The sequence below is a fragment of the Diabrotica virgifera genome, chromosome 5 (assembly GCF_917563875.1).
Source record: "Diabrotica virgifera virgifera chromosome 5, PGI_DIABVI_V3a".
Classification (NCBI taxonomy): Eukaryota; Metazoa; Arthropoda; class Insecta; order Coleoptera; family Chrysomelidae; genus Diabrotica; species Diabrotica virgifera.
In genome coordinates, this window is record NC_065447.1 from 119312595 (window position 1) to 119384683 (window position 72089).

The 72089-nt window shown below is 33.2% G+C and overlaps 3 protein-coding genes and 1 long non-coding RNA gene across 4 annotated transcripts; 2 read left to right on the forward strand and 2 right to left on the reverse strand.

Annotated features, from left to right (window-relative positions):
• Positions 1 to 10555: 10555 nt before the first annotated feature.
• LOC126885450 (zinc finger MYM-type protein 5-like) lies at positions 10556 to 12537 on the reverse strand. The gene is made up of 3 exons (XM_050652021.1): positions 12384 to 12537; positions 11837 to 12297; positions 10556 to 10576 (listed from the first exon to the last, which is right to left on the reverse strand). The coding sequence occupies exons 1-3, from the start codon at positions 12535 to 12537 to the stop codon at positions 10556 to 10558; spliced, it is 636 nt and encodes a 211-aa protein (XP_050507978.1).
• A 7021-nt stretch (positions 12538 to 19558) lies between these two features.
• LOC126884322 (piggyBac transposable element-derived protein 4-like) lies at positions 19559 to 21960 on the forward strand. Its single transcript, XM_050650261.1, has 2 exons — positions 19559 to 21472; positions 21528 to 21960. The coding sequence occupies exons 1-2, from the start codon at positions 19806 to 19808 to the stop codon at positions 21766 to 21768; spliced, it is 1908 nt and encodes a 635-aa protein (XP_050506218.1). The 5' UTR covers positions 19559 to 19805; the 3' UTR covers positions 21769 to 21960.
• Positions 21961 to 49931: 27971 nt separating this feature from the next.
• On the reverse strand, positions 49932 to 50405 carry LOC126885451 (uncharacterized). Its single transcript, XM_050652022.1, has one exon. The coding sequence runs from the start codon at positions 50403 to 50405 to the stop codon at positions 49932 to 49934; it is 474 nt and encodes a 157-aa protein (XP_050507979.1).
• A 12186-nt stretch (positions 50406 to 62591) lies between these two features.
• On the forward strand, positions 62592 to 63069 carry LOC126884344 (uncharacterized). The gene is made up of 2 exons (XR_007697973.1): positions 62592 to 62735; positions 62940 to 63069. It is a non-coding gene; the product is annotated as an uncharacterized LOC126884344 (long non-coding RNA).
• The last annotated feature ends 9020 nt before the right edge of the window (positions 63070 to 72089 follow it).

Below are 72089 nucleotides of genomic sequence, written 5' to 3' on the forward strand. Positions count from 1 at the left end.
GTTCGTTACAGTAATAAGACAAAACACATAAAATGACTCAAACGCAAAAAATAACAACAAAAGAACAATTAGAGGAATACTATTACTTTAATTATTAAGGTTAGTTGTTTATTAAGGCGAGTGTTAACTTAATGATTACTGTAAATTTTATTCAATATATTACAATATATGTTACTTAACTGTCCAGTGTCTGTTTTGTAATTTAAAGTTTTTTTATTTTTGTTAATGTGATACATCTCCAGAAATAATCTACTTTTATAGTTATCAGACTGTGCCAAAATACGAGTATTATTATAGTCCAGCATATGACCGGTGTTTTCATAATGCTCAACTACTGCACACGTATTTTTTCTTAAGCGGCAATCACTTTTATGTTGTGTGATTCTTTGCTTTAACCATTGTGATGTTTGGCCAATGTAACTATTCTGACATCCTAGACATGGTATTTCATAAACAACATTACTTCTATACAAGGTTGGTACTGGGTCTTTAATTTTTGAGAATAATTGTTTGCTGTTCATAGTATTGTATTTGGCTATATTGATATTGGGAACATCTTTAAATATGGATATGACTGAATGTGTTAGACCATTAATAAAGGGGAGTTTTTTATATATAATTGACTTATTGTTGGAATCATGGACGGGACCATCGTAGAAATTACTGCTGTAAATAAGTTTTTTTAAAATATGTTTAGGATATCCATTGTTGCGAAAGATTTTGTATAATATGTCTAGATTTTTTTGTAAAAAAGTGTCATCAACAATGGACGTTATTCTGTTTTTCATGCCTAATACGGTATTGTATTTTTGGCGAGTGGTATGATTTGAAAAATAATTAATATACCTGCCTGATGCTGTCGGCTTTTGGTACCAATCCAGTATTAAAATATTATTCTCAGTTCTTATTACCCTTGTATCTAAAAATGGTACACCAAGATCTGTCTCAGTTTCTATTGTAAACTGAAGATGTTTATTAAATGAATTAAAAATATTTAATGTAGTGTTGATGTGATACGATGGAACTGCACATATGATGTCATCGACATATTTATATAAAAACGGTAACTCAAACGGTAACTGTGTAATCACATTGTCTAAGAGATGATCAGTTACAATAGTCGCAAGGATTGGACTAATGGGGGAACCCATCGGTGTTCCAAAAATTTGGGAGTAAAATTTTCCATTAAAACTGAAGTAAGTGTTATTAAAAATAAATCTAAGAATTTTTAAAAAATTATCTTTCGATAATGTCGTGTGGTCTTTTATAAGGTTCCAATTTGATTCTATGATGTCCGTGACCATATGTCGTATTTTGGCACAGTCTGATAACTATAAAAGTAGATTATTTCTGGAGATGTATCACATTAACAAAAATAAAAAAACTTTAAATTACAAAACAGACACTGGACAGTTAAGTAACATATATTGTAATATATTGAATAAAATTTACAGTAATCATTAAGTTAACACTCGCCTTAATAAACAACTAACCTTAATAATTAAAGTAATAGTATTCCTCTAATTGTTCTTTTGTTGTTATTTTTTGCGTTTGAGTCATTTTATGTGTTTTGTCTTATTACTGTAACGAACGTGCTTCAGACCTTTCCTTATATTAATTTTAAGATGCATTTTAATATATGACAGTAACAATTTTTATTTTAATGTCAATGTTATTTATTTGTGAAATCTTTTAACTTTCTGTAAGTATTTTAAAATCTAGTTTGTACGTCTTTGTAAGTTGTTAAAATTGTTGTTACAGTATACTCCTGAAGAAGCCATCAAAAAAATGTGCGAAATATTGAGTTTTTAGAAAAAATAAAGATTTTTTATTATAGACCACATACCTGATATTTACTACAGATTTATTTATTGTTTTTGGTCGAAATAATCACTTTGAATATATATATATATATATATATATATATATATATATATATATATATATATATATATATATATATATATATATATATATATATATATATATATATATATATATATATATGCATGCAGGGCTTCGGCAAAAGCTTTGCCAATGCTAGATTTTACATACCAAATAAATGGTGTAAGATCACATCGTTAAATCCTCCGTATATAGAATATACGGTATATATTCGGTAATATATATATATATATATATATATATATATATATATATATATATATATATATATATAAAAGGGTACCAATAGAATAGACTAGTTTCGCGATGCCTTGCTCGTCAGTATTCGGCTAGGTACGAATTGATACACCGACGGTTCAATGATGTGTCTTAATATTTCGCACCTCAGGTGCCGAGCTACAAAAGTGCCATCTACTCTGATGACCAAGAAGTAGAAACACGACTCGAAAAGAGAAGTTTTCCACAATCTTTTGAGCTGTATTAAAAGTTGCATGCATGCAGGCAACTGATGATATACCAATCTAAAAACTGTTACATCAGTTGTATATTGTTTTGATTTATGTTTCATGTAAGTTATTTATTGAATAAAAATAATCTTGTTATATTATTATATACAATACAAAGTTTTTTTTTTGTAGGAATTTTACGATTCTTGTATATTAGGGAAATATGATAATTTCTTAATATCACATTTATTGGTATATTCACTGCATATTGCTATGGTTTATATTTTGTGTTAGTTATTTATCTACTAAAAATAATTTTGTTTAAATATCACTCAATACTAACTTATTTCTACTAGAAAAATTGAATGTATTCGCGAAATTTGAAGAAAACTAAAAATATCTCGGAAAGTAATCAGTTTAGATATAGGGAATGCTATATAAAAATGAAAGAGTACATATAATAAATACAATATTTAAAAAAATAAAATATAGGGTGATCCATTTAAAAAAATAGAGAAAATCGTAATTTGGTTTTGTAGTTCACCCTGTATACAAACATTCGTCAATGATTTCAATTGGACTTAATTTAAAAACTACAGTATATTGTTTATCTTACTACATAAAACAAATTATTGTCTATGAATTACTTCTTTATATACAGGGTGTTAATCTCATAGTGATTTCGAAATAAAAATGGCCATAACTTGTTAAATACTCTGTATAGTAATGCAAAACCATATATTATATGAACAAGAATTATGAGGGGAATATAAATATAAAAAAATATATAGGGTGTCCCATTTAAAAAATTATATGTTTGATATACCACGCAGTTACTGATCACCCTGTAGAAATGGACATATTTTCCAAGCGTGGAGAATGTCATTGCCTACATTTTTTTAAAATAACTTTTCTCGATATTTTATACCATAATGGAGTTATCGACCGATCCCGCACTAAAAACTCACCCTGTATATACAATAATGCAAAAAAATACAATAAAGAAAAAGACAGATATACAAAATCTTAGCATAATTTACTGCAACATTTTTTAATTTATGTACCATTTCGGTCTACTGAGGTTTCGGTAAAGTGCTTTTCGGTCTAATGAGTTCGGTCTACTGCTTTCCGTCTAATGATTTCGGTCTAATTGTCGTGTACCCAAAATAACTACCACAAAGGATTAACTTACACAAAAACCTTTATTTTAAGCAAAAGTTCATTGCCCATACTGCCATAATTTTTAAATTAACTGTACCTAAAGCTAAAAATTATAGTAAAAAATCAGCAAACTAGGGATTTTGTTGATACATATTACTGTAAGAAAGAAGTTGACATTTTGCTCATAGATAAGGTATATATAAGTAGGATTTTGCTATATATATATATATATATATATATATATATATATATATATATATATATATATATATATATATATATATATATATATATAAGTAGGATATATAAGTAGTGATTTTGCCAGTGATAAATTAGTTCGACTATCACTTAAATAGATGAGAAAATGAGTTCACCTGTCATTTAGTAGATGGCGGCAGTGATGTATTAAATGTCGACAGATGCGCGTTTGCCGGATTTTAAAAAAATCTGCAAAACATTGAAAACGAGTTTTATAACCATGGAAATACGAATCACGTGGTTTGTTTAGAAAAGTGGCCCCTTCTCCTCCCAGTAAATATTTTGAGCCTTGTTTGACTTTCAATTATGATTGTGTAACGTCACAGTGGCTCGACAATACAAAATACAAATATACCATTTTCTATCCTTGGTACCCTGAAGTTGTACAAATCGTGGTTGGAAGTCAAAAAAAGTCTCGAAATGTTTACTGGGAGATTATACTGGGTTATTCACTTTTTGGCAAACTCATTTTTTATCCAAATCTTTATCAAATAACAAAGTAAGAAGTACTTTACCGAAAAAAATCTTAGCAAAAATATAGCTTATAAAAAAATGAAACTAAACGGTGTATAGGTATATGAAGTCTGTAGACCCAGTTGACTATAATAAAGCTTTCGATAAAGTACGACATAAACAATTAATGAATGTCCTGAAATTAAAGAAGATAGACTACAATGACCTCAGGATCATATCTAAGAATTTATATAATAAGCAGCAAGCAAAAGTACGTGTTAACGAACAGTTGTCAAAGGAAAATGAAATTAGACGTGGGGTAAGGCAGGGATGCGTATTGTCGCCAGTTTTCCCTAATGCCTACTCGGAAGAGATCCTAAAACAAGCTCTTGAGAGTAAAACAGCTGGAATAAAGGTGAACGGAGTTCCCATTAACAACATTAGATATGCGGATGACACTGTCGTCTTAGCCGAAAATATTGAAGATCTTCAGAGACTGGTTAACAGAATAGCGACATAGCCAAGAATACGGTCTAACAATGAACATCAAGAAGACAAAATTTATGAGAATATCTAAAACTCAAAGAAATAACGAGAATCTCCTCATAAACGGAACCAACGTCGAACGAGTAGACCAATATGCATATCTTGGAACAATGATCAACTCCACAAATGATTACTTCCAGGAGCTTAAAATTAGAATAGAAAAGGCTAGAGCGAATTTTAGCAAAATGAAAAAAGTGCTCTGCACAAGAGATCTAAGGTTAGAGCTAAGAGTAAGGTTGGCTAGGTGCTACGTTTTCTCGACTCTGTTTTACGGAATGGAAGCTTGGACCTTGAATGAGGCATCAATGAAAAAACTGGAATCATTCGAGATGTGGGTATATAGAAGAATTCTAAAAATATCTTGGACAGAACACGTCACAAACAAAGAGGTTCTGAGAAAGATGAATAAACAAATGGAAGACTTAAATACAATCAAAACCAGAAAATTGGAATATATCGGACATATTACACGTATAGAGAGATATAAATTACTCCAACTCATTATGCAGGGAAAGATTCAAGGAAAAAGAAGCATAGGGAGACACATAATATCGTGGCTGCGCAACCTGAGAGAATGGTACGGATGTACATCAAACGAACTTTTCAGAGCAGCCGTCTCCAAAGTCCGAATAGCTGTGATGATTGCCGACCTCCGTCGCGGAGATGGCACTTGAAGAAGAAGATATTTAAGAAAGCTTTGGAAGGAAACTCGGATGGTATAATTTTATTATAAACGGGCAATGTATAAAAAACCTGCGATACGCTGATTACACGGTCATTCTGGCAGATAATGCCGAAGCACTAAAACGCCTAATGGAGCGAGTAAATACAGTCTATGTAGAGAATTTGGGATGAAATTAGAAGACAAAAACGGTGGTCATCAGAAAGCACCAAAACAGAAGGATGAAGGTCAATGTCGACGGAAAAGATCTGGAAAGAGTAACAAGAATACCGTACCTTGGAAGTAATCTTGATGAAAGTTGGGACCACTCACTAAGAGCCAAACCACACGGACCACGCTGCAGCGCTACTCTGTGGATCCACAGAGTGGCTGACGAAGATTTACCGTGGGTTCTTATGTAGAGTGGCCGGCGTACCCCACACGAGCGAGTGTAGCCGGCCACAGTCGCCGGCCACGGACGCTAGTGGCGTCCACTAGTGGCAAACCCAATTCAGACGGACCACTTTTGTAGCCGCCACAGATGTTTACGAGAGGTTATAGGGTGAGCACCTAAAATTAATCTCGATTCAGAACGGTTTTTGATTGAAGTGCAAAACAGGATATAATATGTGATACAAGAACCCGAGGGCATATTTATAGGTCATTAAAAGGAAAACCGTGGGACGTCATCTTTGAATTATTTGTTTCTGATTTTAAAGAAGGTCCTATCGAAAAGAATAAATCCCATAAGCAATGTTTTCTTTATTACATATTTATATTTACCTACATTTTATTATACAATTGTATGCATTTGAACTGAACAAAACAAATAAGGGCCAGCACATACGGTGAAACGCAAATGTAACTAAACTGCAACCCTCAGTTACTTTTGAGTTTATGCCATAGACGTCTATGAGAAACCACATATGATGAAACCATTTTGACCGTTTCAAACCGACGATTTGAAACGCATACAGATCAGTTTCATTGATTGGCAGCCACAGACATATAATTGATATTCTTCTCAATGTACTATGTAGGGATGTATCTGTTACCGGCCAAAGCCGATTTCAGGACAAACTAGTTTGGCCTAGACCAAACTAGTTTGTCCTAACCGCCTTAGGATAAACTAGTTTGGCCTCGGCCATACTAGTTTATCCTATCGCGCGTAGGCCAAACTAGTTTATCCTGATATAAATAAACACACTTCAGGCCAAACTAGTTTATCCTGATATAATAAAGATTCACACTTCAGGATAAACTAGTACGGCCTTCTTCTTTTTCTTCTTCTTCTTCTTCTTCTTGTAGTGCCTATCCGTTTCGGATGTTGGCGACCATCATGGCAATATCTACTTTTCACACTGCTGCTCTGAAAAGACTTGTAGTGGTTGTGTTGAACCACGTACGTAGATTTTTCTAGTTATTTTTTAGATGCGTCTGTAAATACGATATGATGATTTTTAAAATAATTTTCTATGTCTGAATTAAACATCATATTTCTCGCGCGCGAAACGCGCGCATAATGCACCAACAACGCGCGTGTCAGACGCGCCTTATGCGCTATTTATGCGCGAGTTTTGCACGCCTTATGCGCGCGTTTTGCGCGCCTTACGTGCTCGTTTTGCGCTTTTTATGCGCGCCTTACGTGCGCGTTTTGGCGAACTTTATGCGCGCGTTTTGCGCACTTTATGCGCGCCGTTTGCGCACTTTATGCGCGCCTTACGTGCGCGTTTTGCAAACTTTACTCGCGCGTTGTGCGCACTTTATGCGCGCCTTACGTGCGCGTTTTGCGAACTTTATGCGCGAGTTTTGCGCACTTCATGGGCGCGTTATGCGCGCCTTACGTGCGTTTTGCGAACTTTATGCGCGCGTTTTGCGCACATTATGCGCTCGTTTTGGGCACTTTATCCGCGTTTTGCGCGCCTTACGTGCACGTTCTGCGCACCATATGCGCGCGTTCTGCGCGGTTTGCGCGATTTATACGCTAGTTTTGCGCGCGTTTTGCGCGTGAGAAATATTATGTTTAATTCAGACAGAAAATTATTTTAAAAATCGTCATATCGTATTTACAGACGCATCTAAAAAAAGGCTCTTTTCAGAGCAGCGGTGTGAAAAGTAGAGATTGGCCATGATGGTCGCCAACATCCGAAACGGATAGGCACTACAAGAAGAAAAAGAAGAAGGCCGTACTAGTTTATCCTGAAGTGTGAATCTTTATTATATCAGGATAAACTAGTTTGGCCTGAAGTGTGTTTATTTATATCAGGATAAACTAGTTTGGCCTAGGCCATACTAGTTTATCCTAAGGCGGTTAGGACAAACTAGTTTGGCCGAAATCGGGTTTGGCCGTTTTTTTAAAGTACCCACAACGACACAAAAACACGAAACCCGATAAAAACACAAGTTTCCTGCACACCGGGTTCAATGAAACTGAAATATATGCGTTTCAAACGGCCGGTCTGAAATGGTCCATATGGTTTCATCATGTGTGGTCTCTCATAGGCGTCTACTGCATAAACTCAAATGAAATTCAAAAGTAAGCGACAGTTTCAGTTTCGTTACATTTGCGTTTCACCGTATGTGGTGGGCCTTAAAGTTATTTAAGTATGAAATTTTATAAAATGTTTAAAACTATGGACATTACACTGATTTTGACGAACACACTTTTTAAAAAAATATATTAGGCGGCAAGTTTTTAATCATTTGAACAAACTTTTTTTTCTCACCCATTACATTACCCGCCGCACCCTTCCAAAGGATCCACTTCGCAGCGTAGTCGCCGGCGCTAGAAAATCGCCTGTTTCAGCCACTCTGTGGATCCACAGAGTAGCGCTGCAGCGTGGTCCGTGTGGTTTGGCTCTAATAGAAATAAGAACACGTCTGGAAAATGCATTTACTATTTTGATTTAAGTTTATTATGAGTATTTTTGTGTAGAATTTTATTTTTACATGGAATTGGCATTCAGGTAAGCTAGGTGGCTGAGCCAAAACCCACACACAAAGGGGAAACGACCGCTGCATGCCTGCAAAAGAGGTAGGGGGTTGGGAACAAAGGCAAAATACAAAATATGAAAATAGTTACAGTTAGGCATTTGTCATTTGTGTCTACACTCAACACTAAAGGCCGCGTCTCACCATCAAATAATTTGATCAAACAGTTTGAGCAAACTCCGGAAGTACGTCAAAGTGACGTCACAATTGAAGTTTTTTTGAAATTTTAAAAATCTGTGCTCTCACTATCAGTCTAGTTTGATCAAATTTTTTGTATTGAGTTGTCTAATTTGTTTGTACTTTATTTAAAATTAAAATTTTTCATTATTATCCACAATGAACACTCAAAATGTGACGTCACTAACTGTCACTTTCAGTTTGCTCAAACCAGTTTGATCAAATTATTTGATGGTGGGACGCGGCCTTAACACTGTCTATGCTGTGTTATGACGAAGACCAAGTATTTCTACAAGGACTAGGAACATGTACAATTAACCTTTTTATTTTGTTTGTGGTCAACTTACAAATAAAAAATTCATTTTGGTACTTCAATATTACTTAAATAGTACCTATGTATGTATATAGGTACATATTTACATAGAAGGTTTATAGCGCCTCCATAGAATATTCTAAAAAGGATATTCTTGGTATATACTAAAAAGAAGTGCGGTAGTACATTCTATAAGTATATAAATAGAACGTTTAAGTATACATATACTTTTTCTGAAAAGTATGTTTTATGAATATACTAAGAACATGAAATTGTTATGTGGGTAACTAACAGACCTGTATTTCAAAAAATTGAAAAATTCTTTATCGATTTGAAATAAATATTTTTGTGCAGATAAAGAATTAACTGAATACAAATATAATATATGTCTGAATAGGAAGAGAATCTAAATACAGATTTATAATATAATAGTAATAAAATATTTCCAAATGAATCAAGTTTTGTATCTTTTAGTGAGCATTAGTGAGCAAAGCAGTGCCGGCGCTAGGGTATCAGTCGCCCGCCTGCAAAACTAGCACAGGCGCCCCCCCCCCACACACATACTTGTACAATCCCAGCCTCGCGGAACATGTGTGTTCTAATGGAACATTGGGACCCACATGTCCGAAGATCAAACCGGTCGCACTCCGTAATGGAGTGGTACCTATCTGACCCCCAAGCTATACCACCACCCCTCCCCATCGCAGTACATAACGAGTGAGGAGGCTTTGTACTGAACATTACCTTGGATGCCCTTGATAATGGGACATCCTCTGCGTTACTTTATGTGGTTAAGCCACCTGATTTTAGGGATAGCTAGAACTTCTTTTCTCCCTATTAATGACTTTACTTTGGACTTGTGTCCTAAAAATGTGTGTTCCAGAGAGCAAGGCACCGATCTAAGTCGGTGTCTTAATGTTCGGACTGTGTGTGCTCGGTTACTCAACCGTCGAATTGGCAAAATAAGTTTTGTTCTCCTCGACGGCTGAGCGCCCGAAAGGTGTGGCCATCGAGCTCACGCCTATCGGTATGTGACCTCAATGCTCAACTTCCGCGAGTATGATCCATTTGACCTACCTGAAGGGTATTTAGTGTCTAAAGGGCGACTTGTCTGTGTTTGCTGTTGTGAAGTAAATAGTTTAAAAAAATGTATTCTCCTTGTTTTAATTTTTACAAAATTATCAATAAGATTATTAATATCTAATTTATTACATATATCATTTTCTATTGAAATTAATGCTAGACTATCAAGTCTCGTCTGTGTCATAGTTGTTCTTAAATACGTTTTAATTAAATTTAATTTTGAAAATGAGCGTTCGCCACTAGCTACGCTCACTGGAGCCGTTAATAAAATTCTTAAGGCTATTGCAAAATTTGGAAGAGATACATGATTTGAGATTATGAATTTTAAAATGTTTAATGGATTTTCTGGTATTGTCGTATGTGTACCCGTACTAAAAATATCTTTGTATATTAAAATTTCCTCGAAAAGTTCTATGGCGTTAATATCTTTGTTGTAACCGTGTGTAAAAATTATTTGTAAATTGTCGAAGTGTTTTCTTAAGTCTTCATTATTTATTTAAAACACATTGTATAGAAACCGAAAGGTATTAAAGTGATTTTTTAATAAGTCAAAACGTTCGTTTAGTGAACACAAAGCAGTATCTGTAAGGGTATAAAAAACGTTAACTTTAAATAGATCTTCGGGCGTTCTAGGTTGTTCGTCTGGGTGTTAGTAATCAAATTGACGTTTCTTTTTTCGCTGTCGAACTTTTAATACAGATTTGAATTTTGTTTCTCCATCTACATCTTTACTTAATTTTTTTGCATCCTCCAAAATTTTGTTATAATTTGTATCGTGACGATATTCAGAAACGTAAGTTTTTAAATTTTCAATAGATGTCATAACTAACGAAATATTTATATTTTTCTCTTGAATAGCTTTACTAACTGGATTAATTCTATTGAGTAAATCGTACCAAATTATTAAACCGCAAATAAATTTAAAATCTTTCATTTTGAGGCATAAAGTTTTTGCTTCATGTTTGATTTCATTATTAAAGTTATCACTATTTAAAATTTCTAAGAGAGCATCATAAATTTCTCCTAATTGATAACGTAAAGGCCGAATAGCATTGACTCTACTTTCCCAGCGCGTGTGGCTGATGGTTGCTTTAGAGTTAAATTTCTTATAAATTGTAGTAAAATATGCCAACGTTTTGGGGACGATGAAAAAAAGTTATATATTTCTTGAACCGTTGCAAAAAAACCTATTGTATCAGAATTTACTTTTGCAGCATCATTTACAGTTAAATTTAATGTGTGCGCAGCGCATGGAACAAAAAAGCCCGAGGATTTTTTGTTAAAATTAAATTTTGCAGCCCATTTTTTCTACCCCTCATATTTGCTCCGTTGTCGTATCCTTGACCACGCATATCGTCAATGGAAATATTCCATTTCTCTAATGTTGTTATTTTTTTTATATAAACCGCGGCCCGTTGAATCATCAATATCGATAAATTCTAAAAAATGTTCGTTGATCTTCACAATGTCATCTGCGTAAGAAACAAACCGTATGATTATTGTCATTTGTTCTGTTTTACTGGCATCTGGTGTACAGTCTAATATGATTGAATAATATTTACTTTCTTGAATGGAAGATAATATTTTATTTCTTATTTCATTTCCTAACATGTCGATTAATTCATTTTGTGTGTCTTTACTTAAGTAGTGGGTTCTGTGTTTTTTCGTAAGTACTCTGTCAATGTGTGTCTCCATAATCGGGTCAAATTTTCCAAACAATTCGACTAGTTTTAAAAAATTGCCATTATTTCCATCGTGTAATTTATCCGATGATCCACGAAAAGCCAAATTTTGTCCTCCCAAAAATTTTATTATTTCTATTAATCTGGTTAAGACATTTACTCCATGTTTCCTTTCCATGTCCGCTATAATTTGTTCTTGACAGTCAATGGTAGTTTTATTTTTTAATTCTCTTTCTAAGTCTTTCCATTTAAGAAAGTTTTTCATGTGATTTCTGCTTGTTTCGTGTCGATGTAAGGCCTTTGATAAGTTTCCCCAATCTTGAAATCCTTCGGTAAAATTGCTAGATTCTGGAGTCGCAAAAATCTTACAACAAAAGCAGAAAACAGAATCTAAAGATTGGGAATATAATAACCATGTTCTTAAAACAGTTTCCCCATTTTCCATTTTCCGGTTGAAATATGCATTGTTTAATTTTCGTCCTTTTGCATCCTTTTGATATTTAATCAGTTTAGTTTGAAGAGGTCCTTTTTCGATTAAAAGTACTCTGATTTTTTCAGTAACTTTTGGCCATTTCCCTATATCCTCTAAATCTTCCATTGATTCTGAAGATACTTTATGGTCTGTAACAATACATCAAAGTAAGTAAATGTGGATGGCTTCGATTCCCTCAATATATAAGTTTTTGTTAAAATTTTATTGGACTTACCGGAATAATCATCAACAAATTGTGTGGATGTGGATGTACCCGGTAAATTAGGCTCGGTTACAGTTTTGTTGGACTCACAATTATCATTGGGCAAAACATCACTTTTAAATTTTTTCAGAAATTGGCTAAGAGAACCAGATTGTTTTTTGGCCATTTCTTCTTTTTCGGCTTTTCTTTTTCTATTTTGCGTCCCAGATAACTTTTTTGGATTCCATTTTTATTTAACTACTAAATAAAAATAATAATTTCTCAAAATTACGCCCCTTCAGTAATAATAGTACTGAGTACTTACCAAATATAATTTTATAGGTACTAATTGAATGCACATGCACTGAAATGTTCTTTTTATCGCACAGTAAACTGAAAAACTATTTTCACATAGAACACCTACCTATACTAAATTAAAAGTGCTTTGAACTAAATTTTATATACTTACACTGTTTATTTTAAAAATATTGTGCTTATATGGGATCAATACTTAACTCGATAAGTTATTAATAGTGATTAAAAGTAATACATAATACTTAAATTAGACAAGAAAACAGTTTCAGAACCTTGTTTAGTTGACTACAAATCAAACCTTTTCTCTCGTAACTGCTGATACAAGAAATAAATGCTGAATAAAGTAAACAAAACGTGAGTATAGGGCTGCTTTATCCATTAGGCAATATAGGCAGCTGCCTAGGGCGGCAAATTGTGAGAGGGCGGCACAGGGGCTTGAAATTTTGATTGGGGGGGGGGGGCAAGCATTATATAATATACAATACATTATATTATATGATGTAATAATGAAAACTGAAAGTATTTTTTGTAAATTTCAGTCATTTTCAGTTTCAGGGGAGGGGGCAACTGCCTCCCCTAACCCTATCAAATGACGCCCCTGGGGCGGCAAAAATACTGTACAAAAAATATTTGTATTTTAAAATTAAAATCGAATAACAAATATGTATATTCATCATTCATCCAGCAATGAAATAGAAGTGGGCGTTCGTTTCTAAATAAAAGAAATTGCATTCATATCAAAAATAAAACAAACATAGCATTATGTTATCTTAAACCTAACACTATTCATCCAAAAAGAACGGAAGTCATAAATTTAGTGATTATTGGGCCGCCAGAAGCTCCGCAAACACGGTGAATTGACTGAAAACATCAATATTGCACATATTGCAGAAACTAAAGATTACCAGTAGGAAATCGAGTTAGAGTTGGGATTTTCAAACTGTATTATTACAAGGAGATAACATTCGTGTCGTCGCACTGATATAATACTCCAGCCAGGGAAATAAGCAAGAAATAGACCATGTTCGGGACAATGAAATTAATATCAAGGTAGCTGACTACTTTTTTAGTTATTGTGGACTTGACCTATAGGATGAAAACCTTCATGTTTCCTGCCTAGAGATCGTGTTTTTTAATTATTAACAATTTGGTGCAATCAATGCGATTTTTTCCATATTTTGCACTCAATTAAAAAGCTAAATAGTTGACATAAAATTACAAAATTTATTTTTTTAGAACATTGAAAAACCTTCACAATGGCGATTTTTGAAAGTCAAAAAGTTAATTTGTTGCTTAGTAAACTGCAAAATAACTGAAAATCGTTATTTATTTTCCTAAAACTAACTTAGAACTGTAGTGTTTCGCTTTACTCAAAGTTGTGTATTGGGGTACATAACAAACTCCCAAAATTTGAGACCGATCCATTAATCAGTTTAAAAGTTAGGTATTCTATTTTTTTATCCCATATACCTTTGTTTTGCAATAACAAATGACAGAAAATAATGAAGATAGGACAATTCTGCGTATGCCAAATGAAAGTAGAAAAGTGATCCTATCAAAATGTATTAAGAAAAGATAAAAAATTATATAATATAGTAAAAAATACTAGTTTATAAACATTTACAAAACATCTTCTTACATAGGTATTCGGAAAGATGATATTTTACTCGAATTTTTAAAAATGTAGTTCAAATGATGATTAGTCATAGTAAGTGAAGGGGGAGCTTCTGCGTTGATTGCACTAAATTGTTAATAATTAAAAAACGAACGCGAACTCTAGGCAGGAAACGTGTAGGTTTTCATCCTATAGGTCAACAATTAAAACAGTTGTCAGCTACCTGGCGGGAGCCGAAAAATGCACGAGTTCAAAAACTAAAAAAGCAACTTAAAACTACTACCATTTTCTATATCTTGGGATCTACTCAATCAATTTTGATATTTCTTCTTTTAATTTGTATGTACTTTTGTGTAAATTACAAATATGCAATTTGTCTAGACATTTATTAATTAATAAACAGTCTAATTTTTTAAACAATTTTTGAAAAAATAATATTTTCTCAAAAATCCATTTTTTGTAATGATACTATCATTATTAATCATAGAAAAAGTTAAGGTATATTTTAATGAATAAATTATGTTCAATAAATTATTATTTAATAAAAATAATTTATTTATTAAAATATAGGTACTTTAACTTTTTCTATGATCATTAATAGTATGATAGAATTGATTAAAAAAATGACATAACCCAGACATCCAAAGTGAAAGTTATCCTCCAACACCAAATTGTTCTATATCGTCCATATAATGTTCAGAAAAAAGTCACACCTTTTTGAGCGTCGGGTTTGGGGGGAGAGGGGGGATAAGTCGGTAAATTCGTAGTTTTTTACGTTTTTCGTCAATATTTCTAAAACTATGAGGTTTAGCATGAACAACCTTTTATACAAAAATGTTCTACAATAAATTTGAAATAAAAAATGCCCCTATACATAATCCTTCTAAAATGAACGATTCCAAAGTTACGGAGGTAGTATAGTATAATCGGTCCAAAAAAAGGCCTAACCTAGACATCCAAAGTAAAAGTTTTCCTCCAACACCAAATTGCTCTATATGATCCACATATTGTTCAGTAAAAAGTTACACCATTTTGAGCGTCCGGTTTGGGGGGGGGGGGGGAGATGAGGGAGAAGTCGGTAAATTAGTTATTTCTTTACGTTCGTCAATATTTCTAAAACTTTGTTTAAGCGTAAACAATGTTATATAAAAAAACGTTCTACATAAAATTTAAAACAAAAATTGTCCTATCCTTAATTGTTATAAAATCAACGGTTCCAGAGTTACGGAGGGTGAAATGTGGAGGTTTTCGATACTTTTTATATACCTTGGGCAATTGAAGATGATTTTGGGTGGTGAGGTTGACGTTTCTTCAAGGGCTTATCACTAACATACCATCGGCCACTGAAATAGCAAATCATGTTAAAGAAAATTTCTTTCAATCAGTAAAAATATTATAAATTGCTCAAAAAATATAAAAAGTATCGAAAACCTCCACTTTTCACCCTCCGTAACTGTGGAATCGTTGATTTTATAACAATTATGCATAGGACCTTTTTTGTTTTAAATTTAATGTAGAACATTTTTGTATAGAACATTAGAGCATATTTTTAGAAATATTGACGAATAACATAAAAAACTAATAATTTACCGATTTCTCCCCTATTTACCCCCCAAACCGGACGCTCAAAATGGTGTAACTCTTTACTGAATAATATCTGGACCATATAGAACAATTTGGTGTTGGAGGAAAACTTTTACTTTTAATGTCTGGGTTAATTAGGCCTTTTTTGGACCAATTATACTATACTACCTCCATAACTTTGGAACCGTTCATTTTAGACGGATTTTGCAGAGGACCTTTTTTGTTTCAAATTTAATGTAGAACATTTTTGTATAGATGGTTGTTCATGTTAAACCTCATAGTTTTAGAAATATTGACGAAAAACTAAAAAAACTACGAATTTACCGATTTCTCCCCCCTCTCCCCCCTAAACCCGACGCTCAAAATGTTGTGACTTTTTTCTGAACATTATGTAGACCATATAGAACAATTTGTTGTTGGAGGATAACTTTCACTTTGGATGTCTGGGTTTGGATCTAGTTATACCATACTATATGATATGATTAAGAAAATAGGTATTTGGAAAAAAATAATTTTTTCAAGAAATGTTTAAACAAATTAGACCCTTTATTAATTAATACATTTATAATAAAATTGCATATATGTATGTAATGTTTGTAGAAATTACATACAAATTAAATAGTTAATAATTAAAAAAAACGGACGTGAACTCTAGACAGGACACGGGTAGGTTTTCTTGCTATAGGTCTACAATAATTAAAAAAGAAGTCAGCTACCTGAATATTTCAGTTATTATGAAAATGATGTAACAGTGTGAAATAGCTTCAGTGAAATAACAGTTAAAAAATAACGGCTACTGCTATCGCAACACATTCCTATCTTATACTAGTGCAAATTGCAAATTATACATAATCATAATTTTTCATTTTTATGTAAAACATTCTGTGTTTATTTTCACCGGTCAAAAGTGAATTCATACCATACTGTGATCAGTGTGATTGTTGTTCTTCTCACTTGTGTAAAATATTATTTTTTATAAATTTTATGTTCCTCATTTTAATATATTTCCAAACAATACATTTCTTATTTAAGGGACCCTTCAAGTATTACGTAACGCAGGTTAGGGGGGGTCAAAAATCTTCAAAAATCGCGTTACATAATACTTGAACGCTCCCTAAATAAAAAATTCTGCTTGCATTTTTTTTTTCGCAAAAATGGTACATGTTTGAAGGGCGGCTACTAGAGAATTGCCTAGGGCGGCAATTGACCTAAACGCGGCCCTGCGTGAGTATAGTGTGGAGTTATTTGGGTTCTGAAATATAATATCTTTGACGGCTCTGTTTTGACCAATAAATTAGGTATATTACTGTTTACATGGTAGGAATTCTATGGTTGCATATTTGATTATTTACGTGTGTGATATACGAAAATAACAGACACAGATTAAGATTACTGATTATGAGGAATTTAAATCACACTTAAAAAATTAATTTCTCTATTTTAGTATTTTTGACACCAGGAAAAAGCTCATTTTGGCGCCCCCCAAGCGGGGGCGCCCGCCTGCAATGCATCCGTTGCAGGCCCGTTATCGCCGGCCCTGAGCAAAGGTATAAGAGGATCATCGATTATGTTATGTTATGTTATGTAGTGAGCATTTACCATTAGGTACATTATGTATTAGGTACATTATAAAACTAAAAAAACACCTAAAATTAACACAACTCAAAGTTAAAACAGCAACAAAGGCAAACAAACAACAGCAGGTAAAACGATACAAAAATTATATCGAATGATCTAATCTGAATATTCGAAATTTTCGAAAATTAGAATTTGTAAAACTTCATCTAATACCCCCTACCTTAATAATACAGAAGACTGCCGATCCAGAGCGAACTTAACCGATTGTAAGTTCGAAAACTTGGCATCAATGTCGGTTTTAGAGAATAAAATTTCGTGAATAATAAAATATGACGTAGGTGCTGCCATTTACTCAAAGAATTGTTAAACGTTAGTTCGCTTAACTCTTACACATTTTAGCTGCAGCGTGCTAATACCCCCTTAAGAAATTTTATAATTTATTTTTTATAACCAAGCTAACAAATCTAAAACATATCATAGAATTGGGTAAAAATGAGTTCCTATGTACTTATTTAAAAACTCATTTATTTAGAAAAAGATCCATAACTTACAATAAAGAAGTGATCTTCGCAAGAGCTTGCTTTTTATTGATAGGTACATACTTCTTTTTTATGTTTCTTTTTACGATTTAAATTAGCTGGAACTGTAATCAAAATCTTGTCAGAATTGTTTTTAGAGGTATTTACACACCAAGGAATAAAACGCTACGTATTTGGTTTCATTTTACTAATTAAATACGTAAAGAACTGCACACATTCAAATACACTTCGTAAATAAGTATACAAAACTAGTCGTCGATCAAAGACGATACGACTGATGACGTCACAGACCGTAGCCTCGCTGCAGGGTACCGTTTTTCTTTCTTCCAAGAAAATCAACATTATGAATTCATTTATTTTAAAAAATATACATTTTTAAACAGTTTTATGATTGCTACGTTTTTATATACGCTCTGAGCTTCGCTGGTGTCGCTCCTAGCGGTTACTAATTCAACTTTTACCGGTAATTTTTAAATTTATTATTTAATTGTTATCGCTTAATATTTACAACGCAAAAATGTAATTAAATTGTAATCGATTTTTTTAAGATTTTTCTGATCATTTTGACGTTCTATAGGGCTTTTTATCGATTGTCATTTGTTTCGAGCTTCTGTCATGTGTCACATAATATTAATATATCTACGTCATACGTCTTTGGTTTGTATCATTGGTATATGCCAATAACGTATGACGTAGACATATTAATATTATGTGACACATGGCAGAAGCTCGAAACAAATGACTGTGAATGAAAAACCCTATTGATAAAATATCAATTTCTTACTTCGGATAGGTACTTTGACAATAATCGTGTAGATGGCGCTAAGATTATAATAGATTATTTAAAATTAGATATTACGGAACATTAAAAAAACTTAAATTCAGTATTTAAAACGTAAGTATATTTAAGGTAAAAATATATACGACAGCTTTGACCAACTAATATTGTTTATAATTAATGTTTTTAATTTTAATTTTAAATTAATCACTTTGACATTTTATGTCAAATTTCCGGTAAACGTTTACAAACTTGTCACTACTGGCGTTCGCGAATTTGTAAATATCCCCTCTACGTACGAGCTCACAGCGTATACCTTATAATCTATTGAATTTAACTATATTTAAAAATTAGTAAACATCCCTATTGTAATAAATTATAAAATAACATTTTAAACTTTAATATTGTCAACATTTGGTTCTTATTAGTTACATAATGATTGTTTTATGCTTTAAGATATAATATCATAATATTTTAACCCTTACAACCACCCTTGTTGGAGCTATATATAAAAAATTGACTTATCCCAAAAGAATAATTTCGGCTTGTATCGATTTACATAAAAATTTGAGATTAGGATCATCTCACTCTCTACTTCATATTCTATATCATCGGTGATATCAGGCTCAAGGGCGTTGATTATTTTTAGGGTTGTAAACTACCCCTTATTGTTAAAAATTATATACAAACATTGTAAACTTTAATATGAGTAAAATTTACTTTTAATTGGTTAAATAATGATTGTTTTATGCGAACGGATATAACATCACATTTCAACCCTTAAATACCACCCTTAACCCTTTCTTTACCAGCGCCGTATATATACGGCAACAACTAGATGGGCTCTCAGTCCCACCGCCGTATTTATACGTTCGCCGGTGAAATTGTTTTAAATTCTAGGACAATATACAGGCGACACTTTTTATTTTTTGGTCACATTTTAAACCCACCGTCACATTTATACGGCAGTCTAAACAAGTCTGTACGCTCAGTGCCGTAATAATTCGTTCATATAAACGTGCTATCAGAACCACCGCCGCAAATATATGGCATCAGCAAAGAATATCGATGGAGCCCGATTCAACACGAGTTATTGGATACCGGCACCGCCGGTCGGTTATATTGAACAGTGCAACGTGCCAAGCCAAGCGGTAAGGAAAGTAAATAAAATGGCGTGTAGTTCGAATACGTCGCGGAAGAGAAAACGTGAGAAAACTAAAGTTAGTATGTGTGGCCTTGCGGAGGCCGATATCGATAGAATACTAGATTGTCTAGATTCGGATGAAGATCCCTACATTGACAGTGGAAGTGAATTTCAACCTACTGACAGTGAAGCTAGTAGCGAAGAAGAGATTGATCACATGTTGTGCACCGAAAACCACAGCGACAGTGAGGATGAGATAAATGAAATGGCGGCCAATGATGAACAGAAAGAAGCACAAGCGGTAAGGAATGCTTTACCTGAAAACTTTAGCGTGAACTGGACAAAAGGCAAGTTTATTCCTCAAATACATAATTTTGACGATAAAACTGCTGGTGCTTGTTTAGAAAACACGGAAGTTCCATTCAGTGAATTGGATTATTTTCTATTATTTATGAATGATGAGGTAGTGAACATGATTATAACGCAGACTAATAAATATGCTTTAGAACAGACACATTTGAATACAAAAATAACTTGGACAGCAATGACTAAAGAAGATTTCTTTACTTTTATTGCTGTTCTTTTCCTTGCTGCTCGTCATCGAAAAAACAAACTTGTCGAAAATTGGTCGACAGATGAATTGTTGTACACTCCAATATTTGGAAAAGTTATGTCCAGAAACCGCTTTCAAATTATATTACGCATGTTACATTTTGCAGATAATGCCCAACAAATTAAAGGCGACTCTTTCCATAAGTTACGAGGAATTTTCGAAAAGATGAAAAATACATTTGCTCAGAGATTTTCTCCATTCCAGAACTTAGTAATTGATGAGAGTTTAATGCTTTTTAAAGGACGCCTGCTTTTCAAGCAGTTTATAAGGACAAAACGTCATCGTTTTGGCATTAAACTATTTCTTTTGTGCGACTGTGAGACAGGATACGTTTTAAATTTTATCGTATATACAGGCTCCAAAACGGAAATAGAGCTATACAAGGATCTGGGGATATCAGGGTCAGTTGTAACAACACTTATGAAGTCTTATTTAGATAAAGGCCACTCTCTATTCACGGATAACTGGTATACCTCTCCAACGCTTTCTACCTATTTATTTGAACACAAAACAAATACATGTGGTACCGTTAGAACTAACAGAAAACAAATGCCTGATTTATCGGGTAAATTAGAAAAAGGCGAAACAAAATCGATGGTTAGCGATAATATGTTAGCCGTTAGATGGAAAGATCGCAGAGACGTTAATATGTTGACAACTTTTCATAAAGATCAAATGATAAATGTAAATAAAACAAACATGAAGACAGGGGAATCTGTGAAGAAACCGGAATGTGTCGTCCACTACAACCAAAATATGGGAGCAGTAGACAGAACGGATATGATGCTAAGTTCCACAGAATGCGTTAGAAAAACATTAAAGTGGTACAAGAAACTATTCTTTCACATTCTTGATCTATGTGTCCTGAACAGTCATGCATTATTCCTTATGCAAAATCCAGGGCAGTTGCCCTTGGCAGATTTCCAATTGAGGCTAACTCGACAGCTGCTTGAAAGGTAATTTTGTGAGAGACTATAAATTTATTTTATTTACGAAAATCTTTTGTTACAGTTATAATGTACCAAAAACCATACCCAGGACGTTGAATACATCAAAACATCAGCGTCTGACGGGGCGACATTTTCCGGCTATGGTACCAAATAAAAAAGTTCGAAGATGTATTGTTTGTTCACAGTCTAAAATTCGTGACCAAAAAAAGAGGCGAGATTCAAGATATATGTGCAATGAATGCGACGTGGGTCTATGTGTTTTTCCTTGCTTCGAAGAATATCACACAAAAGAAATGTATTAAAATGTATATTCTTATAATAAAATATACAAGCTGAATCAATTATTTCATATCAATAGTATTTATTATCTCCTCATAAAACAACTCTTGATCTATTTTCTATAATGCCGTATATATATGGCACTGGGGCTCATGACATTTTAAAAACTCTGGTTCTGGCAGTACTACATAGGTATTGACGACCGGTAAAGAAAGGGTTAATAATATTGCAATTTTTATAAGTAGATAATTTAATGGATCTATACAGAAAAAAAAAGTAGAATTAAAGAATTACAAAAACATTTATTTACATGAAAATACGAATTTACAAATATGTACAATTGTACAAATACAAATAGTTTTTTAGTGATCTTCCAGTATACAAACCAGTTCTGTATTAGCAGACTATTCGAATTTTTCGAAAAAAAAAAATTTCGGTTTATAAAAATAGAGCTCCTTTATTTTTAGCGATAAAAAGTTTTCCAAAAATGATTTTGTAGGATTTTTGAAGAGCTATAAGACTATTTAAATTAAATTCCGTTAGATCCCTTAGTTTTTAATTGGGGTAGGTTTAAAGAGCTCGATAAGGGGGTGTTTGCTCGTAAATAGAGGTTTTAAACAGCTATATCTCGCTAACTATTTACTTTAATGAAAATATATGCACAAGAAAATTTTAGTTATTAAAAAGCTACAATTTAGTAGTTTTCGTATCATTTTTTCGTATCTCCAGTATTTTCGGAGATATTTTGAAGAAAAAGGTGAAAAATACGAAATTTCAAAAAATTAATTTTTTTTAAACTCAATTTTTCTAAAATTAGGCCTGTTAAATGGATCAAACTTCTAAGTGTATTGATAATACAAATATAAAAGGAATTACAGAAAGGTATAGACCAAATTTTAATTAGAAAGGTAGTTAGGGGGTTGTTTTCACTGATTTTTTCATAAAGAAAAGCAGGTACCGTCTTTTTTTTATCATAAGTCACTCAATTTTTATGTTAGAAAATTTTTATTTTTTTTAAAGGTCTAATGGTATCCTTGAAAAAAGATTATCTACGTTTTCCTCGCAAAATGCAAAGTTTTACCGTTATTTGGCTTTGAATATTTCAAATTATGCATTTGATGAAAAAAGCTAACCTTTAACATGCCGTATCTCGATTTGTATTGGTCTTAAAAATATTATAGAAAAAGAATTTGGTTTGTGTTACTAAAAGACACAATTTCTATAGATACAGTTTTTTTTCTATTAAATGCATATTTTTCGAGTTATTCTCAAAAAACTCTAAAAAAGTAGATTTTTTCGTCGAAAAACTGTTACTTTCAATCGCGCACAACTCGAAAATATTAGTTTTACGAAGAAAATGTAAAAACATTATTGTCTTAGAATTACGTTTTACATTGATTTACATGGTTAAAATTTAATAAAAAATTCCCAGCCCCGAGATGGGGTGGCAACCACATGATACATGAGAGATACATGTAAACAACAATTTTACTTGTTAATGGTGTTCAAAACGTATCTACTATAGTTCCATAGTAACAGTATATTATTAAATTCACCTGATCACCTTTTCTCTTTTCTCGATTATTCTTATTATATAGTATATAAATTATTATAATCACTGAATACATAGTGAAAAAATAATCCTATTAATTAAATTAATGAATAATTTACGCCATTATACAAGTAACTGTTATCCAAAAATATTCAACAATTAACCAAATAGCCATCTCGTTCGTTGCTCTAGTGAGGACATCGCTGTCAACTACTGTTTACATTTAGTGCATAAGCCATGCGAATAAACTGTAGCAACAATATTATTACATCGAGGTTGTTAAAGAATGAGGCTATAACATATTAAAAAATCACTTAAATCGGACAACATCCACTGCTGGACATAGGCCTTCCCTGTTTGTCTATAAAGTGTTCTAACTTGTGCTTTCTGTATCCAGTTTTTGTTGTCTTTCGTAAGTCGTCTTGCCATCGTGTTGGTGGTCTTCTTCTGCTAAGTTTATCGGCTCTTGGTCTCCATTCAACTAGTTTGCGAGTCTATCTTCCGTCGTTCATTCTGGCAACGTGTCCAACCCATTTCCACTTTAAGTTACAACTTCTTTCAATGACGTCTATGATTTTGGTCTTAGCTCGTAGATCTTCGTTTCTAATCCTGTCTCGTAGGGTGGTCCCTATCATTGACCGCTTCATTCTTCTTTGCGCAACTCTTAGTTTTTGTGCGTTTTTCTTTGTGAGCGATAATGTTTCTGCACCATAGGGTCATCACCGGTAGCACGCATTGGTCGAAAACTTTTATTAGCTGGAATGTCACTCTTAAAAACGTTCCTAAGAGCTCCGTAAGCTGCCCATCCTTGTATTATTCTTCTGGATACTTCGTCTGTTTGATTGTCCCTACCTATCCTAATTTCGTGACCCAGATATATATATTTGTCTACCAGTTCTATTTGTTCATTTTGTATTTCAAAGTGTTTACTTGGTACTAAGTTCGTCATATATTTTGTTTTTATTATATTCATTTTTAAGTCTATTTTGTGACAGGCTGTACTAAGTTCTTCCAACATTTTCTTTATTTATCCCAAATCGTCTGCAATCAAGACTATATTGTCTGCGTAGCCTAGGTGGTGTAGCATCTCTCCGTCCACATTTATTCCTTTGTCAACCCTTCCGAGGGTTTTGATCGCTTTTTCTAGAGCTGATATAAAAAGTTTAGGTGACAACGTATCACCTTGTCGGATTAATCTTTGGATTTTTATTTGGTTGCTGTTAGCATGTAGTTATATCGAGCTTGTCGCATTTTTATATAGGTATATTACATATTAGCCTCGAATATCGGCTATCAATGCGGCTCTCGTTTGGTGCTTCTATAACACTGTCGAGTTCTACTGAATCGAACGCTTTGTGGAAATCTACGAATGTTAAAACTAAGGGCTTGTTATATTCTATGGATTTTTCGATGAGTTGTTTTATTGTTTGGAGGTGATCGTTGGTTCCAAAGTTTGCTCTGAATGCAGCTTGTTCTCTACTTTGATATAGGTCTAATTTCTTGTCTAAACTTATGGTGATTACTTTCGTGAAAAATTTATAAAGATGGTTTAACAGACTGATTGGTCGGTAATTTTCCAGATCAGTTTTTTCTCCTTTTTTGTACAGAAGAATTGTTTTGGCTCTATTCCATTCAGATGGTATGGATTTCTCTGCCAAACATAGATTAAAGAGATCTTTTATTTTTCTCATTAGAGCTTCACCTCCATTCTTAACAGCCTCGATCACTATTTCATCATCTCCTGGTGTTTTATTGGATTTCATTTTATTCATCGCTTGTCTAATTTCACTGAGAGATATTTCTGGCATAAGTTCAGAGCCTTAATTTAATATTGTTTTGCTTATTGCATCTTTTAGCTGTGTTTGGTTCATCCGTCTGATTTTTTGAAGTTCTCCATAGATGTCTTCTACTATTGTTAAAAGCTCCTCTCTATTTGTTGTTATTTCACCCTTTTTGTTTTTTAATTTAATAATCTGACTTTTTCCATTATTCAGTTTTCTTCGCAGACTTTTTAGGCCTTAAAATTATTTTCTATGGTTTGTTCGATTTTTAGTGTATTATACTTTCTTAAGTCTTTTGTTATCGCTTTCTTGACTTCTCTGTTTATTTTTCTTTTTTCTTCTCCATTTGGATAATTTCTTTCTGTAATAAGATTTCTTTGTTTCATTAAATTCCTTGTGTCAGTACTAAGTACCGATTTGACGTGTCGAAAATGACCCATCTTGGACCCTCCAATTTCTTGGAGAAGTATATTTTTTCTACTTTTTTTCCAATTAGCTGTCACAAATTCGTTGCGTTTGTTAGGAATTACATGTTATATTGTAGGTATGTGTGTAGTGTTGGAAGAGACCTATAGTAGGTAGTGTGTAGTATAAAGTGTTTAGAGCGCACATTGTTCAGGGTCGCGCAAGCGCAATATGTAGTTGGTACAGAGACATGAAGGAGTACACATCGAACATGGCAACGTGAAGCATCGCATAGTATAACGTAGTTAGAATATAGAAGTTAGAATGTAGTTTATAGGAAATAAAGTTATTTGAAATTAAAGCTGTTGACATTAATAACTCGATCCACAATCATCCCTCTTAACATATGGTAGCAGAGGTCTGTGGTTTGAAGAAAAAGGAAGCTATTGCAGTTTATAACAAAAAGCCGGTAGATAAGTGTTTTCCCGCTAAAAAATAGAAAAAGTCGGTAGAAGTTTTTCCAGTGTGTGAAGAAAAGAACAAATGATACAAAACGGCTTGTAGTAGTAATAGTGATTTTAAAATACCAGTGTTTGATGGTGAAAATTACAAAATGTGATAGAAACGTGTTATGTTATTCTTGAAAATGAAAAAATGTGATGAAGTTGTAACGAGAATGAAAATGGCAGGCGATGTAGATTATGAAGAACATGACTTGAAAGCAATGAATTATATCTGTGGTGCAATTTCTGATAGACAAATGGAATATATTGATGATAAAACTTCGGCGTATGAAATTATTAAAAAGTTTGATAACTTGTATTTAAAGGAGTCGACGGCTTTGCAGATAGTTTGCAGAAATAATTTAGAAAAATTGTAATTCAAAAATTATTCAGATAGTGCGACGTTTTTAAGTGATTTTGAAAAATCTGTGAACGAGTTAAAAAGTGCAGGAGCCACCGTAAAGGCCGCGTCTCACCATCAAATAATTTGATCAAACAGTTTGAGCAAACTTGACGTACTTGAGGAAGTACGTCAAAGTGACGTCACAATTGCAGTTTTTTTGAAATTCTAAAAATCTGTGCTCTCACTATCAGTCTAGTTTGATCAAATTTTTTGTATTGAGTTGTCTAACTTGTTTGTACTTTATTTAAAATTAAAATTTTTCATTATTATCCACAATGAACACTCAGGATGTGACGTCACTAACTGTCACTTTCAGTTTGCTCAAACCAGTTTGATCAAATTATTTGATGGTGGGACGCGGTCTTAAGTGAACAAGAAATATTGAATTATTTGTTAAATAATTTTCCGGAAAGTTATAGTTATATTGGAGACTTAATAGATACGCTAAAGAAAGAAGATCAAAATGCAGACTACGTGATAAATAAGATTAAGATGGCCGAATTGAAAAATCAAAGAGAAGATAATTTTGGAAGAAAATCGAGTACGTTTATGGTGAATAAAAGTCAGCAGGAACGAGCATGTTTCTAGTGCGGCAATGTTGGGCACGTAAAAAAAGATTGCAGGTATGGACATTATGGCGGACAAACGACAAACAGCAGAAACCATGGAACCTCGTGGACACGTGGTGGTACGAGAGGTCGACAAGAAGCAGGAAGAGGATATTACCTACGTCATGGGACGTGGCTACTCACGAGGCCAGCGCACAAGCACAGGACAGCGTGGTGAGTGTGTAGGCAACACACAACATTTCAACCGACAAGGACAGAAGAATGAAGTTGACAGAAACAGCGCTGGGTTGCCAAGCATAGCACATGATGCGCCGTCTGTTGCGCAGAATACAGACATTGTAAGTACAGCTGATTGTAATGAAATTAAATGGCTTTTAGATTTTGGTTGTACAGATCATATTATTAACGATGACAGATATTTTGATAAATATAAATTGCTTAAAGATCCAATCAATGTTTATTTAGGGGATAATAGAGTTGTAAAAGCTACTAAAATTGGTAATGTTTTAAGTTATTTTGATGTTTTTGGTAAAAAGAATTTAGTAGATATGAAAAATGTATTTTATGTTAAAGATATGAAGTCAAATTTGATAAGTTATAGTAAAATAACTGAAAATAATAAGATTATTTCTCAAGGTAATATGTCTAAAGTTTTTGATCAGTTTGATAATATGACAGCAATACCATTAAATCGTAATGGTTTGTATTTTTTGAAAAGTAAATTGAAATCAGTTGAGCTATGTGTAAATATTTTAAATAGAAGTATGAATAATATGAGTCAGAAGGAAAAATGGCATCGTTTATTAGGTCATGTAAATTTTAAATATTTGATTACTTTGTGTAAAGATAAATTATTGGATGGTGTTCCAAATGAAGTAGAATCTGAATTTATGAAGTGTGCAACTTGTATTGAAAATAAAATGCACAATATTTCTTTTAAAAATAATGGAGAAAAGGCTAAAGATGTTTTACAAATTATTCATACTGACTTATGCGGTCAATTTCAGACAGAGGGTTTTAATGGTGAAAGATACTTTGTTTCTTTTATTGATGATTATAGTAAAATTGCCAAAACATATGTAATGAAATCAAAAGCAGAAGAATATGATTGTGTTATTGAATATACGAATGAATGTGAAAATTTAACTGGAAAGAAAATAAAGATTTTACGATGTGATAACGATAAAAAATATTTAAATGGTAGGATTTATGCATTTGCAAAGGAAAAAGGGATTAAGATTGATCCTTGTCCTCCATATGTATGTAGGTTTTCTTTTAAAGACAATCGTAATAAAAGTCCGTTTGATGTTTAAAAGTTTTAATTAATAAAATAGATGACTAAATTATTGTTACTATTAAATGATCGAAATGTAAAAGTGTAAAAGTGTACTTTGCGACCAAAATTCTACGTGTTCTTATTTTTTCCAAAAAGAAATGTATTTATCGATAATTTGCGTCTAATCAATATAATACCCGTCTTAGTATTATCCCTATGCGTCTTGTTATCAATAGCACGTCTAATGTCGCTGAGATCTTAAAATCGACTGAATATATTCCTTCCCACACAACCAAAATTCTCTTATTTACTGCCAATCTTCCCCTTTTCATGGTTTAATTCGCTTTCGTGGGAACTAACCTATTAGTAATAAAAATTGGGTCAAAGGGCTCTACTTTGTTATTTTTATGTCTTAAAAATAAACAGAAGCTGCTCACTAACTACCCCTCGATTAGATACGCCCACCCATCTGTGCATTAGAGCCTCGCCGACAACCGCTCGTTTCGTGTTTGTAAATACTAATAACCAAGGAAAAATGATATACAGGGAAATTTAAAATATAAGATAAACTATTTACAATCCTACATTCGGCCATCCTGTTCGAATTCGACCCGAATTCCGTTTAGTTACCTATCCGCGACTTCATGTACTCTGCACACGTTGAAGTGCTTTGAAGTCCACCATGGTATCCAGATTTCTTTACCTCGTAACTGTCATTTGGATTCACTTGTACTACCACGTACGGTCCTAAATATTTATTCTGCAGTTTGAGTCCTCCACCAAACTGTGTTCTCTTGATTGCCACTAAGTTCTCCTTTTTATACATCCTCGGCCTTCTTCTTCGTAGATCATATCTGCGTCTATTTTCCTCTTGAATTTTGACTAACTGACGTCGACTCTCGTTTCTCAGCATCTCTCTATTTTCATCAAATTGTTTAATTGTCTCCTGTTCTATGATCTCCTTCATCCTCAGACCTTCTTTGTTCTTCATCTTCGTTCCGAACAGTACTTCAAACGGCGTCGACTTTATGCTTCTTTGTTCGCAATAGTCTTCGAATTCCTTCGCCGTAAATGCGGTACCTCTGTCAGATATTATACGGAGCGGATTTCCGAAATCCTTTGGATGTCTCTTCACGCATTGTATAACTCCTTTTTTGCTTCTAAGTATACATTTAACGCAATTCCCTATGCAGTGCTCGATTTTTTCTCTAAGATTTGGAATGTAACATCCTCTTCGAATCAAATCTTGTGTTTTTGTTACAGCAAAATGTCCTACCTCGTGTAAGTTTCTAATTACTTCTGTTTGCATTCTTTTCGGAATGACTAACACCAGGCCCGGACTGGCCCGCCGGCCCACCGGCCATCGGGCCGATGCGCCTTTTGCCTTGGTTACTATCTATCCATTAAAAAAATTAAACGCAGAAAAAATTTTTTTTTTGAACTGTTACACAAATATGATGCAGCTACCATTCCCCTAAAAAATGTTTCTACTTGCTTGTGATTTCGCCGTTTGGCACCAGAAACCTACATAATGAAGCCAGTGGGTACAACAAACTACCAGATATCAGATAATCAAATAACGTAGGCTATTCGGGCGCCTTTCGTGGATATCAATATTCGCTCCGAGAACGCGCAGCGCCTTCGAAGACCATTTTTACGATTCGGGCGCCTTTTGTAGGTATTAATGTCCGCTGTTTCTGTTATAATAAATTGCTTAGATGCGACAAACGGCGCCCTCGAAGACCATTTTTACGATTCGAACGCCTTTGTGTGTATCAATATCTGCTCCGAGGACGCGCGCGCCCTCGAAAACAATTTTTACGATTCGGGCGCCTTTCGTAGGTATCAACATCCACTGTTTCTATTATAATAAATTGCTTGTATGCAACGCACGGCGCCCTCGAAGACTATTTCTACGATTTGAGCGCCTTTCGTGGGTATCAATTTCCGCTATTTCTATTAAAATCAAAAGCTTAGATGCAATGCGCGGCGCCCTCGAATACCTTTTGTTGGTATCAATATCTGCTCCGAGGACGCGCGGCGCCCTCGAAGACCATTTTTAAGATTCGGGCGCCTTTCGTATCCACGGTTTCTGTTATAATAAATAGCTTAGATGAGTCGCGCGGCTATTTTACGATTCAGGAGCCTTTCATAGGTATCAATGTCATCTGTTTATATTATATTACAATAGTGTTACATCCCACAATTGGCCTAATGAGTGCAGTTTTCTGCGCGCCATAACTAAATCATACATACAGGATTTTTGCACCCTAGAATCATACATCATAATGAAGCCAGTGGGTACAACAAAATTCAACTCGTATCAGGTAATCAAAGGCCAACACACATAGCTCGAAAATGGCACCCAGGTTTTCTGACCTCTTTTGGTTCAGTTGTGCGGCGAGCCTTAGCTTCTCCGGTATGACTCCGTCTATGCCAGGTACCTTTCGGATCTTTTTCCATCCAACGGCCTCGCCAAGTTCCAACTCAGTAAAGAGTACCGTCTCTATGAAACAAGTAACACTTAAACGTCTGTTCTCCACTTGAGGAAAGCGCTCCCGTATTAAACAGTCTCTTCTCCTCGGGCAGGGGATAGTGTGTCTTTTCCCCTTCTGTTAGATACACACCATCTTGAAACACTGTCCTCAGATACCTCTTTTGAGATCCTGAAGCAGGTTACTCCACTTTTCTCTCTTAAATCATGTAATCTCATTTCTGTACTGGTTCTGCATTCGCTTTAATTCATTGATTCTCTTTTTCCTGCTTGAAATTTTAATAACCTCTTCCACTCCATTCTTACTCTCATACAATTCGTTCTCTGATATTTAAGCCCCTCATTCTACCAGGACGGTTATTTTCTTTCATACCACCCATTTGACCTAACACAAGCCAACTCCGGTGCCCCACTCAGATCCTCGATCAACTCACTCACATCCTCGCATCTCAGACCAATCAAGCTAAAAGCACCCACAAAGACTTACTCATTTAAAAATCTGTTTAGACCGATATCTTCATCTTTCCGTTTCTTCCTTTTGCTCGCTAGTTCAAAACTCACATATTTATGTAAGCTGAGTGATTCTTCTTTTAAAACAGTCCAGCTTACGACCCTGTTTAGAAGTAACGTTGAAACCAGCGAGATGTCCGGAAAGTATTTACTATTACCTACGAACGTAGGTGCATGGATCCATTATCATAGGTATTTCCCTCTCCCATCTTGAACTCTTTGGTTCCATGGACGATCGTTCACATTCAGGTTACCGGCGCATCCCCTTGTCCATCCTTTATTTCAAAAGTTCTAGAATTATATTTCTCTATACTTACGCACTCTTTTAAGTCAGACATTGTCATTCTAGTTCGTCGGAGTTGGTCATTCTAGTTATTCTGGTGTAACAAACTCATGTATTGATTGGTATAGTACTGTTCTCTTAGCATTGTCGTACGCGGCTTTGAAGTCAACAAATAGACGATGGGTTTTACCATCGGTAACCGGAGACCGGTACACTCTCCGTCCCAGCCTCTTGGATAATCGAGTCAATATACTCTTCATATACTCAAAGCGGGACATTTGGTGAAACATAGCAATTGCACACCATCAGGTATCAAACTTGTACTTCAACATACCGATTCTTAACAAAGTGTCTGGTGATGCCAACTCCTCGGTTCATCACGTATATGGTCACGTTAGATCTCTTATCTTTAATGATTCTTTGTTGAGAGACTAAATGCGATAACATTCCCTTCGTGTGAGTACCTCTGCAACGTCGTGAGCGGCCCTCGCCCTTCCCATATTTATTTAAAGGAACTTCGAATTAGATGGTTCTTATCTCTCTAACATACCTATAGGCTGTCTGAGTTCTGGTCCTAGGTGCTTTCATCCACCCTTTCCTCATCCCTTGTGGCCGGGTGTCTCTTAAGCCCCCGCTTTTCGAGGATGAGTTTTTTATACTGCGGGCACTGTAAGCTGTCGGCTCTGTGACCGGATTCTTTACAAGTGAGGCAAAAAGTCGCCTGACTGTAGTAGGAGTCCGTCATGTTTTCTCCCTTGCAGTCGGTTTTACTATGCCCGAACTGCAGGCATCTAAAGCAGCGCTGGGCATGCAGTCTCTCTCGAATCTTGCACGAGTTCCAGTCAATTGGTATATGTTTTCTTTCCAGGGGCTTCTTGGCTGTGATGCGTGTCAGTCCGACCATGACGTTTGTGCTCCCTTCTCTATTTTCCCTTCCTCCGTGCGGGCCACGATATTCTTCTTCAGGCGCTTGGCCTGTTCTTTCCCTGCCACTTTGAGGGTGAAGTCCTCGTCCGTAGTATTCTTAGCGCTTGTGATGCTAATCGCCTCCTTCTTTGTGTCTAGGCTACCCTTGATTTGCTTGAGCAATTCGGCATGGGATTTTCTACCTTCCTTCGTGATCACCTTCTGCGTCTACATCCTACTTTCCCCGCATTCATACTCCACCTGCGCGAGGTGAAAGTCCATACCCATAAATGTAACTTCCAGGAGCTTCCTGAAGTTCCTACCTTTGTAGCCCCCACTACTCTTAGGGACGCCTCTCTGGTCCCCAGTATCTCCATGTCTTTCCTCAATTTAGAAATAATTGCCAGTAGTCTCTTGTCCCCGTCGATTTCCGTCACCCCTTTCTCTACAGGGACCATGAAAATATTCTGACGGTTTTCCCGGTCCTCTTCCTTCTGACCCGTCCTTGTCATCGTGCTCATAGTACTAAGTTGGAAGTACTCCACCTTTCCTGGTCTGTATGTACCTCCTGCACATACTCCCAGTTCCTGTTTTTCCTTGTCAGGTCGTGGAACCTTTCCCCCTCACTGAATCCATGACCACTACTAAGTCGCATGTAGGTTTATCCTATCTTCCCGGTTTGGTGACCCTATAGTGAGCTTCTTCCCATCTTTATGATGTCCTTTATTTTTTAAAGCCTCTTTCTCCTGAGTTCAGAACCGTTGCGATCATTTCTATCTTTTCTTCACTAAGTTTTTCGGGAAAGAACTCTTCGAAGCCGACCTGTGTGGACACTCCTGCCGTTTCCTTAGTCGTTCCTTCCTCACCGGTTTGCTCTACTATTCTATTTCGTTTCTCAATGCTGCCGAGGGCGACTTGTCTGAGATTGCTCTTCATGTCTTTGGTGACTATCTTTAAGTTTTTTACCTCATTCTTAATCTCGACCTTCGTGTTTGTATGGTCGGACATTAGTTTCACTAAATTATTTGAAACTCTGGTAAGTTTATCCATTGTTCTTACCATGACTGTTATGTCGGAGCTCTCCTCCTTCTCTCTAGGTCTTTCCTCCCCAAGTGAGGAGCTCCTTTGCAAGGTTGTCTCCCCTGGGAGATCCGTCTTGGTCAGGTCCCTACCACTGACTGGAGATCTTCGAACAGATCCCATTCTTCCGAAGATCATAGTCTCTTTCTTCCTCTTTCCCTCTTCGCTTAGAATTTTTCCTTTGTTCCCTTTACTAGAATGAACACCTTATCATCTCATTCATACCTTGTTAAAGCTGCACCACCACCGGTGACACGCTCCATTCAGACTTCGTTTTGTTTTATTTTTTCCTAAGTGATTAAATACTTATCCATATAGTTCCCGCGATTAGGAAAGAATTATACTGTCCGGCGAGGCAGTGAGCCCTTGCCCACGCTAAGGCTTGAATTACAAAGGACTTTCGCCAGTTCTCCGAGGGCTCCGTTTGCGAGCGACTGACATTAGGCCATTCACTGCTCATTTACGGATCACCTGAAACAGTGTGATTGCGGCTTTTTTATCGAGGTTTACTCTGCTATTTTAGAGCGCTCTAAGAATTCGAAATAATTTTAAAAGTACCTTCTGTTGAACACCAATGATCATGATTGTTGATCAATGTTTTTGAACCAGTAGATTCTTCTGCTTCATAGACATTAAAGTATGAACCAGTCTTCATAGACATTCAATCAAATTATATAACAAATATAAGACATTAGTACATATTGTCATTTGTATTATGTAAAATTGTTATTGTTAAGTTGTACAGCCCTAGGCCTCCAAGGCCTGTAGAGCAGGTTAAATAAATAAATAAATAGATTCTTCTGTAGAAGCAGTTGAAAAGTGGTAAATTACTTTATTGTTTAAATTAATATTAAACTTAAAAAAATTCACAAGTAATATTAATTTACTTTACATGTAGGCCTGAATCTTGCGTACCAAAAAAAGTTGTATAATAGCAAGCTGAAAATTTGTTAATAAGTTAACAGTGTCTAATCGGACAAACTTTGATGTACTTGTGTTTGGAAACACTGGAACAGGGAAGTTTTAATTGTACAACAGGTTAAAAATTTGGAACGTCAGACTAGGAAAACGTCCCATGTATTTTGTCGGACAGAACTTCCAATTAATTTGTTTCCCTTTCATTCAACTCTTATGCAAAAATCAGACTGCTATTTATCACCAACATAATTTCTGTCATTTAACATGTTCTACGTGTCTGACTTATTAAAATGCTCAGTTGGTACCAGTCTGATATTTCCATGAGAGTTTAATGAGTGAGTAAAAAATAAATTGGAAGTTCTGTCCGACAAAATACATGTGACAGTTTTCGTAGTCTGACGTTTCAAATTTTTAACCTGTTACCACAATTAAAACTTCACATATTCCAGTGTTCCCATACATCCAAGTTTATCCGACTAGACATCGTTAACCTATTAACAAATTTTCAGCTTGCTATTATACAACTTTTTTTGGTACGCGGGATCCAGGCCTAATGCACTAGGATTTCAAAAAAGTTTGATGCAAAAGCTTAGAAGGGGGTCTGGCGCCTTTGTTTAGAGATTGGGTTGGCGCCTTTTTTAGAATTTGGGTTGGCGCCTTTTTTAGGAGCCAGTCCGGCCCTGACTAACACTTCCTTGCCGTCTTCGTATTTAAAAGGAATGTTGTTTTTTATAAAGAAGTCCTCGTATGCTTCCATCATCTTTGTATTGTCAGGTTCGTAACTTTCGACTAATTCCTCTACATCCGTCTTTATTTTTTTATCTTCTGTATGGTTCAGCTGAAAATGATTATTGACTGTCGTCTCGCTAATTACTGTAATCCTCCTTATAAAAGTATCTACTCTTTTTTTAGATAAAATTATTCCGTCTTCAGTTATTGTAACTTCTGCTTGTCTCAGTATATTGTTTCCGAGAATAATTTCAACGTCTAGTGCTTCTTTTGGAATAACATGAAATAAAATATTAAAATCCTCTCCTTGAATTTCTACCATTTTATTAAATGAACCTAAAGTTTTAACTCTCGTACCTCCTAATCCACTTAAATCTAATATGTTTTGTGAAAGAATCACCTCATCAAAATATTTTTCAAAACTATCTTCTCGTACTGAGCTAATGTCACTTCCTGTATCCAATAATGCACGTAGTGATAATTTTCCAACCTTCAAATGTTACCGAGTTTTTATACCCCAAGTTAACAGGGCCCAGGCCCCTGATTCTAATTCATTTCGACAGTCGCAATTTCATTTCGACACCGCCATGAGAGCCGGAGAGTATAGCGATTCTTGGGGATATTAACCTTATCATGTTGAGACTGCTCAGAATTTGGGTTGGCGCTTCGGTTTCTTGGATTTTGTTGATAGTCTGGGAAAATTATCGAAAAAATACCATTTTTGGGAAAAATTATTTACCAGCTATTTTATTGCTAAAATCGAATCTTAAGATTGCATATATTAGTAATATGGGGTATGACAAGTCCGCAGAAAGTGTGTTATTTTATTTATAAACAAATTAGCACTCCTAAATCTTCTTTTTTTTTTCAATTAGTGGTCTGTAACTCCTATAATTTTTCCTTTGAGCCAAAAACTAAGATTTCCTTCAACAAAAATTTTACTCAGAAAATTTGAGTTTTCCCAAAAAATCTGCCATTTTCAATTAAAATTTTAGGGAAGTACCTAATTATTTATCAATAATTAAATAATTGAAGACATGAAAGATTTATTATAGTAGATTATACAGAGGGGCTAAATTATGGAATAAATTCATTTCTTTAAAACGGACGATTTTGGAGCAAAATCCCGAAAGAGGTCGATTTTTATTTTTAAATTACAATTTTTTGGCATATATTTCATACTAGTGACGTCATCCATCTGAGCGTGATGACGTAATCGATAATTTTGTTAATGGGAATAGGGGTCGTGTGGTAGGTCATTTGAAAGGGCGTTTAATTCTCTATTCAGTAATATAAACATTAATATCATTAGGTATTTATACAGGGTTGCCAAAAAAAATTTTGAATTAAATTTGAATTTTGAAAAAATTCCAAGGTTATGTCAATCCACATGTTTACAAAATTTTAGCTCTTAAGTTTTAATACTTTTTTCGGTTAAAAAATTGAGTTAAAAAGTCTGAATTACATAGTGTTTTCTATTTTGTATTACCACAAGTATTGAGGTTATATAATTCCCGGAAACTTCTAATTATTTTTGAACTTATTACAAAGTGAGGTTAGATCAGATAAAACATGGTTAATTCCTGCAATTCATGTGAAGAAATTATTTCTGAGGGCAATAAATCTGTGTGTTGTGATAGCTGCCATGTACTAATGCACCCAACTGAGCCATGTACAGGGCTTAATGCATCTGAATTAAGGGCGGTTGTCATTCAAAAAAGATCCATGATGTTTTTTTGTAAGCCATGTAGGGAAGCATTTAAGAATGCTCCAGCTATTTTGAAACAAGTTAGAGAGCTAAAAGCTGAAATGGAAGTCATGAAAATGGAGCTGGAGGCGGTTAAGAATAAAAAATGTCAACATGTTTCTTCAGAATTGGATCCGGAACAAGCGATCAATGAGGTGCATGAAAGAACAATTAGATCCAGAAATTTAATAATTTATAATGCAACGGAGTCAAATAAGGATGATCTCTCAGGAAGGATTGAGGATGACAGGAAAGTGGTTCAAGAGGTGTTTGATATTATGAGTATTGGTGAAGATGGGCGTGACAAAGTTGAAAAGGTTCTTAGATTGGGTGCAAAAAAGACGGGATCCTGCAGGCCATTAAAAATTGTCTGTACTGATCAACTTTTTGTGAAAAGAGCGTTGAAAGCTAAGAAAAAATTGGTGGAATCTGGTTATAAAATCACTTCAGATAAGACTACCCTACAGAGAGACCAATTTAAAAAAGCATTAACTGAACTTAATGATAAAAACAATGAAGTTGACGATAGTTGTTATATAATTCGTTACATCAATGGGTGTCCGAAAGTAGTCAAAAGGGATAACCGCTCAGATAATGGCTCGAATAATAAAAGAAAAAACTAGCTAATACCCCATTACTAATGTATTATCAAAACGTTGGTGGACTTCGCACTAAATTAGCTGAGTTGGATTTAATGCTGAGTTGCTCAAGTTATGATATCCTTGTTATTACAGAAAGCTGGTTAAGCGAGGACATCTTATCTGAGGAGCTTGGTGGAGCTAGTAGCTATAATGTTTTTCGTGCTGACAGGAACATGCAAGTTACATCAAAAACCAGAGGTGGCGGCATATTGGTATTGGTTAAAAGTTACATCCAAGCTTCAATTATTAAGAAAACTGAAAGCCACATCGAACAGTTGTTTATATTATGTAAATATTTTGGAACAAGTTTTGTGGTGGGCGGTGTATATATACCACCTGGATCAACTGAGGATCAATACAGTGACCACTGTCTGGCTGTTGAAGAAATCTGTGCTACATATCCTGATACCAAGTTTTACATAGTGGGTGATTTTAATCTGCCTAGTGTACAGTGGTCAAATTCTAATAATGGTGTTAAAGTAAACTGTTCTTCAGGTTCTCCAGCTCTTTATCTAGCACAAACATATGGTTTTTATAATATGTTCCAAATGATTAATACACCAAATAGCAGAAATGTATTTCTGGATCTTCTTTTTACCAATGATAATTCAATGGAATGTTGTAAGTCTTTAGATCCACTTTTTTGTGACTCTATTCACCATACCTCTTACACCTGTAATTTTAAAATAGGGAAAAATGAAATGTTAGATTCACTTAAAATAGAGGAATTTTATTTTGATTTTAAGAATGGCAATTATGAGGGTCTAAATGATTACTTATTTTCAGTAAACTGGGACAATATATTTATACATAATGATATTGACACTGTTGTGTCAGATTTTTATAATATCTTAACTTTTGGTATTCAATGTTTTATTCCACAGAAAAAATTTAGAACATCCAGCTATCCCTCTTTCTTCTCTAGGGAATTAAGAGAATTGATATCACTAAAAAAGAGTAAACATAAAAAATATAAGCTGTCTTATAGTGAAAGGGACTATCATGAATTTAGTATGTTGAGAGCACAATGTAAACGATTGAGTCAAGAGTGTCACAAAAATTATCTGACATCTGTAAATAGGGATTTGATTAGTAATCCAAAGAATTTTTGGAAATTCATTAGTGGTAGGAGAACATCAAGTAATATTCCGAAAAACATGGTTCTAAATAATTCAGTTGCTACCAATGGTCAACAAATTGTTGACTTATTTGCTAATCACTTTTCTACAGTCTTCTCAAATGCAAAGGCAATGTCTCCTGAAAAATTTTATAGCCAAATTAACATAGATTGTCCTGTGATATGTGTATCTGAGGTTTTCGAAAAGTTAGGGACTCTTCCTAATAAGCTAATGATTGGGGCTGATGGCATTCCAAATCTTGTTTTAAAACAGTGCAAATATTCATTATCTCAGCCATTGTGTAAACTGTTTAATTTGTCTCTATCTACTGGAATTTTTCCCCATATCTGGAAAGAAAGTTATATCTCGCCTATATTTAAAACAGGCTCCAGAAATGATGTAAAAAACTATCGTAGTGTATCCATACAATCATCTATCCCAAAATTATTTGATAGTCTCATGTATAGTTATTTGAACTGGCATTGCAAACACATCATTATTGATGAACAGCATGGTTTTAGAGGAGGTCATTCCACAATGACCAACTTGCTTCTATACCATGGTAGGTTGTTGGATGCCTTGGAGAGGGGGTATCAAGTTGATGCTGTGTATACTGACTTCTCCAAGGCATTTGATAAGGTCAATCACTTGTTATTGGTTGAGAAGCTGAGAAATATAGGTTTCTCTGATAGATTGGTGGAATGGTTGCGTAGTTTTTTGTGCGATAGAAGGCTAGTAGTTAAAATCGGTAACTTTATATCTAGAGTGATTGAGGTATGTTCAGGGGTTCCTCAGGGGGGACACTGCTCTCCTTTGTTATTTAACCTGTTTGTTAATGACCTCAAAAAGGTCTTGAAGTATTGTGACTTTCTCATGTTTGCTGATGATCTCAAATTATTTTTAACTATACGTAATGATCTTGACATTAGTTTACTACAAAAAGATTTGGATAGTCTTTCTCAGTGGTGTGAACATAATCTCTTAGACCTTAATATTGATAAATGCTTTCAGATTTCATTTCATAGGAAAAAAAATAGAATACCATCATTCTATTCTATAAATGGGCAAAATCTTAAAATAAATGAGGTAGCTAAAGACTTGGGTATACTATTTGACTCCAAACTGAATTTTAGTGATCATATAGATAAACTAGCAGTAAAAGCGAACAGGATGTTAGGTTTTACACTAAGAAATTGTAAAGGGTTATCTTTGGAGGCAGTGAAGACAGTATATGTTGGGTTGGTCAGATCACAGCTTGAATATGGGTCAATTATCTGGTCTCCTCAGTATAATGTCTATAAGTCGTTACTGGAGAGTGTGCAACATAAATTCCTACGATATTATAATTATATGTTCAATCTGAATATGATTCCTGACCACAACTATTCTCATATTTTAAGGTATCTTAAACTGGATACATTAGAGAAGAGAAGAACCATGTTTGATATTTGCTTTGTTTTCAAACTATTGAATGGAAATATATCATGTTCAGAAATTCTTTCACAAATCAAATTTGCTGTTCCACAGAGAATGCTTCGACAAAATAACTTATTTTTTATTGGCTTTCATGCAACAAATTATGGTAGACACTCATTCATGAATCGATCCCTAGAGTTTATGAATAGAGAAGATAGATTGGATGTGTTTAATAACTCTTTTCAGTCATTTAAGAGAGCTCTTTTGGAAATATGTTAATGTTATATTGCTATTACATATGTGCCAGTTTATTAGTGATAACTTATGTACCTAATGGATTTATTATTTAAATAACTTTTTGTTCATTCTGTATGTGATATATTTGTACCTATATGTATCTTTTAAGCTTTTTTTAATAGGATGCTATTTAGATTAGTTTTGATATAGCCTTTAATCAAAAATGTACTATTATTTTTTTTTGTAATGGGGGTTTCCCGTCTAATAATAAATAATAAATAATAATAAAATAAATTAATTGGCGCAAAAAGAAGAATGTATGTAATTTATTTAACTCAAAATACATTGTACTGCTGTCAGAAAATAGAAAAAAAGGTTTATTTCACAAATAAACATTTCTTTTCGCTTAAATTAAATCACAAACAGCCTCCCTCCTACCTATTGGCAGTTTGAACTTTTAATTTAAGCTAAAAGCAATGTTTATTTGCAAAATAAACATTTTTTTCTATTTTCTGACAGCAATAGAATGTATTTTGAGTTAAATAAATTACATGCATTCTTCTTCTTGCGTCAATTAATTTAATCCAAAATTTTTTTTGGCCTCCCTGTATAAATAATGATATTAATGTTTATAATACTGAATAGAGCATTGAACGCCTTTGTAAATGAGCTACAACACGAACCCATATTCCTATTTAAAAAAATAATTACGTCATCACGCTCGGATGGATGACGTCACTAGTGTGAAATATATGCCAAGAAATTTAATTTAAAAATAAAAATCGACCTGTTTCGGGATTTTTCTCTAAAATCGTCCATTTTAGAGAAAATGAATTTATTCCATAATTTAGCCCCTCTCTGTATATCAGGAGACCGGCGACAATCTAACCAATAGTTTAGCAATAATTAAAATGTTAATTAAAAAATTTCGGTCGAAATAATAACCAGAAAGATTATGATACACCAGAATAACTATGATTTTCATATAAAAAAGCACTATACCTATTCAACGTACCTTACAGGATTGAAATTGGACCATTTGAGCGGTCTCAGGAATGTTATAAAGAAACAATTTTTTGGCTTATAAACAAATAGAACCCCTCAGAAAATATTAGATTAAATTAAATTAAGTTAACGCTGTTGAAAAGAGCACGGCTTCTGTGTCCTTTTCGAAGAAAAACAAATTGAATTGCGAGGAGTGATTCCAGGTATAACCGGTCAAATTTGACCGGCATTTGCGACAGAGTTATAAACAACAGGATTTTAATCTTTGAACCATTAGATACCTTTTAATTCCGGTCCTCTTTGTACATACAAATTTTCATATCTTCAAGACACTCATAACAAAAAAGATTTATGTCACTGTCACCAAATTATTTAATTATTGATAAATAATTACTTCCCTCAAATTTTAGTTGAAAATTAAAGATTTTGTTTGGAAAACCCGAATTTTCCGAAGAAAATTTCCGTCGAAGGAAATTGGAATAAATTATCAATGTGCAGAATTAAATTACTGTCAATTTTTATGTGAGTGTTTTGGTTTAAAGTTAAAATTTTCGGAGTTATAGAGCAATAATAAAAAAAAAGATTTCGGAGTGCTAATTTGTTTATAAACAAAATAGCACACTTTCTGTGGACTTTGCACAGCTATATTACTAATATAGGAAATCTTAAGATTTGATTTCAGCATGTCCAGCAATAAAATAGCTGGTAATTAATTTTCCTTGTTTTTTACTAATTTTCCCAGATTATTACCTCACATCTTTCATTGAGTTGATGATTCATGTTGTGGACATTCTCAATTATATTTCTAATTTAATACTATTCTATCTAATTCCTCAAAACAAGCAAATTTCAATTAAACCCAGCTATATTATAATACCTTTTGATTTAGTTTTCCTTGCAAGAAATAAACAAAACACATCTAAACTAAACCTAACCTCGCTTTTGGCCATTCATTCATCTCCGTGTCAAATAATTTCGACAGTCGCCATATTGAAAGCGACTTGTTTTTGGTCGAAATTTGATTTAGAATCAGGGCCCTGGGCCCTGATTCTAAATCAAATTTCGACCAAAAACAAGTCGCTTTCAATATGGCGACTGTCGAAATTATTTGACTTTGACACGGAGATGAATGAATGGCCAAAAGCGAGGTTAGGTTTAGTTTAGATGTGTTTTGTTTATTTCTTGCAAGGAAAACTAAATCAAAAGGTATTATAATATAGCTGGGTTTAATTGAAATTTGCTTGTTTTGAGGAATTAGATAGAATAGTATTAAATTAGAAATATAATAATTGAGAATGTCCACAACATGAATCATCAACTCAATGAAAGATGTGAGGTAATAATCTGGGAAAATTAGTAAAAAACAAGGAAAATTAATTACCAGCTATTTTATTGCTGGACATGCTGAAATCAAATCTTAAGATTTCCTATATTAGTAATATAGATGTGCAAAGTCCACAGAAAGTGTGCTATTTTGTTTATAAACAAATTAGCACTCCGAAATCTTTTTTTTTTATTATTGCTCTATAACTCCGAAAATTTTAACTTTAAACCAAAACACTCACATAAAAATTGACAGTAATTTAATTCTGCACATTGATAATTTATTCCAATTTCCTTCGACGGAAATTTTCTTCGGAAAATTCGGGTTTTCCAAACAAAATCTTTAATTTTCAACTAAAATTTGAGGGAAGTAATTATTTATCAATAATTAAATAATTTGGTGACAGTGACATAAATCTTTTTTGTTATGAGTGGCTTGAAGATATGAAAATTTGTATGTACAAAGAGGACCGGAATTAAAAGGTATCTAATGGTTCAAAGATTAAAATCCTGTTGTTTATAACTCTGTCGCAAATGCCGGTCAAATTTGACCGGTTATACCTGGAATCACTCCTCGCAATTCAATTTGTTTTTCTTCGAAAAGGACACAGAAGCCGTGCTCTTTTCAACAGCGTTAACTTAATTTAATTTAATCTAATATTTTCTGAGGGGTTCTATTTGTTTATAAGCCAAAAAATTGTTTCTTTATAACATTCTTGAGACCGCTCAAATGGTCCAATTTCAATCCTGTAAGGTACGTTGAATAGGTATAGTGCTTTTTTATATGAAAATCATAGTTATTCTGGTGCATCATAATCTTTCTGGTTATTATTTCGGCCGAAATTTTTTAATTACATTTTAATTATTGCTAAACTATTGGTTAGATTGTCGCCGGTCTCCTGATATACAGAGAGGGGCTAAATTATGGAATAAATTCATTTTCTCTAAAATGGACGATTTTAGAGAAAAATCCCGAAACAGGTCGATTTTTATTTTTAAATTAAATTTCTTGGCATATATTTCAAACTAGTGACGTCATCCATCCGAGCGTGATGACGTAATTATTTTTTTAAATAGGAATATGGGTTCGTGTTGTAGCTCATTTACAAAGGGGTTCAATGCTCTATTCAGTATTATAAACATTAATATCATTATTTATACAGGGAGGCCAAAAAAAATTTTAAATTAAATTAATTGACGCAAGAAGAAGAATGCATGTAATTTATTTAACTCAAAATACATTCTATTGCTGTCAGAAAATAGGAAAAAATGTTTATTTTGCAAATAAACATTGCTTTTAGCTTAAATTAAAAGTTCAAACTGCCAATAGGTAGGAGGGAGGCTGTTTGTGATTTAATTTAAGCGAAAAGAAATGTTTATTTGTGAAATAAACCTTTTTTTCTATTTTCTGACAGCAGTACAATGTATTTTGAGTTAAATAAATTACATACATTCTTCTTTTTGCGCCAATTAATGTAATTCAAATTTTTTTTGGCAACCCTGTATAAATACCTAATGATATTAAGGTTTATATTACTGAATAGAGAATTAAACGCCCTTTCAAATGACCTACCACACGACCCCTATTCCCATTAACAAAATTATCGATTACGTCATCACGCTCAGATGGATGACGTCACTAGTATGAAATATATGCCAAAAAATTGTAATTTAAAAATAAAAATCGACCCCTTTCGGGATTTTGCTCCAAAATCGTCCGTTTTAAAGAAATGAATTTATTCCATAATTTAGCCCCTCTGTATAATCTACTATAATAAATCTTTCATGTCTTCAATTATTTAATTATTGATAAATAATTAGGTACTTCCCTAAAATTTTAATTGAAAATGGCAGATTTTTTGGGAAAACTCGGATTTTCTGAGTAAAATTTTTGTTGAAGGAAATCGGAAAAAAATAACTTTGTGCAGAACTAAATTACGGTGAATTTTTATTTGAGTGTTTTTGGCTCAAAGGAAAAATTATAGGAGTTACAGACCACTAATTGAAAAAAAAAAGAAGATTTAGGAGTGCTAATTTGTTTATAAATAAAATAACACACTTTCTGCGGACTTGTCATACCCCATATTACTAATATATGCAATCTTAAGATTCGATTTTAGCAATAAAATAGCTGGTAAATAATTTTTCCCAAAAATGGTATTTTTTCGATAATTTTCCCAGACTATCAACAAAATCCAAGAAACCGAAGCGCCAACCCAAATTCTGAGCAGTCTCAACATGATAAGGTTAATATCCCCAAGAATCGCTATACTCTCCGGCTGTCATGGCGGTGTCGAAATGAAATTGCGACTGTCGAAATGAATTAGAATCAGGGCCCTGATTCTAAATCAAATTTCGACCAAAAATAAGTCGCTTTCAATATGGCGACTGTCGAAATTATTTGACACGGAGATGAATGAATGGCCAAAAGCGAGGTTAGGTTTAGTTTAGATGTGTTTTGTTTATTTCTTGCAAGGAAAACTAAATCAAAAGGTATTATAATATAGCTGGGTTTAATTGAAATTTGCTTGTTTTGAGGAATTAGATAGAATAGTATTAAATTAGAAATATAATAATTGAGAATGTCCACAACATGAATCATCAACTCAATGAAAGATGTGAGGTAATAATCTGGGAAAATTAGTAAAAAACAAGGAAAATTAATTACCAGCTATTTTATTGCTGGACATGCTGAAATCAAATCTTAAGATTTCCTATATTAGTAATATAGCTGTGCAAAGTCCACAGAAAGTGTGCTATTTTGTTTATAAACAAATTAGTGCTCCGAAATCTTTTTTTTTTATTATTGCTCTATAACTCCGAAAATTTTAACTTTAAACCAAAACACTCACATAAAAATTGACAGTAATTTAATTCTGCACATTGATAATTTATTCCAATTTCCTTCGACGGAAATTTTCTTCGGAAAATTCGGGTTTTCCAAACAAAATCTTTAATTTTCAACTAAAATTTGAGGGAAGTAATTATTTATCAATAATTAAATAATTTGGTGACAGTAACATAAATCTTTTTTGTTATGAGTGTCTTGAAGATATGAAAATTTGTATGTACAGAGAGGACCGGAATTAAAAGGTATCTAATGGTTCAAAGATTAAAATCCTGTTGTTTATAACTCTGTCGCAAATGCCGGTCAAATTTGATCGGTTATACCTGGAATCACTCCTCGCAATTCAATTTGTTTTTCTTCGAAAAGGACACAGAAGCCGTGCTCTTTTGAACAGCGTTAACTTAATTTAATTTAATCTAATATTTTCTGAGGGGTTCTATTTGTTTATAAGCCAAAAAATTGTTTCTTTATAACATTCCTGAGACCGCTCAAATGGTCCAATTTCAATCCTGTAAGGTACGTTGAATAGGTATAGTGCTTTTTTATATGAAAATCATAGTTATTCTGGTGTATCATAATCTTTCTGGTTATTATTTCGACCGAAATTTTTTAATTAACATTTTAATTATTGCTAAACTATTGGTTAGATTGTCGCCGGTCTCCTGATATACAGAGAGGGGCTAAATTATGGAATAAAGGTCCACGTTGCCTTTGAAACTTTAGAAATGGATGGTATGCTTCTGTTGGAGTAATTTAGTGTTAAATAATAAAGTTTTTATTTCTACTATTTTCCTTGGTGAGATGTACCACTAGTGTAATGAACGTGCAATGTTTACTAAATTCCCAAAAAATTGTATAAGACTGTCAGAATATCACTGGAGAGCAATGGAAACTCTCAGAGTTTATTATAACTGTAAACACCAAGAATACAAAATAAGAGGCACACGAGTTGCAAGCTAGCTGGGCAGCACTGATAAACAAAGGCATCTCAGTCACGCATTACCACTATTGTCGGACTATTATTTATTGCATTCATTAAGTGCAACAAGACAGTCAAATGGAAACAAACTCATTAATATATTATACACTTCAATAATATACCCTTTCTCTAAAACATTGAATTTTACTACGTGGCTCTAATAATTTGATCACCCACTGTATGTTACATAGACTGACAGAAATATCCATATCATAAATAACTTCGAGATATAATTATAGAATTGTACGCATCATGCAACAAATATATATGTAGCAGTAAACAATGGGTACAAGGAACAAACAATTAACAGAATCGAAAATCAAAAACTGCATAAAAAAGCCTTGAAATTAGTCTTCCCATTATCATAGAAAAACCCAGAACCTATCTTCTTCTCTATCACAGGTAAGATATCAACAAATATGTAGCCAAACACATAAAAAGAAAGGAATAACGCCAGCTTTCAGAACTAACAACTTACAAATATTTTAAATAAATCTTGTGGGAAGATTGAAAACAAAAGTTTTGTTTATTGTTAGACATGAATTTCCAACCATCGAATCCGTTAATTCTTTTCATTACACTTTAAGCACACTACACTCTAAAATAAATTTGTAGTAAAGTGTACAATCTGATAAAATAATACCGTCTTTTCCGTTGGCATCGGTCCATTTTAATTCGTATCTACTTATCCAATATATTTGAAAATATCATTTAACCTAACCTATTTTTTATAGTTTAGACTTGCCTTATCTTTTTCTCTAAAAGATATAAATAGTTATAAATAATTATAGATAAATAATTTAATTGAAATCTACACTAACATTTGTTTAAAAGCACATTTAGATATTATGAATACTTTGTTAAAGAAAGAATAATCTATAAATGTTAAAATATACTACTAGTTAAAGAAAGAATAATCTTTTTTAGCCGTAATAGGTCCACTGCACATTATTTAAATTTTGGCACGAAATTCAATATGACATTGCCTGCACATGCGCAAATAAAGGAACGAATTGGACAAATCTTAGACAAGGAAAAAAGAGAGGACGGGTAACACTCATTTAAAACACACGTTCCAAAAGTGAAGCCAGTTTTTGGTTTGTTTGTCACCAGAAACATGGCGGTCACGTCAAAAATAACAATGGGTTGCCAGTGGTGGGTGTTCGTTGAAGGTTAAAATTTCATAAAAAATAAAGTAAATCATCATCTAAAATTCGTAATAAAAGCATATGTTTATATTGAAACATATGTACGTAATATGAGCAACTTAATAAAACATTTACCGTACACAAATTCTTCATTTTAAATACATTTCATGTTTTTATTTTAAATACTCAATGCATAACAATACCCCAAAGATACGTCGATGATCAAAATCTCTGGTGTCAGTTTGGCTTCACTTTTGGTCAAGGATTACTCGTCCTCTCTCTTTCCTTGTCTAAGGGACAAATTAACGTCTCCTCAAGTTCTGGACATTGATGGTTCTTCTTCTTTCTCATTGCATCGAAAAGACCTGTGTCCAAACTGATTGCATATAAAACATTTTACTCCCTTGGCTTTGTCAGGACAATCCGTCGATCTGTGTCCCTCAATCCCACAATTGAAACATTTTTATTCCTACTTTGAGGTGCTCTTCTTTCATCTCTTCTTACTTCCTCGTTCGTCCACGTCTTTTTATGCGTCTCGGTTTTAACTGATTTTTGCGTCGTCTGTTTTTTAATCAATTCGTACAGTTTAATCTTCTCTTTAAAGTCATTGAAATTTTTTGCACCATAAAGTATTACTTTATTAGCAGGGTCGTCCATAATTCCCTCAATTATACAGGGTGTAACAAAAATACAGGTCATAAATTAAACCACATATTCTGGGACCAAAAATAGTTCGAATGAACCTAACTTACCTTAGTACAAATATGCACACAAAAAAAGTTACAGCCCTTTTAAGTTACAAAATGAAAATCGATTTTTTCGAATATATCGAAAACTATTAGAGATTTTTTGTTGAAAATGGACAAGTGACATTCTTATGGCAAGAACATCTTAAAGAAAAATTATAGTGAAATTTGTACACCCCATAAAAATTTTATGGGGGTTTTGTTCCCTTAAACCCCCCCAAACTTTTGTGTCCGTTTCAAATAAATTATTATTCTGGTGCCATTAGTTAAATTAAATATTTTTAAAACTTTTTTGCCTCTTAGTATTGTTTTGATAAGGCAGTTTTTATCGAGTTGCGGCTTCTTTTTTATATGTTTACATAAAAATTGTATGAGGGTTTTGTTCCTTTAAACCCCCCAAATGTTTGTATACGTTCCAATTAAACTATTACTGCGGTACCATTAGTTAAACACAGTGTTTTTAAAACTTTTTTGCCTCTTTGTATTTTTTTGATAAAGCATCTTTTATTGAGATGTGGCTTCTTTTTTAATATGGTTCAAAATATACCTAAAAATGTAAATCATAAATAAATTTTCATATTATTACAAAGTCTCCATAATCGTACTTTACCATATACAAATATGTGGTGGATTTGAAAAATATTTAAATATCTCGATAAAAACTGACTTTTGGAAAAAGTACTAAAAGACAAAAAAGTTTTTAAAAACTTGTGTTTAACTAATGGCGCTACAATAATAATTAAATTGAAACGTACACAAAAGTTTGGTGGGTTTAAAGGAACCAAACCCCCATAAAATTTTTATGGGGTGTCCAAATTTCATTATAATTTTTTTTTAAATACTACCGCCATAACAATACCACATGTCCATTTTTAATAAAAAATCTCTAATAGTTTTCGATATATTGGAAAAAATCGATTTTCATTTTGTAACTTCAAAGGGCTGTAACTTTTTTTCCGTGCACATTTGTACTAAGGTAAGTTATGTTCAATCGAACTATTTTAGGTCCCAGAATACGCGATTAAATTTATGACCTGTATTTTTGTTACACCCTGTATACTGCATTATGACTTCATTTTCGATGTTTCCTCTGCTACCGATTTCTCTCATTTTTAGTACATACTCCTGTACGCTTTCACCTTGTTTCTTCTTTCTATTCATCAGCATTTTGTGTATTTCGGCACTACTTATTTTGTTCTCAAACTCTGTTGTCAGTCTCTTTTTCAAGAGCTTCCAGCTATTAACTCCTTTCTCTGACTGTATATACAGTTTAGCTATTCCTTTTAGAGATCGTTTAGCAAAAATTAGCATTTGTAAATCATTCCATCCCATCAGATTGGAAATTTCTTCAAAATCAGTGATCCATTTTCCTATGGGATAATCGTCTTTTCCGTCGAAATTTCTTATACTATCCTCTACGTCTCTAAAAGTTAAGGCAAATGAATCGTTCAATCTACCTCTCGTCATTTTGTTTGATTTTGATCTATTCCTCGTAAATAAATCCGTCGTCCTTTCATCATCCATATCGTCATCATTATTATCGTCGTCGGTAACGTATTTACCTTCTTCCTAGTGATAAGCGTCTTTATCACTATTTGCGTCGTTATCTTCATTATAGCGATCGTCTTCGGTAACGTCTTTACCGTTTTCCTTGTGATAAATGTCTTTATCACCGTCATCATCGCTAGCGTCTCCGTCTTCATCGTCATTCTCGTCTTCAAGATTGAAGTCGTTCAAAAATGAACAAATACGTTCAATCACGTCGTCTTCTGAACCAGTGTAGTTCAGATCTAAAACACTGCAAACTGCTACTAAGTCCGGCATACTTAGTTTATTTTTCACGTCTTTTATTTTTGTGCAATATTCCTCGGATTCTTTATCCCACGAAAATTTTGTGAAATTCCGCAAGTTCTTCCTTGTTTGTCGCGGCAACCCTTTATCCCCGTACGCGACAACATGCAACGCCTTAACAGCACTTAATGCCGAATTTTTAAGGTTTAAACTAATTTTTGGAAAATCGTTAAGAGATTGTTTAGACTGCATTTTAAAAAGGTATATACTTAATTAGAATAAAAAATAAAAAAAACAAAAATAAAAAGATAGATTATCTTTTAACTAAAAAGTTAGATTATTTTTTCCCGTGTGCAAATTGTACTTGTGAACTGTAGAATTGTAGTCGCTTTTACTTCAAAATTATCAATATTTACTACAAATACTAACAAAGTTATGATTTATTAAAATAAATGAACAAAAAAAACAATGAAAAACAAAAAAAGTCAATCGTTAAATGATTTATGATAGTTCTTTCGCAACATTCACTGTTTATCGTCAAAGTTCCAGTTCACAGCTCCTCGAAAAAAATAATCTTTGGTCAGATTTCTAATTTCCAGACACAAGACCAAAGTGTCTTGACTATTTTAAAAATATTGGAACAAACACACCTGATTTCTCCTTGGTAATATTGCTTGCTATGATTGCGTCTCGTCGTCGTCGTCTTCACTGCCCAAACAGCCGTCGTATTTGCCTAACAGCGTCGTCTACACTGTACTAGCCTGCTACTCCACCAACACAACCATTCACCAACAGTTCACAAAGTCCGGAAGTCACCAATAGTTTAAAAAAGTCCGAAAATCACCAACAGTTTCCACGTTTCCCGAACAGTCATAAACAGTTTCCATAAATTATGTCACGTCAATTGAGCCGATTTTTTAATTACACGTCACTTTACGGTATTTCGCGAACTTTATAACGAAATTGTCTTTCTTAGATCCGCGGTTTGAGCCCCCAAAATGTAGGTTTTTTTTAAAGACAATCGTAATAAAAGTCCGTTTGATGTTTAATAGTTTTAATTAATAAAATAGATGACTAAATTATTGTTACTATTAAATGATCGAAATGTAAAAGTGTAAAAGTGTACTTTGCGACCAAAATTCTACGTGTTCTTATTTTTTCCAAAAAGAAATGTATTTATCGATAATTTGCGTCTAATCAATATAATACCCGTCTTAGTATTATCCCTATGCGTCTTGTTATCAATAGCACGTCTAATGTCGCTGAGATCTTAAAATCGACTAAATATATTCCTTCCCACACAACCAAAATTCTCTTATTTACTGCCAATCTTCCCCTTTTCATGGTTTAATTCGCTTTCGTGGGAACTAACCTATTAGTAATAAAAATTGGGTCAAAGGGCTCTACTTTGTTATTTTTATGTCTTAAAAATAAACAGAAGCTGCTCACTAACTACCCCTCGATTAGATACGCCCACCCATCTGTGCATTAGAGCCTCGCCGACAACCGCTCGTTTCGTGTTTGTAAATACTAATAACCAAGGAAAAATGATATACAGGGAAATTTAAAATATAAGATAAACTACATATTTACAATCCTACATGTATATCAACTAAATGGAACAGCTGAGCGATTTAACAGAACGATAATGAATATATCGCGTTGTTTATTGACAGAAGCAAATATACACAAAAGATATTGGCCTGTAAATAGTATGCGCAGAGTTTATTTGAAAAACCGTACTTTATCAGACACTATTGAAAAGAAAATACCTTATGAGATATTTTTCGGAAAGAAACCAACCGAATGTTTCTAATTTAAGATATTATGGTAGTAAAGATTTTGTTAGGAAACCGGAAGAAAGGAGAAATTCAAAATGTAGATATCGTTGAAGAAAATGTTAAATGTATAGGTTTGCATTTTGCTGAGTCAGATAATGATAAAAATGACGAAAATTCTGAAAATGAATAAATAGATGAAACTTTTGTAAATAGAAATAAAAATTTAAATGAATGTATGGATGATACCGAAAATGAACATGAGTTACGTAAATCTCAAAGAGACAGAAATCCTCCAAAGAAATTTGATGATTATTATGTGTACTATACTATTGTATAATAGTAGTATTTTTGTAAATATGTGTAGAACTGATATACCACATACATTTGAGGAGGCGATGAATTCTGATGAAAGTAAGTATTGGGAAAAGGCTATGGATAAGGAGATTGATAGTTTGAATAAAAATAAAACTTGGAAATTGGTCGATAATGTTGAAAATAAAAAAGTTTTGGATGTTAAATGGGTATAAACTAAAAGTCTGATGATAATTATAAAGCTAGATTGGTTGTAAGAGGTTTTCAGCAAACAAATGAAATTTATGATATTTATTCACCTGTTGCTAAGATGCAGTCATTAAAAATTTTATTGTCATATTGTTGTCAAATGGGCCTATAGTAATTGAACAAATGGATGGTGAAACAGCTTTTTTAAATGGTAAAGTAATTTCTGAAGTTTATATTAAACAACCTGAAGGGTATGATGATGGTTCAAATAAAGTTTGTAAAGTGGTTAAAGCTTTGTATGGTTTAAAAGAAAGTCCAAGGGCATGGTACGAATGCCTAGATAGATTTTTAATCGAATTGGGTTTTAAAAGGAGTGAGATTGACCCTTGCTTATATGTTAATAAAAGTAAAAATGATGTTGTTTATTTATTGATACAGTCGAACCCGCTTATTAGAATAGCCTTCGTGCCAAGCAAAAATATTCTTATAAGCGGGATATTCTAATAACCGATCATTGGCGGATGGTGAAATAAATGTACCTACCAAATATACGTTATAATAGTACATACTATGTCAATATGTATATGCATATCGTTTTAGGTCTATTTATATCAATAAAAATTTATAATTTATTTACAAAAATCATTACGAAACGATTAGACAATATATAAGGATCCCGCGTATGAAAAAAGTTGATTAATAGAAAGCTGAAAATTTGTTAATAGCTTAAGGGTGTCTAGTCGGACAAACTTTGATATATGGGAACACTGGAACAGGGGAAGTTTTAATTGTGGAACAGATTAAAAATTTGGAACGGTCAGACCACAAAAACGGCACATGTATTTTTCCTACAGAACAGACTTAAACTCTCCGAACAGAGATTGAACTCTCATGCAAAAATCAGACTGCTATTTATCACCAAATGGGCGTTTTAATGAGTGGAACATGTAGAACATGTCAAATGACAGGAATTATGACAGGTGATAAATAGCAGTCTGAGTTTTGCATGAGAGTTTAATCTACCCGTGTTGAGCTGGCCCCCCCCCCACTTGCAAAAATTAAAAAACAAATAGCCCTGATTTATGAGCTATTTATGAGCTCTCATATTCCGCAAACTAAAAATTTTGAGCTCGTTCCACTGAGCAGGAATTTAATACCCTAGTGGGGGGGGCTGAGTCAGCCCCCCCCACTACTTAAAAATAGGAATATTGAATCGGTTTTTGCGGCAGAATTACGAGCTATTTATGAGCTCTTGAAATTATATAGTTTCGATTTTTGAGCTCATCCCCTTCACCCCCAAACAACCCTTTAATTGATTTAACTTAAGAGAAAGATGCTGAGAAAACTTAAAATATATCGTATTGCGGATATAATTCCTATAGCTTATATACTCTAAGAATAAACTATTAAATCAAGGGCATTTCGATTATTGAGCTACAACCCCTTCGCAAGAAAACCACCCTATCTTCCCGGCTTAAGAGAAAGTTGTACTTAAAATACGTTAAACTAATTATTTGGCGACTACATATCATTTAATAATTTATAAGCTTCCAAATTACGCGCATTTAGATCAGTAAATTGCAATTTATTTTGTATAGTGCAGTCACTGAAGGTAAAAACCAACGATTACCTTCAAGTTCGGTGAACCTTCATCGATTTTCACGAAAATTGGTCAGTGGTTAGAGGATACGTCAAGAAACAAAGGTGACATGGAACCACCTTGCGCCTTTACCCTGAGGGTGGATACCGCCCCTTCTCGGGGGTGAAAATTATTTTATAAAAAATAACTGCACAAATCAATAAAAGAACAAATTAAAAGCCAAATTTATTATATAAAGTTAATAAAATAAGTCAATACTTTTTAAGTTATTAAAGATCAAAGATTTTAATTATTTGTGAAAAAATGCATATTTTGAAGAGGTTTTTTGTAAATCACTGAAAAACTGTAAGTTTTTACAAAAAAGTTAATAGTAGTTTAATTCGTATAGCTTATATTCTAAGAATAAACTCTAAAATCACGCGCCTTTTGATTATTGAACTACAACCCCTTCGCAAGAAAACCATCCCATATTCCCGGCTTAAGAGAGGGTTGTACTTATAATAATTTAAATTAATTATTTGTCCACTATATATTGTTTAATAATTTATGAGCTCGCAAAATATACGCATCTCAATTATTGAATTGCCATTTTCTTGCTATTGTGCAGTCACTGAAGGTAAAAATCAACTATGACCTTCGATTTCGGTAAATCTCCATTCATTTTCACGAAAATTGGTGAGCGGATTTTGATACTATCAACTTTTTCTGGATCTTATTTTTGATGGGTATTTCTAAGTACTTTGACAAGTATTTAGTACCTAAGTGTTATAAAATGCATCTTTTTCCCGTTATTTAAGCTTGAATCCTTAGATTTGAACAGTCGCGGAAAAAAATATACATTTAATTACCAATAACTTACTTTAAATTAACATTAAAGGCTTTTCAAGTAAGCAATTTATTATATTTTTTATTAGCTTCAATTTTGGTGATGAAAACTTTTTTGTAAAAACTTACAGTTTTTGAGCCATTTATGAAAAATCGCTCTAAAGCATGCATTTTCCTTCCAAAAATTAAAATATTTGATCTTTAATAACTCAAAAAGTATTGATTTATTTTAATCACATTATATAACAAATTTTGCTTACAATTTGTCCCTCTCTCGATTTGTGGGGTTATTTTTGATAAAGTAATTTTCACTCCCGAGAAGGGGTGACATATACCCCAGGCTAAAACCCCAAGTTATTATTGCCAATTCGTGAAAATAAATGGAGATTTACCGAAATCGAAGGTAATAGTTGATTTTTACCTTCAGTGACTGCACTATAGAAAGAAAATGGCAATTAAATAATTGAGATGCGTATATTTTGCAAGCTAATAAATTATTAAACGATAATATGTAGTCGCCAAATAATCAATTTAAATTATTTTAAGAACAACTCTCTCTTAAGCCGGGAAAATGGGGTCGTTTTCTTGCGAAGGGGTTGTAGCTATATAATCGAAAGGTGCGTGATTTAAGAGTTTATTCTTAGAATATAAGCTATACGAATTAAACTACTATTAACTTTTTTGTAAAAACTTACAGTTTTTCAGTGATTTACAAAAAACCTCTTCAAAACATGCATTTTTTTCACAAATAATTAAAATCTTTGATCTTTAATAACTTAAAAAGTATTGACTTATTTTATTAACTTTATATAATAAATTTTGCTTTTAATTTGTTCTTTTATTGATTTGTGCAGTTATTTTTTATAAAATAATTTTCACCCCCGAGAAGGGGCGGTATCCACCCTCAGGGTAAAGGCGCAAGGTGGTACCATGTCACCTTTGTTTCTTGACGTATCCTCTAACCACTGACCAATTTTCGTGAAAATCGATGAAGGTTCACCGAACTTGAAGGTAATCGTTGATTTTTACCTTCAGTGACTGCACTATACAAAATAAATTGCAATTTACTGATCTAAATGCGCGTAATTTGGAAGCTTATAAATTATTAAATGATATGTAGTCGCCAAATAATTAGTTTAACGCATTTTAAGTACAACTTTCTCTTAAGCCGGGAAGATAGGGTGGTTTTCTTGCGAAGGGGTTGTAGCTCAATAATCGAAATGCCCTTGATTTAATAGTTTATTCTTAGAGTATATAAGCTATAGGAATTATATCCGCAATACGATATATTTTAAGTTTTCTCAGCATCTTTCTCTTAAGTTAAATCAATTAAAGGGTTGTTTGGGGGTGAAGGTGATGAGCTCAAAAATCGAAACTATATAATTTCAAGAGCTCATAAATAGCTCGTAATTCTGCCGCAAAAACCGATTCAATATTCCTATTTTTAAGTAGTGGGGGGGGCTGACTCAGCCCCCCCCACTAGGGTATTAAATTCCTGCTCAGTGGAACGAGCTCAAAATTTATAGTTTGCGGAATATGAGAGCTCATAAATAGCTCATAAATCAGGGCTATTTGTTTTTTAATTTTTGCAAGTGGGGGGGGGCCAGCTCAACACGGGTGTTTAATCTCTGTTCGGAGAGTTTAAGTCTGTTCTGTCGGACAAAATAAATGTGCCGTTTTCATGGTCTGACCATTCCAAATTTTTAACCTGTTCTACAATTAAAACTGCCCCTGTTCCAGTGTTCCCATATATCAAAGTTTATCCGACTAGACACCCTTAACCTATTAACAAATTTTCAGCTTGCCATTAATCAACTTTTTTTTCATACGCGGGATCCAGACCTAATAAATTGGAATTGGGTTTTAGAAAAGACCCCCAAACAAACAATCAACTATTGGTAATAAATAATCTTATAGAAAAATGCTGTTTCTAAAAACATCCAAGTGTGTGGCAATGTAAGTACCTATAGAAATTTGTAGACAAATGAAATTATTTTATGACCTTGGCATACGATTGAATTTTCTGTGGGAGAGAAGCGTTTACTCATCATAACACAGTAATAAAGTGTTTATTAAGCGTCGTTTAAACACAACGATAAGTCACAGCAACTAGTTGTGATGACAAGTTGAAACGCTGTTTAGACGCTGCGATTCAATGCGATACCACCTTCAACCCAACTCCAACTTTGATAAGTTGTGCGATGCACCGTTTACACACAATGATAAGTTGCAACAACTCGATTGACCTTGATAAGTTGTTTGATTTATCGCTGTGTTTAAACGACCCTTTAGGTAGGTACCTGAGAAACCATTAGCCCAGCCGCACACCAAAGAAACATGAAACGTAAATTACGTTTCATGGAAATAAAACAGTGCTAAACAAATAAACGTCCGCCCATTTATGAAACTCTCCGAAAATAAAAATGTGTCATGAGCATGAATCACACTCGTTTCATTGGTAGGCGGACTTTGAGATTTGTTTAGCAGTGTTTTAGGTTCATGAAACCTGTTTTTCATTTCATGTTTCATGTTTTTCGTTTCATGTTTCTTTGGTGTGCGGCTGGGCTAATAATATACAAAACGACAAACCATTAGATCAGGCAAATTTAAAATTTCTAGGAAATTGTACATAAAAAGTTATTTGTTGACTTGAAACATTTATTCGAAAAAGCGGTATTAGGTTACTAAACCATATTACAATAAACGGATAAATTTATTAAAGGGTAAATGGAAACGTTTTGGGACCTCGAATTTATATTACATAAACCGGGATATTCCTATAACCGGTACTCTAATAAGCGGGTTCGACTGTATATGTTGATGATTTATTGATTTGTAGTAAAAATTTGAATGAATTTAAAAAGATTAAAATTTTATTTTCAGAGAAATTTAAGATGAAAGATCTTGGAAATATTAAAGAGTATTTGGGTATCACAATTAATTATAACTCTTGCAGTCAGGAAATGGAATTAAACCAAACTAAATATATTGAGTCATTAAGCAAACAGTATGATGGAAAATAGTAAATTGCATAATACTCCTATGGAAGTAAATTTAAAGGTAGATAAAGCTGATGTTTGTGAAAGAAATATTAAATATAGAAATTTGATTGGTGCTTTATTGTATAATATAAGTTCGGCAACAACAAAATTGTTATAATGGAACACATTTTAAATATGCTTTGCGGATTTTGAAATATTTGTACTTAACTAAAGATTTAAAATTGTCTTATTAGAAAAATGAAAAAGTAAATATTGTTGATTGATAATAGATGCCGATTGGGCAGGTGACCATTTAGACAGAAAATCTACAACTGGGTATGTAATTAGATTATTTGGTAATGTAATTTATTGGAAATCAAGAAAGCAAAAGAGTGTAACAAAAGCTTCGACTTTTGCAGAGTATGTAGATTGTCGGAAGCAGTAAGTGAGTTAATATTTGTAAAAGAGTTCTTAAGATTTTTTTATGTAAAACTAGAGAAACCGATTTATATTTACGAAGATAATTCTGGGGCATTAAGTATTGCAAAATATGGAAATTTTACAAAGAATTCAAAGCACGTGGAAGTGCATTATCAATATGTTCATTAGTATGTTAAAGAAAATGTTATTGATATAATTAAGGTAGATTCAGATGATAATATTGCTGATATTTTTACAAAGTCCTTGTGCCGAGAAAAATTTGAAAAGTTTCGCTGTATGTTAGATTTGAAAAATTATTGATGTAAATACAATATCAATGTAAGGAGGCGTGTTAGGAATTACATGTTATATTGTAGGTATGTGTGTAGTGTTGAAACAGACCTATATAGTAGGTAGTGTGTAGTGTAAAGTGTCTAGCGCGCACATTGTTCATGTTAAGGGTCGCGCAAGCGCAATATGTAGTTTGTAGAGAGACGTGCGAAGGAGTACACGTACACCGTACACATCGAACATGGCAACGTGAAGCATCGCATAATATAGTGTAACGTATTTAGAATAAAGAAGTTAGCATGTAGTTTATAGGAAATAAAGTTATTTGAAACTAAAGCCGTTGACATTAATAACTCGATCCACAATCATCCCTCTTAACAGCGTTAGAATAACAACCCAGATAGCATGTAAACTTGTGGCAAGTTTGATTCTTCTTTGATTTTAAATTGTTGCGTCAAATATGACGAGGCAAGTTTGTGTCAAGTTTGCTGCAATATTGTTATGACAAAGATGATCTGCCCTGTGATGGATGACCGAAGTTATCGTTAACGTAAAGTTATCCTGTAGTTACGTTATAACCATCGAATTGGTGTGATGTATCATACTTAACTTAACTATTTGCGTTATTTCTTGACAGTTCTTGAGTTATCTGGTCACTTTATAACGCGACGTTAAACCTCAAGTTATGAGATAACTCTGTAGTTATGCAAGGTTAGGTTCATCTTTTGACTTGTTTTTAGACAGAAATCAAGTGAATTTAGAAGCTAGTAATTTAATAATTAAGAATAGAAGGGTAATACAATTTTAAAAATTATATAAAAATCAAATCGAGCGATATAAGTTGAAATTTTATTTTAAGTACCTACTGAGCTTTCTATCCAGAGTTGCAGATGATATTTTATAAATCCCCCACTTAGAAACTGAAATTCCCTGAAATTGGAGCTCAAATACCCCAAAGTCCCCAAATTTAAATTGTTGCCACATTTTAATAAATTATTAGTCAGGTGAAGAGAACAGTAAAGCAAAATTCATACTACAATATCAACGAGGGCCATGGAAATAATTCATAGTTCCTATCGTTTTCGATTATATGGGAGTATAATATACAGTTCTATGTACATTCGCAAATTTAATTTACCATGACCCCTTAAAATCATCCATAATTTTCCGCCCCCAAAAAATTCCACTACAATTTCTGCTTAGAAAAATTTCAATAGACGGTTTCAAATTAACCCAAAATTTTGGGAAAATACACCAATCTGGCAACCCTGTTTCTATCTACCGTTTGAAAGCAACTTAGAAACACCAAGGAACCCAAACAGCTGTTTGCTGTTCGGTCATCGGCAGTAGCCGACGACGGGTATGTTCGGAACAATCTCTCGCGCTCACTCCAACTTGTACTATTTGTACATAAGGCTCTCTTTGTTACTTCAAAATTTGTTCTTCAAAACTTCTTTCTAATATAACGTAGATGATATAACTATTTCATAACTGGGAGCGATACATCACACCAAATTTTACCTATATAGTTATGAGTTATGAGCACGTTATTCCTGAGAGTTATCTTAACTTTAACTCAAACGTTAAACTTAACTTCGGTCATCCATCACACGACTGATTGATTCAAGTTTGTAGCAACTTTGCTGCAAGCGTACAGTTGCAAAGCCATGTCACGCGTGCCATCTACGGCCATTACGGTCGGTTCGGTTCGGTTTCGTTCGTTATTAGTTACCCTGACTGATGTCAAGCCCACGAAAATGAGAGTGTTGCCACCTGTGGTAAATTTCTCTTTCTGCGAGAATTTTCAACATAAAAGGGAAAACGTTAAAGGCTGCCGTGCTAAGCCCAAAGGCGGTAACTGATTTTTTATCGAAAATGAGATTTCTGTATTTTTAGGTAGAATAGGGTATTTAGTATATATTTATAAAGTCTTTGGAGTTGTAGAAGCATTATATTTTAAATAAAATTGCAATTTTGTTAGCGGCATCTGCACTTTTCAGTTAAAATACTAAGCCATTTGGCGGTAAATGTTAAATACTATGACGTTTTGACGGTATCTGCTACAGTTGCCGTCCATATACCTTAGCATATTGCACTTACCGCTAATCTACTTTAAAGAATGCTACGCCTACATTTAGAAACCGCCAAATCGCCTTAGTATTACGAAGTAAATTCGGCCTAACTTTACAAGGTTAAATTATTGTGTTAGTTAAAATAGTTGTGTTAGTAAGAGAAATAATTAGCGAGGATGATGAGAACTTTTCGAGATTATTATATCTATTGAAATGTATTTTCATTTTTGTTTATAGTGTTTCAAGGATTAACCAATTATGTTGCCCTAAACAATAAGACTCTGCTCCAAGTGGATGATTTATATCTTGAATTAGGCAGTAAGAGATTTTCACATTTAAAAATATTCCTTTTTTTAATTAGGTTTTAAAAACTTAATAATATATCCACACGCTGTCCACAAGCATTTTTAGAAAAAGAGACTTAAAATATTTTGTTTTTTTAGAAAATCAAGTAGAGTCGAGTAAGAGTTGTGAAACACGAGATGAAACCACTGAAGACAATAATATAGAAAGAGGACAATTTATTGTAAAGTAATTACAAGAGGTGAAAAAAAAATATGTTCAGCCTGTACAGGCGCAAGGTTTGTTTCATACTTAAAGTTTTCTGTAATTAACCCTTTGTTGGTCGTACATGGGATTAGCAGTCCCATTGATTGCATTTTTTTTTTGTTTAAATACAAGCTATTATCATTTTTTAACTAGACAATATCTAGTAGTCTAGTTATACAATGCTATTATAAATAGGTAAAAGACAATGTGATCATATTTTAATCATAACATATACATAACTAGTTTGTACAATACAACTAATAAAATGTTAAAATTTGCCCTAATTACATTAAGTAATGGTATTTTAATACCCAATATGATATTGTGAAATACCCAATAATATAACAATGCATAATAATATTAGGGTAGGTGACGGCTATCATAAAAATGTTAAAGCTCTATAATAACATGTCATCGTAAATAAATAGCGAACCTTTGTCGCTAAGAATATAATGCTGAAAATAGAAAGTGAAAAGTATGGTTTACAATCACATTCACAGGTCAAGAATTCTTTAAAACGCTTAACATCAGCAGATAACAATCTGAAGGGATTCTGTTTTTTCCTAGTATAAGTACAGTTTCGCCTAAATTATTAGACGCACTATAAAAGATTTTATAAAAAATGTTAATTATGAGGTAATACCATTGTAATACTACATAGGTTTTTCGGTATGTACCAGACACAAGGTATGTTGTTCGGTTGGCTATTTAATTGTCTAGGTATATTGAATCACAAATGGAACATTATTATTAATGAACCAATATGTATTTATTGACTCTTGAAAGAAAACAGATATAACGACAACTAAATATTGTCAATTTGTTGTTGTCATATCGTGGCTCAACAAAATAATAACAATAGTACTTTAATTCTTTCAATTTAATAAACTTTAATACACAGAAAAGCTTTTTATTTCATATCAATCACAACTGTAAACCACATACCGCTAATAGGCTTAGTATTATAGTAAGTTTTGATAAAACGTTTTAGCGGTATCTACCTCTTTTTATATAAAACTTTGTTTTAAAATATAATTAATGGTTCCCTTAATAAACTGGGGCATATATCCATACATTAAATCTATTAGATAGTGCATAAATCCCTAACGGGCCAAAATTGTAGCATTCAATTTTGAAATCGATTTTGCCACCATTTTTTCAAATGTTAGTTACCGCCTTTGGGCCTAGCACGGCAGAAGGGAACCTTTGCTCCAGTCTAAATTGTAAAATATTTATAAAAATCAAAATATTTAAAAATAATTCAAAATATTTTCACATATTTTTTAAATAGAAGCATAGGAGGGAATTTTATCATAAAAGTGGGAATTTTTAAGGTACGTTGAGGGAAAAGCTTACTCGACAGCTGGCAACACGGGAAAAGTAACCTGCCATCCTGATAATTTGTGGTTAGGTATATCCTATCCTATCCTATGTTGATATTTTTCTTTGATTTTTTACAACATTTACCGTACAATTCTCCGAGACTATTACTTTAATTACTAAGCTGAAGCTTGTTTTCTTCAGTTTTTCATAGACCCACCTGCTCTGCTTGTGGTGATTAGGTAAGTTTTTTATGTCTTTCGTAGCTTCTAACTGTATTTACATACATACTATCCAAAATAAACATATTATAATTATTATTTATAAATAACTTTTAGGTTTTATTGTAAAATTGTTACTTTAACATGTTTTTATCTCTTTTAATAGCAAATATTAATTCTGTTCACACAGCAAGACTTTATAACAATTTCTTTTATTTGTTTCAGAGCTGAGACAAAACTGAGCATCGGAATCTGAAGCTAGCGGGTTTAATGTAAGTTCCAATAAATAATTTTAGACAATATAGATTGTATTTTAGTTGAGTGATTACTGAATAAATAGTTATATAAAATGGTATTGTATTTTTTATTCACATTGTTTTATTCAAATTGTGGCTAGTATGTCAAAACAAACCTTAAGTAAGTTTGTATCAAGTTTGAAAATACAAACTTCATGCAACAAAACAAAAACAAAAACAAACCTTCAGCAAGTTTATTATATCAAGTTTGTATCAAGTTTGAAAAAACAAACTTCATGCAAGTTTGTCACACACCAACTAGCAAGTTTGATTTAAACTTGCTGCAAGCTTGCAAAATTGCCATGGCAAACCTCCAGAAAGCTTTCATTCAGCAAACTGCTGGCGGTACATCTTCCAGAAGAAGAGGCATCATTTTTTAAAAAATTTAGATAGCATTCACCAGTAATAGCATTATCGAAAATAAAGGGTTCAATTATGTGACCATCACCAAATTTAACTGTTTTAGACTTTTATTTATGGGGACGGATTAAAGACCTTGTTTTTGCAGCTAGGCCCAATACTTGAAAATAGATGATTCAGAGAATACGAAACGCCATTCAAAGCATTTCGATAGCAGAAATTAAGACTACTGTTCAATCTACTCTTGAAAGACTACTCGAAAATTATGGACAACAATTTGAACGTTTAGGTCGTCACTAAGTAGTTGCTTTTATTTCTTTATTATATTTTATAGTGTTGTTTGTCTTATTGTTGTTTTTATTAACTGTATGTGTTGATATCTGGAAAATATTTCTTTGTTTTTTCCATAGCAAACTACTTTTCTCCTTAAACTTCGTTTACAGGTGACAGTAAAGTAACAGTTATGTTTAAAATTTACACGTTTCTTAAGATATCTCGAGATAGAAAAAAGGTATCGAGATACGGTTTTCGCTATTATGTTGCTAATTTGGTCTAATTTTGTAATTCAGGATTAAAAAAAAATGCATACTTGTATTTAATATTTTCCAAAGAAAACTAATTTCCAAAAAAAAAGTAACGCCTCCTAGTTGGCATATTACTTATTAGGATTTTTCGAAATTAAAAACTCTTAAATTGACGAAAAAGAGCTGTTTTCAACAAGACCAAGTTTGCAAAATTCGATTTAGCAGAACCGGACTTACAGCCATTTTTTCATAACAAGGTTCCCACTCACCCCCACCTCTTATTTGCAAAGGTAGATTTAAACTTGTTAAATCAAATATGAGCAGGAATTTATGAAGAATACGATAATGGGATTTTCAGTGCCCTTTCAATAGGCAAATTTTGTAAAACTTTGATTTTTTAATTGTTGATATTCAATTACGCCCTCTAGCGGTGGACCTACAATAATGAAAATATGGCTTTTCCCCAGGCAACTTTTGTTATAATTTTTTTTTCAAAAAACTATAAACGGTTCCTGAGATATGGCCGAGAGCCATTCTTATTGGGACACCCGGTACTAGAAATAAACAAACCAAGACACGTTGAATGTTACGAGTACGAGGAGCACTCCCGAATCATGTATAAACTTTGGAAATCATGATTTGGGATTTTCAATGTATATACATCGTAAATCATGATTTGGGAGTACTCCTCGTAACATTAAGTGCCTTGGTTTGTTTATTACTAGTGCATTTTGTGATTTTAGTGTAGGGGAACCAGTAGCCGATCTAGACCTTTACCTTGGAAGGGGAAATTTGCCTAGGGGGGGGACTTTCAATGAAAAACCAACCAAAAACAAAAAGATAATCCCAAACTACATAAAAGGTATAATAATAACTTATATGTATTAAGTTCCCTTAATTTTCGTAACTAGCGCGTTTATTGGGTTGAATTTGTCTGTGTTGTAATTTTCAATTCAGCTAATATATTTTTATATTTCAACAATTTTTTCATCAATTTTGAACCTTGTTACGGGATAAATTTCCCCTTTTTCCCTCCCCGTAGCTCCGCCACTGAGGGGAACATGGGTAACAATGAGACACGGGGAACAATGAAACGCCCGTATTTCTGGCTGCCTATACGACTTTTTCGTCAAAATTTTGGCATGCACTCTTTAGCTTTTATAAGACCCGTGTTGAGCTGCCCCCCCCCCCCCACTTGCAAAAATTAAAAAACAAATAGCCCTGATTTATGAGCTATTTATGAGCTCTCATATTCCGCAAACTAAAAATTTTGAGCTCGTTCCACTGAGCAGGAATTTAATACCCTAGTGGGGGGGGGGCTGAGTCAGCCCCCCCCCACTACTTAAAAATAGGAATATTGAATCGGTTTTTGCGGCAGAATTACGAGCTATTTATGAGCTCTTGAAATTATATAGTTTCGATTTTTGAGCTCATCCCCTTCACCCCCAAACAACCCTTTAATTGATTTAACTTAAGAGAAAGATGCTGAGAAAACTTAAAATATATCGTATTGCGAATATAATTCCTATAGTTTATATACTCTAAGAATAAACTATTAAATCAAGGGCATTTCGATTATTGAGCTACAACCCCTTCGCAAGAAAACCACCCTATCTTCCCGGCTTAAGAGAAAGTTGTACTTAAAATGCGTTAAACTAATTATTTGGCGACTACATATCATTTAATAATTTATAAGCTTCCAAATTACGCGCATTTAGATCAGTAAATTGCAATTTATTTTGTATAGTGCAGTCACTGAAGGTAAAAATCAACGATTACCTTCAAGTTCGGTGAATCTTCATCGATTTTCACGAAAATTGATCAGTGGTTAGAGGATACGTCAAGAAACAAAGGTGACATGGTACCACCTTGCGCCTTTACCCTGAGGGTGAATACCGCCCCTTCTCGGGGGTGAAAATTATTTTATAAAAAATAACTGCACAAATCAATAAAAGAACAAATTAAAAGCCAAATTTATTATATAAAGTTAATAAAATAAGTCAATACTTTTTAAGTTATTAAAGATCAAAGATTTTAATTATTTGTGAAAAAATGCATATTTTGAAGAGGTTTTTTGTAAATCACTGAAAAACTGTAAGTTTTTACAAAAAAGTTAATAGTAGTTTAATTCGTATAGCTTATATTCTAAGAATAAACTCTAAAATTAAACTCTAAAATCACGCGCCTTTTGATTATTGAACTACAACCCATTCGCAAGAAAACCATCCCATATTCCCGGCTTAAGAGAGGGTTGTACTTAAAATAATTTAAATTAATTATTTGTCGACTATATATTGTTTAATAATTTATGAGCTCGCAAAATATACGCATCTCAATTATTGAATTGCCATTTTCTTGCTATAGTGCAGTGACTGAAGGTAAAAATCAACTATGACCTTCGATTTCGGTAAATCTCCATTCATTTTCACGAAAATTGGTGAGCGGATTTTGATACTATCAACTTTTTCTGGATCTTATTTTTGATGGGTATTTCTAAGTACTTTGACAAGTATTTAGTACAGTAATAGTTTAGTATTTAGTGTTATAAAATGCATCTTTTTCCCGTTATTTAAGCTTGAACCCTTAGATTTTGACAGTCGCGGAAAAAAATATACATTTAATTACCAATAACTTACTTTAAATTAACATTAAAGGTTTTTCAAGTAAGCAATTTATTATATTTTTTATTAGCTTCAATTTTAGTGATGAAAACTTTTTTGTAAAAACTTACAGTTTTTGAGCCATTTATGAAAAATCGCTCTAAAGCATGCATTTTCTTTCCAAAAATTAAAATATTTGATCTTTAATAACTCAAAAAGTATTGATTTATTTTAATCACATTATATAACAAATTTTGCTTACAATTTGTCCCTCTCTCGATTTGTGGGGTTATTTTTGATAAAGTAATTTTCACTCCCGAGAAGGGGTGACATATACCCCAGGCTAAAACCCCAAGTTGTTATTGCCAATTCGTGAAAATAAATGGAGATTTACCGAAATCGAAGGTAATAGTTGATTTTTACCTTCAGTGACTGCACTATAGAAAGAAAATGACAATTCAATAATTGAGATGCGTATATTTTGCAAGCTAATAAATTATTAAACGATATGTAGTCGCCAAATAATCAATTTAAATTATTTTAAGAACAACTCTCTCTTAAGCCGGGAAAATGGGGTCGTTTTCTTGCGAAGGGGTTGTAGCTATATAATCGAAAGGTGCGTGATTTAAGAGTTTATTCTTAGAATATAAGCTATACGAATTAAACTACTATTAACTTTTTTGTAAAAACTTACAGTTTTTCAGTGATTTACAAAAAACATCTTCAAAACATGCATTTTTTTCACAAATAATTAAAATCTTTGATCTTTAATAACTTAAAAAGTATTGACTTATTTTATTAACTTTATATAATAAATTTTGCTTTTAATTTGTTCTTTTATTGATTTGTGCAGTTATTTTTTAGAAAAGAATTTTCACCCCCGAGAAGGGGCGGTATCCACCCTCAGGGTAAAGGCGCAAGGTGGTACCATGTCACCTTTGTTTCTTGACGTATCCTCTAACCACTGACCAATTTTCGTGAAAATCGATGAAGGTTCACCGAACTTGAAGGTAATCGTTGATTTTTACCTTCAGTGACTGCACTATACAAAATAAATTGCAATTTACTGATCTAAATGCGCGTAATTTGGAAGCTTATAAATTATTAAATGATATGTAGTCGCCAAATAATTAGTTTAACGCATTTTAAGTACAACTTTCTCTTAAGCCGGGAAGATAGGGTGGTTTTCTTGCGAAGGGGTTGTAGCTCAATAATCGAAATGCCCTTGATTTAATAGTTTATTCTTAGAGTATATAAGCTATAGGAATTATATCCGCAATACGATATATTTTAAGTTTTCTCAGCATCTTTCTCTTAAGTTAAATCAATTAAAGGGTTGTTTGGGGGTGAAGGGGATGAGCTCAAAAATCGAAACTATATAATTTCAAGAGCTCATAAATAGCTCGTAATTCTGCCGCAAAAACCGATTCAATATTCCTATTTTTAAGTAGTGGGGGGGGGGGGCTGACTCAGCCCCCCCCCACTAGGGTATTAAATTCCTGCTCAGTGGAACGAGCTCAAAATTTTTAGTTTGCGGAATATGAGAGCTCATAAATAGCTCATAAATCAGGGCTATTTGTTTTTTAATTTTTGCAAGTGGGGGGGGGGGCCAGCTCAACACGGGTTTTTATAAGACCATGAGGCTTCTGTTTGTACCAGTGATGTGGTTTGTACGCAACCCAAGTGTTTGTGTTTAGTGTTTAGTTTCGTTCCGACCGGCATGGCATCAAACTCCCACAGAAATCTGGAATGATCTGGTGGAAGCACGTTGCCACTAGCGCCTCTGCCGGTTTGAGATGAACTACGTTTTCTCAACGTAAACATAAAAATTTAATTTTGTTAATTTTTGGATAATTAATTAACTAATCTTGGTAAATTGTGTTTGTATTTTTACACAAAATGTCTTATAAAATAGATTCGGTAAAATGGATTCTCAGAAAATACCTAGGATGGCAACAAAATTAACTAAAAAGTGTTTTTTTACTTTGCCTCCATTCACCCCGATGAGAGGGTGTTTAGCTGCAATTTCTTTTTACAAAAAGGCTAACCCCAGACTGCATAGAAAATTTATTTTCTATCATTAGAGCTAAAGGTTTTAATCTGATAGTGTGAAATTTAGGTGTAACTTATAAAGGAAGCTTCAAATAAAATTAATGACATATTTAAAAGGTATTTTATCGAAATTATATGCAAGAGAGTGTTGAAAATGTTAAATATATAATATAATGTTGTTCTGAAGCTATTTCCTTGTAAAATTATTTTTTCAATTTAATTGTGGCTTATTTTCTATCTAAATAGTTAGTTAAATATAATTTAAAATTAAAATGTTACTTAAACGAAAATCTCCAAAATGTATGTACACTTACAAATTGTCACAAAACTTTTATAGATAAATATTTTGATCTTTTAATAAAAGCGTATCTATGTAAATAAAATTAACGATAGTAAAAAGGAAAAATTATGTAAATTAAAAAGTATGAATATAAAATGAAATGATTTAATCCTATAACAATACCTTTCTTTTAAATGCATAGTTCGTGGTTATAACTCATATCACTAGATGGAACTATTTTGTTTGCTTCCTCAAAAAGTCAAAATTAATGGGAAATGTCAAGAGTTATGTATGTATTATGTATTATTATGGAAATTTGTTAAGTATTATGTAATTTATGTATTATTATGTAAATTTGTCTTAGTATTTGATGGCAGTGCGTGTTGACGAATTTGACCAATTCTTTTTTTTAAGGTACGTATTTGTGCATTTTTAACGAAAAACATGTTTTCTTTCATTTTTTTTTTTTGGCAAATGGATAATATGCAGGGCCTTATTATTTGATGATTAGATATATTTTTTTTATCGATTCGATTAAAGGTTAGAGGTAAAAATTAACTTTTGTTATTGTAAAGGTCGTTTGGGTAACAATGAGACATATTGCTTGTTGAGTAACAATAAGACATGTCGCATTGTCCCCATATTGTAAATTATATTTTATATGATGAAGTAGTTTTCAATCCTAATAGCAAAATGTATAATATTGAAGATATTAAAAACATTACTAAAAGATTTTTAAATTGAAAACTTATTGGTACACTTTCCTGGTGACACCTCCAAGGCTTCTACAATATGCAAGCACATGGATGCTGCAGTGAAGACAAAAGGAAGGAATTCTACACTATGCAATTCACACCCCCCGTTTGCAGCTTGGTAAAGTTCCAACGGAAAATGCACCTGGTTACTCTACGGAGTAATACGACTATAAAATAAAAATGTATACCATTTTTATTTAGCCCTCTGAATCGCGATTTTCGGCTCTTATTGGAGCCTCATCGGAGAGAACCTAGGCACTGTTCTCCATACACTAATTGACCAGCACCGAGAGCTTTTCCCACCCATTGCAACCGAAGTAAAGGTATTAGCTGACTAGCGTCATCTGGCAATTGAAAGATGAAGTAGTTTTCAATCCTAATAGCAAAATGAATAATATTGAAAATATTAAAAACATTACTAAAAGATTTTTAAATTGAAAACTTACTTATATTTTATATCTTAATTTTAAACTTATTTTTTAGCCTTTTTTTTTTAAAATGCCGCGAAATCCTCCTAAGTAATCGGTCAAAGGGAGCTTTTCAGAGGAACAAATGCGTACAGCTGTAGATGCTGTATTAGCCAGACCCATCATCAGAAGAGTAGCTAAGGAAAATAACTAAGTTTCAGACATTGGCAAAAAATGGAGTTACTATTGTAACTTTTCCTCCCCATTCAACGAACAAGTTGAAACCTCTGGATGTAGGAGTCTTTGAGCCATTTAGTTTGGCTTACAACACTGCCGTAGATAGCTGGTTAATGCAGCATCCAGGAAAGCCAATATCCATATTTATGATGTTGCAGCTTTTCTACTAATAGCTTTGAAATAGCTTTAATTCTGCACAATGTTATATCAGCATTTAAAAAATGTGGCATCTTTCCTTACGATAAAGATATTTTTTATCGAACTTGACTATTTATGTGCCGTTACAGACCGGCAAATTCATGTCCTCAATCTGAACCGTCAACCTCAAAACAGCATTAAGTAAATGATGATGATAGGTACTGAACATGTGGCTGATATACAGGCGTTTAGCAGCCTTGAACAAATTAGAGGATATCCCAGAGGATATGGAAAACAAAGGAGGAAAACAAAAAAAGGTCGCCGTCAAAAGGAAAATTCAAGAGAGTGACAATGAGTAAAATGAGGCAGGGAAATTCATCTGACAATTTTATGCCTGAATTAGATTCAATAGCATTTGAAGAGTTGGAAAGAAATCCTTGCTCTGGGGATTATGTTCTAGAATTTTCTGTATGTATTTATCTGTATGTAATTTCTGAATGTAGAATTTTCTCCAGAGAACATTAAAACAAAAATATATGTTACATAAGAAAAATAGTATCAGCAAATAGTAATGAAAATGAATTCAAACTAAGCTTTTTAAGAGAAAGCACAAAAGTCGATGGAAAATTTTATTTTCCAAATGTTCAGGATATTGCCACAGTTTCCAAAAAATACATAAAAATGATTTTATTATGTCCTATTAACTATGGCACAACAAAACGCTTTTTATTCATTTGAAATTAATAAACCGGGAGATATTGACAGAAGTTCAACCACGATTTTTTTAGCCCTGCCCTTTGCAATACTGGAAGGCTAGAGAAGGTACTAACAATTTGTGCAAAAATCCACGGGTTTCCTGTGACATTTTTCTGTGAAAATTAGATTTTCCATGAAAAAAAAAATGGGGAGTTGCGATGAATTTTTGAGTCCTGCCAAATCCATAGAATGACAGGAGACTATCGATTTTATGAAGAAAACTTTTTGGGTAGGAGGGCTGCAAAAGGACTAAAGGGAGTACCTATATAGATATACAAACATGTAAAGGACTAAGGCAGTATACAGATATACAAACACGTAATGAAAATAATGAAATTTTCATAATTTTCTGAGTCCTGCCAACTTAATAAATAAAACATATTTATTTCAAAATTATCAAAAAAAGTTGGCATGACGTCTCCCAATGTTTAACTGCACTTGTCCCTTGGAAAATTCTGTGGAAAATTTTTACACTGGTTCCGTGATTTTCTGAGTCATAAAATAAATTTTGATATAAAATAAATAATTTAAATAGACATTATTCAAAATGGCAGGATGTTTAGTTACACCTTTTTTACTATACACAGTTAAAAAATGTGTAAGAAAATTCGTGGAAAGTTACACCATCTTCTGAGTCATGCCATTTTGCACATATCTCAAGAATGTTATCACCACAATTTTCTTAGTCATGCCATGTCCAGTATGCTTAAAAAAACACTAATCTAAAACCTTACAACGTGGTAGGATAACCGCAAAGATATTTAATACATAAAAAATAATTTTTATATCGTTAAAACAATCGTACGGTATTAAATATTATTTTCCTGAGTAATGTCTCGGATTTTTTACACACCTTTCAAATCTAATACCAAACTGTAACATCTTTATTTTAAGTGATTAGATCATATTTTTATCTAAGTAAACGCAATGAAAGTAATAAGGAAGAAAATCAATAATGTTTACAATTTAT

Excerpts from the sequence above, each read along its gene's own strand:
- LOC126884322 (XM_050650261.1), top strand. The coding sequence starts at position 19,806 with ATGGCATCAGCAAAGAATATCGATGGAGCCCGATTCAACACGAGTTAT. Across the intron at positions 21,473-21,527 it reads ACTCGACAGCTGCTTGAAAG|TTATAATGTACCAAAAACCA; the intron begins GTAATTTTGTGA and ends CTTTTGTTACAG.
- LOC126885451 (XM_050652022.1), bottom strand. The coding sequence starts at position 50,405 with ATGCAGTCTAAACAATCTCTTAACGATTTTCCAAAAATTAGTTTAAAC.
- LOC126885450 (XM_050652021.1), bottom strand. The coding sequence starts at position 12,537 with ATGGCCAAAAAACAATCTGGTTCTCTTAGCCAATTTCTGAAAAAATTT. Across the intron at positions 12,298-12,383 it reads ATTTGTTGATGATTATTCCG|ACCATAAAGTATCTTCAGAA; the intron begins GTAAGTCCAATA and ends GTATTGTTACAG. Across the intron at positions 10,577-11,836 it reads ACATGGAAAGGAAACATGGA|ATACTGCTTTGTGTTCACTA; the intron begins GTAAATGTCTTA and ends ATACCCTTACAG.